Source organism: Hordeum vulgare, chromosome 4H, assembly GCF_904849725.1.
Source record: "Hordeum vulgare subsp. vulgare chromosome 4H, MorexV3_pseudomolecules_assembly, whole genome shotgun sequence".
NCBI classification, from domain to species: Eukaryota; Viridiplantae; Streptophyta; class Magnoliopsida; order Poales; family Poaceae; genus Hordeum; species Hordeum vulgare.
Genome location: NC_058521.1, coordinates 162725954 through 162798042, shown reverse-complemented (window position 1 = coordinate 162798042; position 72089 = coordinate 162725954).

The window sequence follows — 72089 nt, the reverse complement described above, 5'->3', positions numbered from 1 at the left end:
GCTAAATTGGCTAATTATCCTACGGAATGACATAATTAGCTTAGTTAGCTCCAAAATGGCCTATTTAATAAGAAATGACCTATACTTACCTAATTATCCTCAAAATGACATAATTAGCTCCAAAAAGGAATTCTTAGCCAATTTAGCCCGAAGAAGGGGACAAGAAGAGAAAAAGAGGAAAAATGAAAGGAAGGAAGAGGAAAAATGAGGAGAAGAAGGAGGAGAGGGAGGAGGAGAAGAAGAAGGAGAAGGAGGAGAGGGAGAAGGAACTTCTTCCTCCTTCTTCCTCCTTCTCCTTCTACTTCTTCTCCTTCTCCTTCTTCTTTTCTTCTTCTTCTCCTCTTCCTTCTTCTTCTCCTCCACCTCCTCCTCCTCCTTATTTTACTTCTTCTTCTATATCTCTTCTTCTACGTAGCTTAGACTCCTCCAAGAAAGGCTAAATTGGCTAATTATCCTACGAAATGACATAATTAGCTTAGTTAGCTCCAAAATGGCCTTTTTAATAAGAAATGACCTATACTTAGCTAATTATCCTCGAAATGACATAATTAGCTCCAAAAAGGCATTCTTAGCCAATTTAGCCCGAAGAAGGGGACAAGAAGTGAAAAAGAGGAAAAATGAAAGGAAGGAAGAGGAAAATGAGGAGAAGAAGAAGGAGGAGAGGGAGGAGGAGGAGAAGAAGGAGAAGGAGTCCTTCTTCTTCCTCCTTCTTCCTCCTTCTCCTTCTCCTTCTTCTTCTCCTTCTCCTTCTTCTTTTCTTCTTCTTCTCCTCTTCCTTCTTCTTCTCCTCCTCCTCCTTATTTTACTTCTTCTTCTCTATCTCTTCTTCTACGTAGCTTAGACTCCTCCAAGAAAGGCTAAATTGGCTAATTATCCTACGAAATGACATAATTAGCTTAGTTAGCTCCAAAATGGCCTATTTAATAAGAAATGACCTATACTTAGCTAATTATCCTCGAAAAGACATAATTAGCTCCAAAAAGGCATTCTTAGCCAATTTAGCCCGAAGAAGGGGACAAGAAGAGAAAAGGAGGAAAAATGAAAGGAAGGAAGAGGAAAAATGAGGAGAAGAAGAAGGAGGAGAGGGAGGAGGAGAAGAAGAAGGAGAAGGAGGAGAGGGAGAAGGAACTTCTTCCTCCTTCTTCCTCCTTCTCCTTCTACTTCTTCTCCTTCTCCTTCTTCTTTTCTTCTTCTTCTCCTCTTCCTTCTTCTTCTCCTCCACCTCCTCCTCCTCCTTATTTTACTTCTTCTTCTCTATCTCTTCTTCTACGTAGCTTAGACTCCTCCAAGAAAGGCTAAATTGGCTAATTATCCTACGAAATGACATAATTAGCTTAGTTAGCTCCAAAATAGCCTATTTAATAAGAAATGACCTATACTTAGCTAATTATCCTCGAAATTACATAATTAGCTCCAAAAAGGCATTCTTAGCCAATTTAGCCCGAAGAAGGGTACAAGAAGAGAAAAAGAGGAAAAATGAAAGGAAGGAAGAGGAAAAATGAGGAGAAGAAGAAGGAGGAGAGGGAGGAGGAGAAGAAGAAGGAGAAGGAGAAGGAGCTCCTCCTTCTCCTTCTTCTTCCTCCTTCTTCCTCCTTCTCCTTCTCCTTCTTCTTCTCCTTCTCCTTCTTCTTTTCTTCTTCTTCTCCTCTTCCTTCTTCTTCTCCTCCTCCTCCTCCTCCTCCTTATTATACTTCTTCTTCTCTATCTCTTCTTCTACGTAGCTTATACTCCTCCAAGAAAGGATAAATTGGCTAATTATCCTACGAAATGACATAATTACCTTAGTTAGCTCCAAAATGGCCTATTTAATAAGAAATGACCTATACTTAGCTAATTATCCTCGAAATGACATAATTAGCTCCAAAAAGGCATTCTTAGCCAATTTAGCCCGAAGAAGGGGAGAAGAAGAGAAAAAGAGGAAAAATGAAAGGAAGGAAGAGGAAAAATGAGGAGAAGAAGGAGGAGAGGGAGGAGGAGAAGAAGAAGGAGAAGGAGGAGAGGGAGAAGGAACTTCTTCCTCCTTCTTCCTCCTTCTCCTTCTACTTCTTCTCCTTCTCCTTCTTCTTTTCTTCTTCTTCTCCTCTTCCTTCTTCTTCTCCTCCACCTCCTCCTCCTCCTTATTTTACTTCTTCTTCTCTATCTCTTCTTCTACGTAGCTTAGACTCCTCCAAGAAAGGCTAAATTGGCTAATTGTCCTACGAAATGACATAATTAGCTTAGTTAGCTCCAAAATGGCCTATTTAATAAGAAATGACCTATACTTAGCTAATTATCCTCGAAATTACATAATTAGCTCCAAAAAGGCATTCTTAGCCAATTTAGCCCGAAGAAGGGGACAAGAAGAGAAAAAGAGGAAAAATGAAAGGAAGGAAGAGGAAAAATGAGGAGAAGAAGAAGGAGGAGAGGGAGGAGGAGAAGAAGAAGGAGAAGGAGAAGGAGCTCCTCCTTCTCCTTCTTCTTCCTCCTTCTTCCTCCTTCTCCTTCTCCTTCTTCTTCTCCTTCTCCTTCTTCTTTTCTTCTTCTTCTCCTCTTCCTTCTTCTTCTCCTCCTCCTCCTTATTTTACTTCTTCTTCTTTATCTCTTCTTCTACGTAGCTTAGACTCCTCCAAGAAAGGCTAAATTGGCTAATTATCCTACGAAATGACATAATTAGCTTAGTTAGCTCCAAAATGGCCTATTTAATAAGAAATGACCTATACTTAGCTAATTATCCTCGAAATGACATAATTAGCTCCAAAAAGGCATTCTTAGCCAATTTAGCCCGAAGAAGGGGACAAGAAGAGAAAAAGAGGAAAAATGAAAGGAAGGAAGAGGAATAATGAGGAGAAGAAAGAGGAGAGGGAGGAGGAGAAGAAGAAGGAGAAGGAGGAGAGGGAGAAGGAACTTCTTCCTCCTTCTTCCTCCTTCTCCTTCTCCTTCTTCTTCTCCTTCTCCTTCTTCTTTTCTTCTTCTTCTCCTCTTCCTTCTTCTTCTCCTCCACCTCCTCCTCCTCCTTATTATACTTCTTCTTCTCTATCTCTTCTTCTACATAGCTTAGATTCCTCCAAGAAACGCTAAATTGGCTAATTATCCTACGAAATGACATAATTAGCTTAGTTAGCTCCAAAATGGCCTATTTAATAAGAAATGACCTATACTTACCTAATTATCCTCAAAATGACATAATTAGCTCCAAAAAGGCATTCTTAGCCAATTTAGCCCGAAGAAGGGGACAAGAAGAGAAAAAGAGGAAAAATGAAAGGAAGGAAGAGGAAAAATGAGGAGAAGAAGGAGGAGAGGGAGGAGGAGAAGAAGAAGGAGAAGGAGTCCTTCTTCTTCCTCCTTCTTCCTCCTTCTCCTTCTCCTTCTTCTTCTCCTTCTCCTTCTTCTTTTCTTCTTCTTCTCCTCTTCCTTCTTCTTCTCCTCCTCCTCCTTATTTTACTTCTTCTTCTCTATCTCTTCTTCTACGTAGCTTAGACTCCTCCAAGAAAGGCTAAATTGGCTAATTATCCTACGAAATGACATAATTAGCTTAGTTAGGTCCAAAATGGCCTATTTAATAAGAAATGACCTATACTTAGCTAATTATCCTCGAAAAGACATAATTAGCTCCAAAAAGGCATTCTTAGCCAATTTAGCCCGAAGAAGGGGACAAGAAGAGAAAAGGAGGAAAAATGAAAGGAAGGAAGAGGAAAAATGAGGAGAAGAAGAAGGAGGAGAGGGAGGAGGAGAAGAAGAAGGAGAAGGAGGAGAGGGAGAAGGAACTTCTTCCTCCTTCTTCCTCCTTCTCCTTCTCCTTCTTCTTCTCCTTCTCCTTCTTATTTTCTTCTTCTTCTCCTCTTCCTTCTTCTTCTCCTCCACCTCCTCCTCCTCCTTATTTTACTTGTTCTTCTCTATCTCTTCTTCTACGTAGCTTAGATTCCTCCACGAAAGGCTAAATTGGCTAATTATCCTACGAAATGACATAATTAGCTTAGTTAGCTCCAAAATGGCCTATTTAATAAGAAATGACCTATACTTAGCTAATTATCCTCGAAATGACATAATTAGCTCCAAAAAGGCATTCTTAGCCAATTTAGCCCGAAGAAGGGGACAAGAAGAGAAAAAGAGGAAAAATGAAAGGAAGGAAGAGGAAAAATGAGGAGAAGAAGAAGGAGGAGAGGGAGGAGGAGAAGAAGAAGGAGGAGAGGGAGAAGGAACTTCTTCCTCCTTCTCCTTCTCCTTCTTCTTCTCCTTCTCCTTCTTCTTTTCTTCTTCTTCTCCTCTTCCTTCTTCTTCTCCTCCACCTCCTCCACCTCCTTATTTTACTTCTTCTTCTCTATCTCTTCTTCTACGTAGCTTAGACTCCTCCAAGAAAGGCTAAATTGGCTAATTATCCTACGAAATGACATAATTAGCTTAGTTAGCTCCAAAATGGCCTATTTAAGGAAGAAATGACCTGTACTTAGCTAATTATCCTCGAAATGACATAATTAGCTCCAAAAAGGCATTCTCAGCCAATCTAGCCCGAAGAAGGGGACAAGAAGAGAAAAAGTGGAAAATGAAAGGAAGGAAGAGGAAAAAGGAGAAGGAAGAGGAAAAATGAGAAGAAGGGGACAAAAGGATAAGAAGGAGAAGAAGGAGAAGAAGAAGGAGAAGAAGGAGAAGAAGAAGCTCCTTCTCCTTCTTCTTCTCCTTCTTCTCCTTCTTCTTCTTCTTCTTCTCCTTCTTCTTCTTCTCCTCTTCCTTCTCCTTCTCCTCCTCCTCCTCCTCCTTTTTCTTCTTCTTCTCCTTCTCCTCCTCCTCCTTCTTTTACTTCTTCTTCTCTTTCTCTTCTCCTATAGTTAGCTAGGGTTCCACCTAAATGACATAATTAGCTTAGTTAGCTCCTAAATGGTCTATACTTAGCTAATTTCTCTCCGAAATAACCTATATATACACTACTTCATCTAGTATTATTTTTCTAACTTTCTTATTTGTCATTTTGCAGATTACCTTCACTTCACGGGAAGCTTGGTTGATGGAATGATTGAAGATGATTTCTTGTACCATGGGTTGTATTGAAACTATTGTAGTATATGAATATATGAAACTTTGTATGCACGTGGATGAAACTGGTGTAATATAAGGTTTGGTACGGATGTAACTTGCATAATATGTATGCACTATGGATGAGAGTTACTTTAATATGGTTATGAGTACGGAAAGAAATTTATTTATGTCAAATATATATATATCCTGATTATTGTTAAAAATGCTGGATATAACAAAAAATAAATAAAAAAGGGGCTGGTTCCCCTCTTTGCCGTCTGCCAACACATGGCAAAGGGGTAAAGGCACATGGCAAAGAGGGAATCTGCCCCCTCTCCCTCCCCTCTTTGCCGTCTGCCAACACATGGCAAAGAGGGGAAGGCACATGGCAAAGAGGAAATCTGCCCCCTCTCTCTCCCCTCTTTGCCGTCTGCCAACACATGGCAAAGGGGGAAGGCACATGGCAAAGAGGGAATCTGCCCCCTCTCTCTCCCCTCTTTGCCGTCTGCCAACACATGGCAAAGGGGGGAAGGCACATGGCAAAGGGGGGAAGGCACATGGCAAAGGGAGAATCTGCCCCCTTTCTCTCCCCTCTTTGCCATGTGCCAACACATGGCAAAGGGGGGAAGGCACATGGCAAAGGGGGAATCTGCCCCCACTCTCTCCCCTCTTTGCCATGTGCCAACACATGGCAAAGGGGGGAAGGCACATGGCAAAGGGGGAATCTGCCCGCTCTCTCTCCCCTCTTTGCCGTCTGCCAACACATGGCAAAGGGGGGAAGGCAGACGGCAAAGGGGGAATCTGCCCCCTCTCTCTCCCCTCTTTGCCGTCTGCCAACACATGGCAAAGGGGGGAAGGCAGACGGAAAAGAGAGGAGGCCTGCCGTTAACACTTAACGGGGACGTTGCAATATATGCCGTCCCATTTATTTTGCCGTCAGCCCCCTCATGGCAAAGATTATTTGCCGTCCGCCTTGTGAAAGCAGACGGCAAAGAGCCTCTTCACCGGATTTTTTTTTGCCGTCTACTTTGCCATGAGGGGGCAGACGGCAAAGTCTTTGCCGTCCGTGGTTGCCCCCTTTGCCGTCCGCCTTGGCAGACGGCAAATTTCTGAATTTCAGTAGTGCACCTTAAAGGTCGGACACGACAACAAAGCCAACCACTCCATGACGTTGTGCACACGTGGCTATAGTGGAGCCCATCATACCGCTGACCAAGGCCGACTGCGACTGGGCAAGGAGGAACAGTGCAACTCAATGACGTAGTGCACACATGGCAATAGTGGAACAGGTCGTACCATTGACCGTGGCCGACCGTGACTAGGCAAAGCGGGCGAGCACTTTGACGGGATCCTGCATCTGGCGGGCCCTATAGGCGACGAGACCACTCCAACGGTGGGACCCCCGAGCCAGCAAGAGAGGCCGCCAACCGGACCCCACTCTTATTATCCATTTGTATTGTAAGCTGGGGTGTTGTTCTATAAGGCCCCTGGTATCCCCCCATGCAAGGGGTTCATAGAATTCACACACACACACGGATGAAGAGGCAAGTAGGGCAAGCTAGCTCCTTCTTCCTAGTTGCTTTATAGGTGGGTTAAATTGGTTTCATTAATGATAATGGGTGGTGTTCCAACAAGATTTTCAATGGCATTATCGGCATCCAAAGTGTGACACATCAAAAGGTTCCCACCGGTGATATAGTCTAGGACGAATCTATACCAAGGGGTTATACCAACATAAAAATTATGAAGCAAAGTGGTGGTGGATAGTTTATTAATTACTTTATTTTTAGCGTAGCAAATCCTATACCATGCATCTTTCAAACTTTCTCCTCCACTTTCTTTAAAATTGAAAACATCATTATTGGGAGTAATGCAAACAAAAGAAGGACTAGCCATAACTTCAAACAAGAAAACTAGTAACAAGCTAAGCAAGCAAAGATAAAAAAATGTATTTTTATTTTTTATGAGACAAACTAAATATACCATCAAAAAAAGAGAGGAACAAGTGAATGAAATTTTGTGTGGAGTTACTTGATATTTGGTGATGATATTCCCCGGCAACAATGCCAGAAATCCTTCGTGATAGTCGTGATCTGCGTTTGGTTTTCCATGAAGAGGAACAGTTAATCGCAGCACAAAGTGGGAAAGTATTTCCCTCTTTTATGAAACCAAGGTTTATCGAACCTATAGGAATATCAATCCACAACCGTCTTCAGCGGCTGCACACAAAAGAACAAACAACTTGCACCCAACGCGGGCAACAGGGTTGTCAACCCCCTTGGTCTCGTTATTTGGAAACGTATGAGATGTGTAGATAATTGTAAAATGCACCATAAAATAAAAGCAAATAAATGGAAGCAAGGCATTGGAGGTTTTAGCAATATGTTGTGAATAGACCCACAGGAGATAACTTTCCCTAGTGGCATCTCTCATGAAAATAAGCACACAATGGGTAAACAAATTACTGTTGGTCAATTGATAGAAGAGCGGATAGTTATGCAATTTTCAAGGGAATGATCATGTAAATATAGGCGTAAATATATGTATCACATCCATAAAAAATAGGTGGACTCCTTCCAGCACCTATTACTATTACTTCACTTCAAGAGCGCTTCTATGGTTGCCTCTCTTCGTATTAAGTTCATCACAAAGGAAGTAATTCTTTGAGTATGATGACATGACGTAGACAAAGTAAACTCAACTCATATGAATAAACCCCATCGTTTTACCCTTAGTAGCAGCAACACAAAGATGCCAATTGTCCCCTTTTGTCACTTGGATATAGAAAGTCGTTAGGTTGAACCTACTACAACGCACCTCTCTCACCGAAGAAATATCAATCTAGTTGGCCAAACTATTTCAGTAGACTAGAGAGAATTATGAAGCTATCATAATCATGCACATAACAATCATATTATATATTATAGGAGACTCAAATATTTATAATAATTAATCTTAACATAAACCCACAATTCATCGGATCCCAACAAATGCACCATACAAAAGGGTTACATCATATGGATCAAAGCAAAGATGCGATGATCATTGTATTGAAGATCAAAGAGAGAGAGAGAGATGCCATATAGGTACTACTATGGACCCGTAGGTCTATGGTGAAATAGTCACACATCATCATGAGGGAAGCAAGTTGATGAAGAAGCCCTCAGTGAACGATCCCCCTCCGGCGGAGTGTTGTAACGGAGCTCTAGATGGCCTCCCATCGGAATGCAGACTTGTGGCGGTGTTAATTTTTTTTGGGACCTCCTTTGATGGTTTTAGGGTAGTTAGGAATGTACAAGCGAGAGATTGGGCTTGGGAGAGCCACGAGGCAGCCACAAGACATCAGGTCGAGCCCCCCAGGTCGCGCCCTGATGGCTTGTGGCAGTATCATGTGCCTCCCGACCTTCTTCAGATGCTCCAGGGTCTTCTTTTATTCCAAAAAAATTCACAAAAAGTTTCACGTAGATTGGGATTCGTTTGGTAGTTGAAGCTAAAAAGTGGGAAAACATGCAGAAAACATCAACTCGCACTCGACACTCGGTCAATAGGTTAGTGCTCAAAATAATATAAATTGGTAGATAAGTACCTAAAAAGTGTTCTTAATTGATAACATAATAGCATGGAACAGTCAAAAACAGTAAATACGTTGGAGACGTATCAATGAGCTAGGTCTATGCATAGATGATATGCAGGAGTAGAACACAAAGGAGTTGTGGGCTTTGATGTTCAGATTTCTTATCTCCCTTGTCTTATTTGATTCGACGGTATTATAGGATGAAACGGCTCGTACCAACCTTACTTGTCTTCGCACAAGAGACCGGTTCCATTGACTAGCATACAACTTGTTTTGCATAAATTGGCTGGCAGGTGTTTGCCTCTCCGACTTTAATTGAATATGATTTGACAAAGGCGATCCTTGTAGAAGGTTAAAAGGTAACTTGATTATCATCATTATAGCTTTGCGTAGGTAAGAATAGTTCTTGCTAGTTTCCCATAGTAGCCACGTAAAACTTACAACAACAAAGTAGAGTATGTCTAGCTTGTTTTTGCATGGCATGTTGTAACGTGATATGGCGAAGACACGATTCAATATATGGTTGATGCATCAGATGATCATGTTTTGTAATAGTTTTTCATGACTTGCATGTTGGTGAGTACGGGAACCGGTAGGAGCCATAGGGTTATCTTTAATTTATTGTATGACTTGCGTGTTGATAATTAAATGCCATGTATTTACTTTACAATATCACTATGCGTTAGAAATAGTTGGCGAGACAACCACATTACGACACGATGATGGATATCACAACGATGGAGATCATGCCGGTGCTTCGGAGATGGAGATCAAAAGCACAAGATGACGATGGCCAGATCATGTCACTTATTGATTGCATGTGATGTTTATATTTTTATGCATCTTATATTGCTTAGAATGACGGTAGCAGTATAAGATGATCCCTTCACTTAATTTCAAGATAAATGTGTTTTCCCTAAGTATGCACTGTTGTGAAAAGTTGTCATTTCGAAGCACCACGTGATGATCTGTCGTGATAGACTGTTCGTTCAAATATAATGAGTGTAAGCCAGTTTTACATATGCGGAATACTTGGGCTAAACTTGACGAGCCTTGCATGTACATACATGGCCTTGGAATACCAAAGACCGAAAGGTCAAACATGAGTCATATAGTAGATATGATCAAGATGGAGTTCACCATTGAAACCACCTCATCTCACGTGACGATCGGACTTGGCTTGGTGAATTTGGATTATCCAACACTTAGACAACTTGAGAGATGTTAATTTAAGTGTGAGTTAATTAGTAATTTGATTAAATTAACTAATTATCATGAACATAGTACAAATGTCTTTTCAAATTAGGTTCTAGATCAATGGCTCGCGCTATAGCTACCTTGAATTTTGACACATTCCTAGAGAAAACTAAGTTCAAAGATGATGGTAGCAATTATGCAAACTTGCCCGTAATTTGAGATTATCCTCACTGATGCACAAAAGGCTTATGTCCTTGATGCACCGCTCAATGCGCCACCCCTCAAGTGTTGTATGTGGATGTTGTGAATGTCTCGCATGAACATTTTGATGACTACTCGATAGTTCAGTGCACCATGATTTACGACATAGAACTGGGGCTCGAAAGACGTTTTGAGCACCATGGAGCATGTGAGATGTTCCAAGAGATGAAATTGGTATTTCAGGATCAATCCTGTGTCAAGAGATATGAGACCTCCGAAAGGTTCTTTGGCTGCAAGATGTAGGAGAACAACTCAGTTAGTGAGCATGTGCTCAAAATGTCTAGGTACTACAATCACTTGAATTAGTTGGGAGTTAATCTTCTGGATAAAGTGGTGATTGACAAAGTTCTCTAGTCACTTCCACCAAGCTACAAGAGCTTCATCATGAACTATAACATGCGAATGATGGAAAAGATGAACCCTAAGCTAATTCCAATGTTTAAGGCTGCAGAGGTAGAAATCAAAAAGGAACAACAAGTGTTGTGGTTGATAAGACCACTAGTTTCAAGAAGGGCGAGGACAAGAAGGGAAAGTTTGAGAATGGCAAGCCAGTTGACGCTCTAGTGAAGAAACCCAAGGTTGGACCTAAACCCAGGACTGAGTGCTTCTATCATGAGGGGAACAATCACTGGAAGGAGAGCTACTCCAATAATTGGAAGATAAGAAGGCTCGCAACATCAACAAAAGTGTATTTGATATACATGTTATTGATGTGTACCTTACTAGTGCTTGTAGTATCCCCTAGATATTTAATATCGGTTCACTTGCTAATATTAGTAACTCGAAATAGGAGCTGCAGAATAAACACAGACTAGCTAAGGACAAAGTGACGATGCATGTTTGAAGTGCCTCCAAGGTTGATGTGATCGCCATCAACATGCTCCCTCTACCTTCGGGATTAGTTTTAAACCTAAATAGATGTTATTTGGTGCCTCCATTGAGCATGAACATTATATGGACCGTGTTTAATGCAAGACAATTATGCATTTAAGTGTGAGAATAATGGTTGTTCTGTTTATATGAATATTATCTTCTATGGTTATGCACCCAATGTGAATGGTTTATTGAATCTCGATCATAGTGATACACATATTCATAATGTTGATGCCAAAAGATGCAAAGTTAATGATAATAGTACTACATATTTGTGGCACCTCTACTTAGGTCATTTGGTGTAGAGTGCATCAGGAAACTCCACACTAATCTATTTTTGGACTCACTCGATTTTGAATCGCTTCAGACATACTAACCGTGCCTCATGCAGAAGATGACTAAGAACCCATTTTCCGATAAAATGGAGCGGGGATTGACTTGTTGGAAATAATACATACTGATGTATGCCATCCAACGAGTGTTGAAGCATGCGATGGATATCATTATTTTCTTACCTTCATGGACGATTAGAGTAGATACGAGTATATTTACTTGATGAAACACACGTCTGGCATTTTGAAAAGTTCAAGCAATTTCAGAGTGAAGTTGAAGATCATCGTGACAAGAATATAAAATGTCCAAAATATGATCATGGAGGTGAATACTGATACGTCTCCGTCGTATCTACTTTTCCGAACTCTTTTGCCCTTGTTTTGGACTCTAATTTGCATGATTTGAATGGAACTAACCCAGACTAATGCTGTTTTCAGTAGAATTGTCATGGTGTCGTTTTTGCATAGAAATAAAAGTTCTCGGAATGACCTGAAAATTTACGGAGAATTTTTCTGGAATTAATGAAAAATACTAGCGCAAGAATCAGCGGGAGAGGTGGAGCCGTGAGCCCACAAGCCCACCAGGCGCGGGCCCCCTGGTCGCGCATGGCAGGCTTGTGGGGCCCACAACGCTCCACTGCCTCCAATCTCAGCTCTATATATATTCCGTTTCGTTCGGAAAAAAATTAGGGAGAAGGATTCATTGCGTTTTACGATATGGAGGCGCCGCCACCTCCTGTTCTTCCTCTGGAGGGTAGATCTGGAGTCCGTTCTGGGCTCCGGAGAGGGGAAATCGTCGACATCGTCATCATCAACCTTCCTCCATCGCCAATTCCATGATGCTCTTCACCGTTCGTGAGTAATCTCATCATAGGCTTGCTGGACGGTGATGAGTTGGATGAGATCTATCATGTAATCGAGTTAGTTTTGACGGGGATTGATCCCTAGTATCCACTATGTTGTGAGATTGATGTTGCTACTACTTTGCCATGCTTAATGCTTGTCAATAGGGCCCGAGTGCCATGATTTCAGATCCGTACATATTATGTTATTGCCAATATATGTGTGTTTTAGATCCAATCTTGCAAGTTGTACTCACCTAGCATGTGTTATGACCTTGCAAACCCGGAGTGAAAATAGCCAGAACCACTCCCAGAGATGACCGTAGTATGAGGAGTTCATGTATTCACCATGTGTTAATGCGTTGGTCCGGTTCTTTATTAAAAGGAGAACCTTAATATCCCGTAGTTTCCATTAGGACCCCGCTGCCATGGAAGGGATGGACAATATATGTCATGCAAGTTCTTTTCCCTAAGCACGTATGACTACATACGGACTACATGCCTACATTAGATTGACGCACGGGAGCTAGTTACTTATCTCTCACTGTTATAGCTGTTACATGATGAATCACATCCGGCATAATCATCCATCACCGATCCAATGCCTACGAGTCTTTTACTACTGGTCCTTGCTATGTTACTTTGCCGCTACTGATGTAACTGCTTCTACTGTTACTCTGTTGCTATAGCTGTTACTTTGCTGCTACTGGTTACTGTTGCTACTGTTGCTATCATACTACCTTGCTACTGATGCTTTGCTGCAGACACTAAATCTTTCAGGTGTGGTTGAATTGACAACTCAACTGCTAATACTTGAGAATATTCTTTCGCTTCCCGTTGAGTCGAATCAATAAATTTGGGTTGAATACTCTACCCTCGAAAACTGTTGCGATCCCCTATACTTGTGGGTTATCAAGACTATTTTCTGGCGCCGTCGCCGGGGAAGCACAACTATATTCTCCGAGTCACTTGGGATTTATGTCTGCTGGTCACTATGATGAATCTGAAAGATCCAAGAACTGAAATCTTGCCGTCAACTACGAGGACAGGTAAGGAACTGCCATCTAGCTCTTTACTTGATTCACCTTCAGTTATGAGTAAGTTTGCGACACCACCTCATGCTAGAAATCTTGATATGTCGCCTGTGCTTGATGATGCTACTTCTGTTTCCCATGATGCTTATGATGATGCTATGCTTGATACTGCTTTTCCTGATGATGCTATGCTCGATACTGCTTTGCCTGATGATGCTATGCTTGATACTGCTTTGCCTAATGATGCTATGCCTGATACTTCTTTTCCACTAGGTGCATTCCTTGATGCACAAATTGCTAGAGTTGCTGCTAGATGTGATGATACTTCTGAAACTGCTTATACTATTGAAGTAGAACCTGCTACTATGCATGTTATGCCTGATATGCTTGAGCGCTATATTAAGGAGGGAGAGATAGCCGAGGACTTTCTTGCGTGTAAGGATAGCTATGATGTTGAGAAACTATTGCTCAAGTGGACAGAAAAATCTCTAAACGCTAGGATGAAATACAACCCGAAGTTTGCTACTTCGCCTATCTTTGTGACCGATAAGGATTATGAATTCCCTGCCGACCCTGAGTTAATCACTCTGGTCGAATCTGATCCTTTTCATGGTTATGAGTCTGAAATGGTTGTAGCCCATCTTACCAAACTGCACGATATAGCGACACTATTCACTAGTGAGGAAAAGATCCGCCACTACTATATCCTCAAGCTATTTCCGTTCTCGCTAAAGGATGATGCTAAGACTTGGTTCACTTCTCTTGCTCCTGGTTGTGTGCGTAGCCCCCAGGATATGGTCTACTACTTCTCTGAAAAATATTTCCCTGTCCATAAGAAGCAAGCTGCCTTGCAGGAAATATACAACTTTGCTCAAGCTGAAGAAGAGAGTCTCCCACAAGCATGGGGGAGGCTCGTCCAGCTACTGAATGCTTTGCCTGATCACCCTCTTGAGAAGAATGAAATACTTGATATCTTCTATAATGGACTTACCGATGCTTCCAGAGACCACCTAGATAGTTGTGCTGGTTGTGTTTTTAGGGAACGAACTGTAGAACAAGCTGAGATCCTATTGAATAACATCTTGTGGAATGAGAATGCTTGGACTATTCCTGAACCACCTCCTAAGCCAACTCCGAAGAAAAGAGGTATTCTATTCCTCAGCCCTGAAGATATGCAAGAAGCCAAGATATATATGCGAGAGAAAGGCATTAAATCTGAAGATGTCAAAAATCTAGCACCTATCAAAGAGATCCATGGTCTCGATAACCCGATACTGGTAGTAAAAGTAAATTCTCTGCATAGGTTTGATGAGAGTGATATTCCTTTTCATAAACCTGCTAGCCTATGCCTGGATGAATTTGATAACTTTGTTGCCAAACAATAGAGTTTCAATGATTATGTTAGCAGACAATTGGAAAAGAATGCTCATATACTTAGTCATTTAAGTGCTTGTGTGGACACAAATGTCAATAATCTTAAGCTTATGAGTAAACATGCCTCTATGGTTACTACTCAGGTAGAACAAGTACTTAAAGCTCAGAATGACTTGCTTAATGAGTTGAACGACAATTCCGTTAGAGTCATTACTAGAGGCGGTAGAATGACCCGGGAACCTTTGTATCCTGAGGGTCATCCGAAGAGAATTGAACAAGATTCTCAAGGAGTTAGCACTGATGCACCTAGTCATCCTAGAAAGAAGAAGAAAGATGATAGGAACATGCACGCTAGCAACCCTGTTGATGCTACACCAGAGAGTTCAAACGATGCCTCTGCCTCTCATGCTGAAACACAATCTGGTGATGAACATGAGCCTAATGATAATATCAATAGTGATGTTCATGTTGATCCTCAACCTAGCAATGATAAGGATGTGGATCGAACCTGTTGATCTTGATAACCCACATCCTAAGGCTAGGAGATACGATAAGAATGACTTCACTACTAGGAAGCATTGTAAAGAAAGGGAACCATGGGTTCAGAAACCCATGCCCTTTCCTCCTAAACCATCGAAGAAAAAGGATGATGAGCATTTTGAGCGCTTTGTTGAAATGATTAGACCTGTCTTTCTGCAAATGCGTTTGACAGATATGCTCAAAATGTCTCTGTATGCTAAGTACATGAAAGATATTGTGACTAATAAGAGGAGGATACCTGAGGTTGAGATTTGCCCCATGCTTGCTAACTATACCTTCAAGGGTGGAACTCCTAAGAAACTAGGTGATCCCGGTGTGCCCACTATACCTTGCTCCATCAAAGGCAACTATGTTAGAACTGCGTTATGCGACCTTGGAGCCGGTGTTAGTGTTATGCCTCTCTCTCTTTATCGAAGACTTGAACTAGATAAGTTGACACCCACTGAAATCTCTCTGCAAATGGCTGACAAATCAACTGCTTTCCCTATCGGCATTTGCGAGGATGTGCCTGTTGTGTTTGCCAATGTCACTATCTTGATAGACTTTGTTATCTTGGATATTCCCGAGGACGATGCCATGGCGGTCATCCTTGGAAGACCCTTTTTAAACACTGCAGGGGCTGTTATAGATTGCAACAAAGGCAATGCCACTTTCCATGTCAACAGTAATGAGCATACGGTGCACTTCCCGAAGAAACAATATCGAGTACATTGCATCAATGCTATCGAAAAACTTCATCAATTCTTATTGGGAGCTTTGAATGCCCTATACCTCGTGTCAAGATGAAGTATGATTTGCTTGTTGGAGAGATTCACATCCCCATTGAGGTGACCTAGTGACTACTAAAAAATTCTCCGTTCTCTTTTGTGATTCGAAAAAGTTTGTCAAAGAGACTTGATCAACCTCACTCACGGATTTCTTTCGATGACCATGAGATGGATGAATCGAGGAGTCACAAACCTCTGTTCCAAGCTTTCACCTTCGGTTTCTTAGAAGAAAAATGATAGATTTAGTTCAGTTTTCCCTGTTTTCTATTTTAGCGTCCCGTGGAAAAGTACCCCGAAAATAAAAGTTCTCCGAACGTCCTGAAAATAAAGTATGATTTTTTCTGGAATTTTTGAAAAATACTAGGACAAAGAGCTTGTCTGGGGGCTGCACTAGTGGGCCACAAGCCCTTGAGGCGCGGGCACCCCTTGGCCACGCCTACCTATCTTGTGGGGCCCACGTGCACCCCCTCCACTCATTCTTGCTCTTATCTGCTTCTCCTACCTCCAGAAAAAATCGTTTCGCAGATCAAACCCGTGTTCTTGCTCCTCTTGCTGGGATTTTCGATTTCTTTGATCAAATGACCATTCTCCGAACTATTTTGGGGAAATTGCTCCTTGGTAAGTGACTCCTTCATTGGTCCAATTAGTTTTTGCTCTAGTGCCTTATACTTCGCGTATTTTTGCTGCCTTGGTGACCCTGTTCTTGAGCTTTGCATGCTAATTTTAGCTGGTCCCAAGTAGTTTTGATGCGTAATATGGCCTCTAGGCACTTGTGGGAGTAGTTGCTACAAGTTTTCTTGAGCCTTGTTCACTTTTCCTTAGAGTCACTACAAATGTCAGAAATTTTTAGAGAGAGAAAAGGAAAAAGATGAGGAGGTTCTTAAGAGGCTCTTCAAGCCGTGACCCCAAGGATGATGGAAGTGAGAAGAAGCCCAAGTATTTGGTCCCTCGAGTCGCAGAAGTTCGAGCGTGGGAGTGGCCAAGCGATGTGTTCTTATGCGCTCCTGGAATTTATGAGGACTTTTATTACGTGGTGGAGAACGCAGGCCTTACCGCCTTCGTTGAAGATAAGTGTCCGCAATACCTCCTCCTCACTAATATCTTCGTACAAAGCTTTAACTTCTATCCGAGGAAGAATCCTCTTATGGTTGAGTTCAAACTTTATGATATCCCCTAGTGCATGTCACTCCAGGATTTTTGCAACTTTTGCAAATTACCTTACGTTGGGGATATTCATGAACCTCGTCCAGGGGACTTGGAAGCTTTCATCAATACAATTGCTGTAGGAGAGGAGAGAAGAGTGTCTTGCGCTAGAGCTGCTAGCATTCATTTTCCCGTGCTTCGGTACTTCTCACTTTTTGTGGGAAAATGTTTGATTGGCTGTGGGAAAGCTGGGTCCCTTAGTTCCCCAGATCTTGCTGTCTTGCACGAAGCCCTTTATAATGATAAAACTTATAGCTTGGGCACTATAGTAGCTCAATGGTTGAACACGAACCGTTCTAAGGGCATTGTCTATGGAGGTATCTATGCTACTCGTCTTGCTAGACACTTTGAGATACCTATAAGACTGGAGGAGGAAGAAGAGATTCTTCTTCCCGAGAGATATCTAGATTACAATAGCATGGTTCAACATGACTTTCTTTATAGAGATATAAATAGAAGGATGATTTATATCTTGGTATTTAGTCAGGGTACTCGTGAGACTATTACTTTACCTGCTCCTTCTTTGTTCAATCTTCATGCAGGCAGGTACATTATTATGCCCTCGGACATCTACGCATATTGGGGCTTAGCCCAACCATAGGTGCCCGTGCCCGAGCCACCAGTCGAGTACCAGACGCCGGTTTATTGGTGGGAGCCAGAGGAGCTCACACAACAGTGGCATCCTTAGTCCACTCCGGAGTACCCCGGAGCTGGTTATTTCCCTCCATGGGAGTAGACCAACTTAGGCCAAAAGCCTAAGCTTGGGGGAGTACGTGTTTCTCACCGACTTTACATTCCTGCTTATGGTTTCACTTTGTTCGTCGGTGTTCACACTTTGCCACTGTATCATCCATGCTAGTTTATTTTCTATTTCTTATTTTCTTTTCGTGTGTCTGTCTAGTTTGAGTAAACCCAAAAATATTTTCTTTTTCTTCTTTTGCTTGTTGGGATCTTTCCCGTGTAAATAGTTTTCTTTTTCTTTGGGTCAAGGTAGAAGATCATGGTTACAATATTTAGTGGCTCTCGCATGCATACCTGTTTAGCTGTCAAAGAGCCATATTACTTTGTCTTCTCCTTTGTGTTTGCGTGCAGATTCTAGCTTTAGCGCAATGCACGAGCACGCTTATTATTGTTCACATCGTTCGGTCGTGCAAGTCAAAGGCAATAATGACGATATATGATGAAGTGTCTGAGCCTGGATAAGTTGGTATGAACTCGATCTATTTTGTTTTTGTAAATATGACTAGCTCATCGTGCCTGATTCAGCTTTGTTGTGAGGGAAACATGTTTTCAATGACAACTTAGGGATCATAGTTGCTTATTCCATGCTTACTTAGCTAGGAGCTTATAATGGTTTGTCTTGGATGGCCACGTGAATTTTGAGATGACTGTGTTGTAGTATGATAGGATGGTACCCTCCTTTGAATGATTCAAGTGGCTTGACTTGGCACATGTTCACGCATGTAGTTGAAACAAAATCAACATAGCCTCTATGATATTCATTTTCATGGTGATTTTTGTCCTACTCATGCTTGCACTCAATGTTAGTTAATCTCAACGCATTTTGATGACTGTTGTCGCTCTCTAGTTGGTCGCTTCCCAGTCTTTTGCTATCCTTCAGTTGTACTAAGCGGGAATACTGCTTGTGCATCCACTTCCATAAACCCCAAGTTGTTCCATATGAGTCCAGCATACCTACCTATATGCGGTATCTACTTGTTGTTCCAAGTAAATTTGCATGTGCCACTCTCTAAATCTTCAAGAAATAATCTGTTTTGCATGCCCGAACCGCTCATGTGGTGACAGGGGGCTATCAGTATCTTCCATGCTAGGCGTGTTATCCACGATATGTGTTTATTCACTATCATTCATGAGAAAGGGACAGGTAATTGTAATTCTCAGTTCCATACTCAAATCGAAAAGATAATTGCAACCAAAACTCCACCAGGATAGATGTTGGTATGGACGGTACCCGAGGATTCGGCTAGCCGTGGAGTGTGATTGATTGGTGGAGGGGGACTCAAAACTTTACTTTTCTGTTTGGGAACCGCCTATAGCATGTGTAGCATGGAAGATGTTGAGAACTCTTAGTCATTGCGTTGACAATGAAAAGCATGCCACCCAAAATTATTATCTCTGTTTTTAAAGCTTGAGCTCTGGCACCTCTACGAATCAATGCTTCCCTCTATAAAGGGCCTGTCTATTTATGTTCCTGTTGAGTCATCCCCCTCTTATAAAAGCACCAATTAGAGAGCACCTTTGTCGTTTTTATGCTTTGCTTTTAACTATGTTGAGTATGACTGTGACTGGATCTTCTTTGCCATGAGTTACAATGTTTAGTCAGCCCTAGGTCTTAGATGGTAGTCTGCATTTATGTTTTGCGGTCTCAGAAAGAGCTAGCGAGATACCATCTGTTCGTACTGCTTCATGTTGTTTTGATTGAAGTGTTGACATTTGAGGCTTATTATTATTTGCTTGCAAGTTGATTATGCCATTTATATGAGTTTAGCGTGAGACCTAGATCTCATTTGCTTATGTGGTTAACTTGTGATCTTGCTGAAATTCTCGTTATGAGTTAGACATAGTTGCAACAACAAGATCAAACAGAGTTCGTCAAAGTTTTTCATTTGTCTCTTTCAGTTTGTCAACTAAATTGCTTGAGGACAAGCAAGGCTTTAAGCTTGGGGGAGTTGATACGTCTCCGTCGTATCTACTTTTCCGAACTCTTTTGCCCCTGTTTTGGACTCTAATTTGCATGATTTGAATGGAACTAACCCGGACTAACGTTGTTTTCAGCAGAATTGCCATGGTGTTGTTTTTGCGCAGAAATAAAAGTTCTCGGAATGACGTGAAAATTTACGGAGAATTTTTCTGGAATTAATGAAAAATATTGGCGCAAGAATCAGCGGGAGAGGTGGAGCCGTGAGCCCACAAGCCCACCAGGTGCGGGCCCCCCTGGCCGCGCCTGGCATGCTTGTGGGGCCCACAACGCTCCACTGCCTCCAATCTTAGCTCTATATATTCCGTTTCGTTCGGAAAAAAAAATCAGGGAGAAGGATTCATCGCGTTTTACGATACGGAGGCGCCACCACCTCCTGTTCTTCCTCTAGAGGGCAGATCTGGAGTCTGTTCTGGGCTCCGGAGAGGGGAAATCGTCGCCATCATCATCATCCACCTTCCTCCATCACCAATTCCATGATGCTCTTCACCGTTCGTGAGTAATCTCATCATAGGATTGCTGGACGGTGATGAGTTGGATGAGATCTATCATGTAATCGATTTAGTTTTGACGGGGATTGATCCCTAGTATCCACTATGTTCTGAGATTGATGTTGCTACTACTTTGCCATGCTTAATGCTTGTCACTAGGGCCCGAGTGCCATGATTTTAGATCTTAACCTATAATGTCGTCGCCAATATATGTGTGTTTTAGATCCTATCTTGCAAGTTGTAGTCACCTACAATGTGTTATGACCCGGCAACCCCGGAGTGACAATAGCCGGAACCACTCCCGGAGATGACCATAGTATGAGGAGTTGATGTATTCACCATGTGTTAATGCGTTGGTCCGGTTCTTTATTAAAAGGAGAACCTTAATATCCCGTAGTTTCCATTAGAACGCCGCTGCCACGGCAGGGATGGACAATAGATGTCATGCAAGTTCTTTTCCCTAAGCACGTATGACTACATACAGAATACATGCCTACATTAGATTGACGAACGGGAGCTTGTTACTTATCTCTCAGTGTTATAGCTGTTACATGATGAATCACATCCGGCATAATCATCCATCACCGATCCAATGCCTACGAGTCTTTTACTACTGGTCCTTGCTAAGTTACTTTGCCGCTACTGCTGTCACTGCTGCTACTGTTACTCTGTTGCTACTGCTGTTACTTTGCTCCTACTGGTTACTGTTGCTACTGCTGCTATCATACTACCTTGCTACTTATACTTTGCTACAAACATTAAATCTTTCAGGTGTGGTTGAATTGACAACTCAACTGCTAATACTTGAGAATATTCTTTCGCTTCCCCTTGAGTTGAATCAATAAATCTGGGTTGAATACTCTACCCTCGAAAACTGTTGTGATCCCCTATACTTGTGGGTTATCAAATACCTGAGTTACGATTTTGGTATGCATATAAGACAATGTGAAAATTGTTTCACAACTCACGCCACCTGGAACACCACAGTGTAACGGTGTGTCTGAACGTCGTAATCGTACTCTATTGGATATGGTGCATTCTATGATGTCTCTTACCGTCTTTCCGCTATCGTTTTGTGGTTATGCATTAGAGACAATTATATTCACTTTAAAAGGGCACCATCTAAGTCCACCGAGACGACATTGTATGAATTATGGTTTGGCAATAAACCTAAGTTGTCATTTCTTAAAGTTTTGGATGCGACGCTTATCTCAACAGCCTTCGGCCTGATAAGCTCAAACCCAAAGCAGAGAAGTTTGTCTTCATAGGATACCCTAAAGGAACAATCGGGTATACATTCTAACTCAGATCCAAAGGCAGAATCTTTTTTATCAATAATGGATCCTTTCAAGAGAAGGAGTTTCTCTCAAAAGAAGTGAGTGGGAGGAAGGTGGAACTTGATGAGGTTATTGAACCGTCACTTCAATTAGAGAGTAGCACAAGGCAGAAGGATGTTCCTATGATGCCTACAACAATTGAAGAAGAAGCAAATGATGGTGATCATGAAACTTTGTATCAAGTTACTACCGAACCTGGTTGGTCGAGAAGGGCATGTACTACCCTTGAGTGGTATGGTAACCCTGTCTTGGAAGTCATGTTGTTAGACAATGGTGAACATACGAGCTATGAGGAAGCGATGGTTGGCTCTAATTCCGGCAAAGGGCTAGAGGCCATGACATTTGAGATAGGATCCATGCATCAAAACCAAGTATGGACTTTGGTGGACTTACCAGATAATTGTAAGGCCATTCAGAACAAATGGATATTTAAGAAAAAGAAGGATGCCAACGGTAATATCACCATCTATAAAGCTTGACTTTTCGCAAAAGGGTTTTGCAAGTTCAAGGAGTTAACTACACTGAGATTTTCTCACCCGTAGTGATGCTTAAGTCGATGAGGATTATGATAGTGATAGCTCTATATTTTAATTATGAAATCTAGCAGATGCATGTCACAACGGCTTTCCTTAATGGTTTCTTTAAGGAAGAGTTGTATATGATGCAACCTAAAGGTTTTGTCAATCCTAAAAATGATGACAAGTATGCAAGCTTCACTGATCCATTTATGGACTGGTTCTAACATCTTGGAGTTGGAATCTTTGCTTTCATGAGGTGATCAATGCTTTCGGCTTCATATAAGTTTATGGAGATCTTGTATTTACAAGAAGGTGAGTGGGAGCTATATAGCATTTCTAATATTATATGTGGATGACATATTGTTGATTGGAAACAATAAAAGATATTTGAAAAAGAGATTTTCAAGGAAAGACCTCATAGAAGTTGATTACATATTAGGCATCTAAATCTATAAAGATAGATCGAGACACTTAATAGGACTTTCACAGAGTACATACCATGATAAGATTTTGAAGAAGTTAAAAATGGACTAGTCTAAGAAAGGGTTCTTGCCTATTTTACAAGGCTTGAACTTGACTAAGACTCAATGCCCAGAAACAACAAAGGATAGAGAAAAGATGAGAGTCGTCCCCTATGCCTCAACCATAGGCTCTATCATGTATGTGATGTTGTGCATGAGCCCAGATGTGTTCCTTGCCATAAGTATGGATGGAAGGTTTCAAAGTAAAACAAGAGTGGAACACTGGAGAACAATCAAAAATATCCTTAAGTACCCGAAGAGGACTAAGGAAATGTTTCTCGTTTATGAAGGTCATCAAGAGCTCGTCATAAAGGGTTATGTCGTTGCTAGCTATAACACTGATCTGGATGACTCTAAGTATCAAACCGGATATGTATTTATTCTAAATGATGTAGCAGTTAGTTGGAGTAGATCCAAGCAAAGCATGGTGGCAACATCTACGTGTGAGGCGGAATATATAGCTTCTTTGGAATCAACGCAAGAAGGAGTCTAGATGAAGTGGTTCATGCGGATCTTGGAGTTGTGCCTAGTGCATCGGATCCGATGACACTCCTTTGTGAGCACAATGGTGCCTTTTCCATTGCCAAGGAGCCTAGGTTTCACAAGAATACCAAGCATATAAAGCGTCGCTTCAATTCCATCCACGATTGCATCAAGGATGAAGATGTAGACATTTCCAAAGTACATACGGAACTGAATGTTGCAGAACCGTTGAATAAACCTTGATGACCCACAAGTATATAGGATCAATCATAGTCCTTTTAGTAAGTAAGAGTGTCGAACCCAACGAGGAGCAGAAGGAAATAGTATGTAGTTTTCAGCAAGGGATGCTCCGCAAGTGTTGTAAGTAAAAGTGATAAATAGTTTTGTAGCAAGATAATTTGTAACAAGTGACAAGTAACAATAGTAGCAAAGGTACAGAAAGGTAGCCCATCATTTTTATAGCAAAGGACATGCCTGAAATTTCTCTTATATAAAGGAAGTGCTCGCGACGACACATGGAAATTTATGTCTAGTAATGTTCACCATATTAAGTTGATTCACGTTTGCTACTTTGATGGTTTGATATGTGGGTGGAACAGTGCTAAGGTGTTGTTCTAACTTGAACTAGCAACCTGCTTATGATTACCCACTCTTGCAAGATTTCGCAACTATGAAAGAAGAATTAAGAATAAACTAACCATAGCATGAAACATATGGTTCCAAATCAGCCCCTTATGAAGCAATGCATAAACTGGGGTTTAAGCTTCTATCACTCTCGCAACCCATATTCTATTTGTTCTCCACAATGACTTCCCTTAGGCCCATATTATCGTTAAGTGTCATGTAGTCGACATTCACATAGCACCACTAAGAGAAGCAACAACATCCATATCATCAAAATATCAAAGGAATACCAACTTTACATGATTACTTATAACAATACTTCTCCCATGTCCTCAGGAACTATAATTACTACTCACACAACATTAACATGTTCAAGATCAGAGGTGTATTAATAATAATTAAGGATCTGAACATAATATCTTCCTCCAAGTAATCCAGCAAGCACCAACTACAAGATGTTATCAACACTACTAGCAACCCACGGGTACCAATCTGAGGTTTTGAGACAAACATTGAATACACGTACCAAACTGGGTTGGAGATGAGATAGTTAAGGTGAAGATGTTTATGAAGATTCGTACTCGAACAAAGGAGGAAGCGTTAGTGACGATGGCTTCTATTTCCCCCTCCCGAAGGGGAATTCCCGTGGCACAATCTCTCTGTCGGAGAGAAAAAGGGCTTCTACCCAGGTTTCTGCCTCGTGTAGGCTGCGCTTCATCCCGAAAGATAACTTATGATTTTTTCTTGGTAAAACACACCATATAGGAGAAGAAGGTCGCCAGAGGTCAAGCTGGGGCCCCACAAGCTATCAAGGCGCAGCCAGGGGCACCCTAATGACTTGTGCCCAGCTGGTGGCCTTCTCTGGTATATTTTTGCCCTGGAAATTCTTAAATATTGTAGAAAAATTCTCCGTAAAGTTTCAGGTCATTTGGAGCAAATTGATTTTTCTGCCTTTTTCTCGGTTTCCCGCTCTAGAATTCCAGTTTTCGGATATTTCCCTTTCAGTGATGTACCTGGCATATTCAGAGAGAAAAGCCATAAGAATTGTAGGATATTAATAGATAATGGACATGATCAACACAAATATCCATAGTAATTAATGATGCAAAATAAGCGTATCAACTCCCCCAAGTTTAGACCTCGCTTGTCCTCAAGCGAAAGACGAGCTCAAAAATAATGACCACATGATTTGAGAGAGAGGTGTCGATAAAAACAGAATACAAGCATGAGAGCATCATGAATATTAACATAGCTGCAGGTATTTTATCATATAACTTCTCACAAACAAGTAACAATTCTTTCAAAACTATTGGAGTATTAAGCAAAAACTACCATGATCATTACGTTGTCTCCCATGATGAAGGATCCAAGACCATATAACTTATATGTCAATATAAACTACCATGATCATTATGTTGTCTTCCATGTCCAACATCAACACTTGACCCATTTATAATATTTAATGATGGCTCACAATCATAACACATGTCCAAGATCGTATATTTATATATGAGTTTCCTCTCCTCTATCATAATATTGCTTAGATTGCAACAATGACTAATACTAGTTTGTTTTACTGTTTTGGTTTTCTTGTTTATATAATCTTGGACTTTTATCACTTATACCCTTTTTGTGTGAAGCCATTACTTCTCATGAGATGAGCACATGCTATTTATCTTTCTTTTTATTGAAATTCTATGATGATGTGCGCCCATGGGTGAACCACAAGAACTCAACTAATCTTTATTATATATATATCACATACTTACAAGGATAGATGGAACTCAAGGAAAAAATCTTAAGAAAATAAAATCTAAAATTTATTTCTCTAAATCACAAAACAACCAAGGATCAAACTAAAATATATAGTAATGATGGAAGTGATGGTGATACGATACCCGGGCATCTCCCCCAAGCTTGGAACAACCTAAGGGTGGTGCCCATGCGCAAGTACTAAAGTGTCATCCTCGGGTGATGGCGTGTAACATCCCAATTTTCGTAAATTCGGATGTTAATAGATCATTCATTTGCATCCCACATTTTATGCAACATTGCGTTCCTCTGAAAAAATTTATCGTTATGTGACTGCGGGCAATTTATCGGAGTGGAGATAATATGACTTCTCCCGTGTGAGTGAAAGTCACCATTTTGGTTTTGCAAATTTTCTAAACTCCGAAGTATTTTTTTGTTGATTTTTTCGATTGAGTTGTGTGACCTATTGCATAAAACTTTTTTTAAAAAGTTGCATTAGGTGGAACTAGGATTCCTATATATATATTATATATATATTAGTTGTATATGTTATTTTGTTTTCTCCTAAGTTCTAGTGCATATATGTATATTAGTTCCTACATTTTGTTAGCTAGGAATATATATTTTTTTTTACTGTTTTGGTTTTCTTTCTTTTCTTTTTTGCTGCTGTTAGTTTGTTTTAAAAAAATAAAATAAAAATAGAACTGCCAGGCCGAGCCACAAGGGCTCAGCCCAGCCCCATGCATGCACGCATGCAATTTCCATGCATGCACTCCCTCCCTACGTTCTCCCCCTCCCTTTCCTTATTTCTCTCCTTCCTTCTTTCTCTCCCTCCTTTTCCTTTTACTCCCCACGTTCACCACTCCCTTTCTTTCCTATTTTCTCTCCCATGATCTCCTTCCCAAAGTTCTCCCTCTCCTTCCTTCTACTCCCCTCCCCTAAGCCTATATAAACCCCCCCCCCCCCACCGTCACCTCTCCCCAACCCTAGCCGCCGTCTCTCCACCGCCGCCTCCACAAGCAGCCGCCGGCGACTCATCCCACCGCCGCCCTAGCCGCCGCCGCGAGCAGCGGCAGCAGCCCGAAAGCTGCTGCACCTCGGCCTCGCCGCGGAGGAGGAGCCCTCCCCGAACTCTCTCTCCACCGCCGCCTCTTCCCCGCGGAGGAGGAACCTCACCGCCGCCGCCCGACGCCCCACCGCCCGGAGCTACTCCCTCCTTCCTCACCGGCCATCTCCTTTCTTGCCGGTGCAACACCTCCAGCAGCAGGTAGCAACCTCTCTCTCTCTATTTCATGCACTCCATCTCAGCCATTAGAAGCTTGCCACGTGTGCCTCTCATTAGCACTAGCAGTTTCGTAATTTCTGTCCAGATTTCGAAAACAGAAACTTTCAATCTTGTTTTGATCACAACTTTTTATCCCTACGTCCAATGACATTGATTCTTTTTCCAGTAGCTCACAAATTTCCTGTAGTTTTTAAAAATATATAATATTTCTGTGTTGGGAATTTTTAAATATAAGTTAGAGCAGATTTAGTTTAAACACTGTTTTGCCTATTCCAGGAGTTTGAAAAATGATATTGAGTTGATTCTTTTTGCTACTGTTTTATAGTGATAAAACCTTACTGTGGTAGAAGTTTCAGAATTTTCCAAGTGTTTTACTAGTGTTTTCAACAGAAACAAGTTTCTGTCCTACCGACGCACGATAAAATTCTTTTGCGTAGTCGTTTGCCAATCATTGCATGTGATTTTATTTTACTCGTGGCATGATTGAATTGCTTATGGTGTGATTTGTGTTTGTATTGGTAGATCATCCGGAGTGTTAAGCGTGTTACTTAGAGACGCTCGAGCAGGACAACTATCATCAAGGCAAGTCATCTTTGATCATGTTATTTTACCTATGTTTTCAATGCATAGTAGATCACCTTCTTTGCCCTATTTGCATGCTGCCTAGGTACTTGGAAACTTTAGTCATAGGTGTAGTATCATGTGGTAGGAACACCAACACCCCGATACTTGGCCCCGGGACGACAAAGTTATATATATGCTATGCTTAAGTAGACGGGTTATCGGTTGAGTGTATGCCACGAGAGATGCGAGATTGATATAATAACCAAGACCGGACTAAGACAAGATTTTCAAGACCTCGGACGCAATGCAACACTGGGTGAAGGACGGTTGATCGGCTCCCTGGAAAACCCAGTGGATGCCCGGGATGCTGGAGAGGCCATGTCATCCTGCGAAAAGCTTCACCCAGGCTCAAAGGGACGGACGGAGACTTCAAGACTCAAGGCTTACCTGCAGAGCCACAAGTCATTATGGGCTCTGGCTTGGTTGGACAACGCGGCGACTCTGGACAGGCGGTGCTAGCAGATGTAGACGAACGGTAGGAATGGATGGACACCGACAGGGATTCAGAGGGACCCGTTGAAAGACCATGTTTTGATCATCCGGTCTTCAAACACCCTGAAGTGCGAGGACAAACCCGGAGGCGATCAAATCTTGTGGGGAACGTGTGCAAAACTCTGCAGAGTACTCAACCTAATTGATTAGCCGTCTCCACGGTCATGGACAACTTGAGCCGAAGGCATTGAGTTTCCCCTGAACTCTCGACACAACTTAATAATGATGTGGGTGTTAACAACTATTCGGGTACGAGAACTGGTTGGCGGAACCATCTCGTTAACAACAAACTATGTAGTAATATTTTGCTTTCAAACCCTTTTGTTGTAGGATAAAACTGGCTTTATGCAAAAACTTAGCTCCACCGACCAAATATGCATGTAGAGATAGTGATTATTTTACTCCCTCTCTTGATGATTTGCCAGCATATTCAATATGCTGACCTACACGGCTGCAACGTATCATGTTGTAGAGTACTTTTCCGACCAGGAGTGAGGCTACGGTTCTACGCTCAGCGACATGCCCTTGGAGTCGGATGGACTCGTCTACCTGATGCTTCCGCTTAGTCTTCGTTAGATAATCTCATGAGTTGGCCTTCAGCCACTTTATTGTACTCCTTTATTGTAATAAAGTACTCTTTATGAGATTTCGATTAATAAAGCTGTGTGATTGCACTCTTGAATATATACATTATGTACTGTGTGTGTACCAGCATGATCTTGGGATGGTACAGAAACACCAGAGGCTTGACTCGTTGAGTCGGGTCGCTACATGGCGGTGACGTAGCAGGAGTGTCCTCGGTACTCGAGGGTATGGACTCCCGTACTAGAAATAATTTTTTGTCACGGGAGTCTTGAAAGCAGCATTAAAGCACATCCTACGAAACCTAGATTAATACTCCCAGTTTTGACCTTGGAGTTCATAGGTTTGATCCTAGAGGTGGTCGATCTGGTCTTCAAGCTTAGAGAGAATGCCTCCAACGTTCTTGGTTTCCAGCTTGTTTTCCTGGATGAAATCCATGATCATAGAGTGGTTAGCACTCAGAACACGCTCCACCATCCCTTAGCACTTGAAGATCTCATGTTCCACAGCTGCAAGCCTGGACTTCTCACTTCCCTCCATATTGGGACCTTGAACATCCCAGATGTGAAGCAACCCCTCATGCATCTCAATGGCTGAAGGTCATCAACCTCTACCTGCCGGAGGAAATTGTCGCGATGTGGTGGTCAAAACACCCTGGAGTATATATAATGATTTTTTCAGGTAATAATACGTGCTCAAGAAGAATTTGGAGTCCATGAGGTGCACGAGGTCCCCACAAGCTATCAGGGTTCGACGAGGGGGCCAGGCCCTTGAAAGCACAACTCCTCCCTAAGCTGGTTTTGGTAATTAATAACAACATATGTATCATTGAACTAATGATCATATCCCAGTATATATCAGAAAACTTCGAAGATGCATTGGCTAGAGTATTGTGAGAAGAAACCCCTTGATGCAAGGAAAGGAATAGGATTGGCTCCAGCTTTAGGAAAGAGGACTCTGCATTTTATATTTGTGAGAAATCACTTTTGAGTCCATAGGAAAGCCAATAATGTTAAAAGGGGGTGACATATTATGATGAGTTGGTTTCTCAAATGCTTCAAGATAGCCACCAAAAATACTCAACATTTCTCTCACAAAATCACTACCCAAAGCCTACTCAACAAAATCGGTGCCATCAAGTTTTTGTATTCGACCCTACCGATTTTTCGTGTGACAAATCCTTTGCCAAACCCTAATCTCTCGGTACCACCAACTTTCATATTGGTGCCATAAAAAGACAGTGACCAACTTTCTCGTATCTCTATTTCAAGAATAGGAATTTATAACATTGAAATTGGTACCACCGAGATTTGGAAACTGCCCTAGGTCATCATATCGGTACCACCGAGATTCATATATCGGTATCGCCGAGAATTCAAAAGTTGCCACGTTTAGTGCAACTCGGTACCACCGATATTCATTTCAGTGTCACCGTGTTAGGAAGTAATGTTGTAGCAGTTGGATTTTGGGAGATGCCTATATATAACCCTCCACCTCCTCTCACTTGAATAGGAAGCCCTCCGAACACACACACACACACACACACTTGCCAGCTAGATTTTTCTGAGAGAGATCCACCTACTCATGTGTTGAGATCAAGATATTCCTGTCCATCCATTTCAAACTTGATCTCTAGCCTCCCCAGGTTGCTTTCCACAAAAACAGTCTCTCCTACCCATGCGTAATTTTTTAGAGAGTGATTCAGTGTTCAGGAGACTATCTTTTGAAGCACAAGAGCAAGGAATTCATCGTTCTACCACATCTATTACCTTTTGGAGGGTGGTGCCTCCTAGATTCGTTAGGTGTCACTTGGGAGCCTCCTACTTCGTGTTGTGGAGTTGAACCTAGAAGTTTTTAAGCTCAAGGAGATCGCCTACTTCGTGAAAATCTACCTAAGTGAGGCTAGTCGTTCATGGATGTAAGCCATGGTGGAATAGACAAGATCACTTCGTCATGGACCCATTGTGGGTAGAGCCCGCCGTGGACTCTTGCAGTCGTTACCCTCTGTGGGTTGAAGTCTCCACTAATGTGGACGTACAATAGCACCACCTATCGGAACCACACCAAAAAAGTCGTGTCGAACTTTGCGTTCAATCTTCCTTCCCTACCCTCTACATTACATTTGCATGTCTTTAATTTTCGCTGCTATACTCTCCTTGGTTGTGTAACCAATGCAATGGAAACCAAAGTTCTGATACCACTTGTAGGATCCGAAGTATGTCTAGAGGGGGTGATTAGACTACTTGACCAATTAAAAACTTGGCATTTTCCCAAATTTAATTGTGGTCTAGTTTTAGCAATTATGACTATGAAACTTCACCCTACACATGCATATCTATGAGTATGGCGTCTAGTGAGGGAAATTACAACCATAGAGATCCATATTTTGATGGTACAAACTTTGCTAGTTGGAAGCATAATATAAAAATGCATATTTTGGTCATAATCCTACCGTTTGTGCTGTTGTTCGTGTTGGTGTGCAAGGTGATTGCTTCAAAGAAGGAAGGCAACCAGATCGCGATGCAACAACAAAAGAATTGAAGATGTTGCAATACAAACCTCAAGCCCGCAACATTCTATTCAACCACTTGTGCCACGAAGAATTCAACAAAATCAGTCGCATTGAGAATGCAAATGAAATTTGGGATAATTTGGTAATATGCACGAAGGTACTGAATCCGTCAGGGAATCTAAGTTGGATGTGCTACAAAGTCAGCTTGACAAGTTCAAGATGAAGGATGGTGAAGGACTCGCTCAGATGTACTCTAGGATAGCTCTCATCACAAATGAGACTATCGGCTTAGGAAGTGAAGAGATCAACACCAAATTCATCATCAAGAAGATACTTAGAGCCTTGGATGGAAGATAGGATACCATGTGCACATTGATACACATGATGCCAAACTACAAGGATCTCAAGCCAAGGGAAGTCATTGCAAGGTTTTTTGCTCATGAAATGTCCCTCAAGGACAAAGTTGAGTTGCACAACAAGTCAAGCGGTGCTCACAAAGCTTCAAGAGATATTCCCACTACTTCAAATGAGAACATGTTACCAATGAAGATATAAGCCTCATGGTTAGAAAATTCAACAAGTTCTACAAGAGTAGAGGCAAATAGAGAAGTTCAAGCTCAAGATATGAAGAGAAGCGTTCATCTAGTCGTGACCGAAACTGCTACAACTATGGAAAGCCCGCACACTATTCCAATGAGTGCTCGGCTCCCCCACAAACGAAGGGAAGAGTCTCCTAGAAAACAAAGCTCAAGAGATGAGTCACCTCGCAGAGAGAGAAGGAGTAGAGAAGATCACTATGAACAAAGACACTCTCGGATAAGCAAGGAATCGGAGAAGAAGGACAAATACACCAAGAGAAGCTCGTGAAGAAGATATCAAGATCATGTTCGTGAATGGGTATCCGGCTCCGAGTCCGACAACCAATCTAAGAGAAGCTACGACTCCAACTCCGACTATAGTCAAGATGAAGGTGTTGCCGGTATTTCCCTTCTTTCCTCCAACTCCTATGCAATATTTCATTCACCAAATGAAGGAATTCTAAGTTGCTTCATGGAAAAAGGCCCAAGGTATCACACCCATAGTATTTTGATTTTGATGGTGATGAGGATGATTTGTTAGGAGAAGATGATTTTCTCTTTGATTAGACTAGTGATAACATTGAAAATCAACTTGATAATAATCATGCTAGTCAAGAGAAGTTGAATGATGATTATAAAAAAGAGATTGAACAACAAACTAAAGAATTAAATACTCTTAAGTTAGCTCATGAAATTAATCTAGAAGATCATAGAGACCTTGCAAGAACTCATGAGAAGCTAAGCTTCGAGAAGCTAAAATTGAGAGCAAGATCATGATTTTCTAAAAGCAATCAATGATGATCTTCGAAAGAAGAGTTATTCCACAAGTAAAACCTAAGAACAGTAGTAACAAAGGAAACAAAGTTTCTTCATCTAGTAGCAAAAATTCCAAAGATAAATCAATTCATGGTGTTGCTAGTAGCTCTCTTTATTCCACTAATGATTCTCTTAGCCAAGTTACAATTGAGCAAGAAGCAATTTATTGAACGGGATTATAGAGAGAGGTGTCTTCAACAGTCTTGCTGGAAGTAATAAAATCGAGGAAATTGTACACAAGCAAGGAGGACATCGGAAGAAGAAAGGTGTTGTCTACTTCAACGTCAACGGAGTTGAATGTGAATAATGTCAATACTCCATCCTGAAGTTTGTTCCATAAAAGGAGAAGTACGATTCTACCCTCCCCAAGGGAACAAGCTCTCGAGATGACCTTCTACTAGCAGACCAAATGGGCAAGGGCAAGATTCAAGCAAAGATTGACTCGTTCAAGGAATAACCCCAAGCCAAGGTCAAGTGGATTACCAAGGACACTAATAGCGCTACTTCATCTAGTGCTACCACAACTCCAAGGATTCCTATCAAGTTGATGTGGGTCCCCAAGAAGAAGAACTAGATAAGTTCTTGAGGGGTGAGTCCGTCAATGAAATTCACTCTTATTCACTTTGGCTAGAACTATATGCAATCAACTCCAACCATATGCATTAGTTCAAGGAGTCACACATACCCTCAAAGGTAAGCAAGGTACAAGGTAATTAATGTATCATTGGACATCACCTCACATGTATTTCATTCCATGTCCATAGATATCCTTGCATATGTTCCTTGTGCTTTGGGACTAACCAATATACATGGGAAGAGTAAGAAACAACAAGGATTGCTCCCAACTCAAGATGATCTTCATCAACAATGAGCATCCACCACTATTACACCTACATGAAGTCTTCTACGACAAAACCCAAGGTTAGTTTATCCCTCTTAGGTGGGGTCTCAGATCAAGGAGGAGATTTACTCTAAGACTTGAGTATAAGCATCTCTTAAGATGTGCACACATTGGAAGATTTATGTAAAAGTGATAACCCCACTTGTGCTTAAACGATGAGTATGAGCTATGATCAAGTATTCTTGCCTGGCTCCTAAGTCAATATACTCATGTATAGATAACATCGTGATCACCAAAGTGCTTGGTAGATACTAGAGTGTTTGTGCATGTTTACCATATTTTATTTGACATCTTATTGTGTGAGCATGTTGGTATGCATATTTTTCTCATTCAAGGATATCCAATTGTTATTTCGCTTTCTATTTTATTTTGCTAATTGGATACAGAAGAATGCCTAAGTACCTATCTCTAGATATCTATGATTTCTCATCTCAAATTCTATTCATGTTAAATCACAAAATTTGAGCAAGCACTTTAGGGACACTCACTGTGAGGAGCACTTGGAGATCCGTCTCGACAAGGGCTGACTTCCAAAACCTCCCGAAAGCATGTCGGTGTGACCAATCTTAAAAACTTGGTCCCACCCAAGCCTAGGGTTGATCTGTTTTTTCCATCTGGGTACCACCGATAGGAAGTTTTATGACTCTTCGATTTTCACTGTCACCTGACAGATATGGAACTCGGTGGCACTGAAAAATCCAACTCAGTGTCACCGACAGCCAGGGGATATATATGCCTCGCGGACCCGATGTTTAGAATTAATTTTTCAAACTCAACTCCCTGCACCTCCTCGCTACCGTACCCTCGTCCTCAGGACATCGCGGTTGTCTCCCGTGCGCCCTCGATGCTAGAGTTCTCGCTGTTGACGGGAATCACCTCCGTCGTCATCGCCGTAGCGAGATATTCACCAAGTTAGGGTAAGAACTTGGCCCCTCTTTACGCTCCAAATTCCAAATCTTGCGCAAATAGGTTAGCGTGTCTTCAATCCACGTTTGTAACATTTCCATCCAAAAGAAAAATCCTTTATATTAGATAATGATGGAAATTTAGGTTTAAAAGTCTGTAAAACCGAGTCAGAAAAAATGGTCCTACCAATTTTAGTTTTTGGCTACTGAGAACAGTCTCGGTGCAACCGAGTTTCCATTTCGGTGAAACCTAAAAGGTTGCCAAGTTTTTGTTTAGGAGATTGTCAGTCTTGGTGGCTCCTAACTTTTTTTCTCGGTGGAACCAATCTCCTTTTTGTAGAAAGTTAGACTTAAATTTCTCACGTATCAAACTTGCAAAAACTTCTGGATTTTTGTGATGCTCATCCTCCCCAATTCTTCTAATTCTTTTCATAGGGTCAGCCTATTTGCGTGGAGGTTGTCAGCATGTCAGGATCAGAGGATAGTGAGAATGATTTCAGAGAGCCCAATGCTGACTTGGACTCAGGCACTAGTCCTGAGAGGACTACTTCTGACCCAGGTACACCAAACTCCCATGACTTGCCAATGGAAGCTACCGGGTCAGGAAAGAAGCATAATTCTGATGAGGAGGATGCTGATTTTATCCCAGATGAGAGCATTCTCCAGAAGAAAAAGGAGAAGAGAACAGTTAAGAAGGATGTGAGAAAGAAGTATGCTAGACCCGTCTTCTAGTAAATATAAGAAGCAAGGTATGGAGCTTACATTTGATGGGCCATCTTCCGGAGGATGCAAATAAAGGTATCCTATCTCGAAGGGGCTCCCGCCCCTCGACGGACATGGAGGCCATGGACCAGAGAAGAGACTTTCCTCCCATCTAGGGGGGAGGCCAAGGAAGAAGAAGAAGGAGGCGGGCTCTCCCCCCTCTCTCTCGGTGACACCGGAGTGTTGTCGGGGCAAGGAGCATGACGCCAATCTACATCAACCATCTTGCCACCATCAACACCAACTACCCCCTCTATGCAGCGGTGTAACTCCTCTTTTCCTCCAGTAACTCTCTACTTAAACATGGTGCTCAATACTACATACTTTTTCGCAAAGATATGTGGCTATTCTATGATGTTTGAGTAGATCCATTTTGTCTTATGGGTTAATTGTGATATGATGTTATTGATTGAGTTGTGTGTTGATATGGTGTTGTCCTAAGGTTCCTTCCGTGAGGCGTACACATGAAGGATACACGCTAGAGGGTTTGCAATATGTTCATGATTTTCTTATAGTGGGTGGAGAGAGTGAGAGAAACATACACCCTAGTAATGGATTTGTGTGCGTATGGGAGTAAAGGGGACTTGATGTTTAATGCCATGGTTTGGTTTACCTTAAAGATTTCTAGTAGTTGCAGGTGCTTGCTAGAGGTCCAATCATAAGTGCATATGATCCAAGTAGAGAAAGTGTGTTAGCGTATGCCTCTCCCTCATTGCACATAATAAGTATCTATCATGCTATCTTCAATTCCCTATGGACAATTTTTTATCGCGTCACACAAAATGATTTCTACTAAACAACCCAAACTTTTATTTACTTGCTCTTTATTTTCCCGCAAAATAGTTTCATAATTGTTCTAGGTAAAGTAAGCATTTGTGCGTGTAGAGTTCTATCTGTGGTCGATATAAATTGAGAGAATATTAGTTCTACCTTGGTTTGACACTCTTACTTATCGAAAAAGGATACAAATGATCCCCTACACTTGTGGGTTATCAAGACCTTTTTCTGGCACTGTTGCTGGGGAGCAATAGCGTGGGGTAAATATTCTCGTGTGTGCTTGTTTGCTTTATCACTAAGTTGTTTTTATTTTCTGTTTTAAGTTGTTCTCTATCTTTAGTTATGGATATCGAACACGAAATACCAAAAAAATAGGTGTACTTTCTACTCATGGAGATGGGGAACCTCCTAAAACCCTCGATAATTGTTAGGTGGAAAATGTTAAACACTACTTTGGTAATCTTGAGAAAACCCCATTCAGCTTTATAATGGGAGTAACGTTGGATCAACGTAAATACTTTAGGGATTATCGCTTGACTCAAAAAAATGAAATTGTTATGGGATCAAATTTCTTGGTATTCTTGGAATTTATGCTAGAGATATGATTATACTTGTTGCTCTAGGATGATGGCTTGACACCTTCCCTTTTCATGTGATTTTAATGATAACGAAACCTTGGCTTGTCATGATAATGGTATATATGATTACTATGATGTGGAACGAATAGAAGAATTTGTTGCTTTCAAGGGTGCTTATGAAATTGGATCTTTGTTTGAAAAGTGTGAAAATTATGATGATGCTGTTTACATGCCTCAAAATTTAGCTGAACTTAAATATTTCTATGAGAATTATGAATACAATTATGATAGTGATGCATTTCTTGAGGAAGTTTCTGCTATCGAAGAAGAGATTAATATTTTTTGCAGGAATCTATGGAACAAGAAATTGATGAAACTGTGAGCTCATTGGATGAAAAATATGATGAGGAGAGCGAAGAACAAAATAAGGAATAGCGGATTAGCTACATGTGCCCACCTTCTAATGAGTATAACTCTTAAAATCATACATTATTTAATTTCCCTTTGTGCTTACCGAAGGATGAATACTATGATAATATCTATGATTGTGTTGGTTCATTTGAAATATCCCTTTTTGATGAACTTGATACTTGCTATGCTTGTGGCCATGATGCCAATATGAATTATGGTTATGGAGATGAACATTTCTATAGTTCCTTATGTTAAGCATGAAATTGTTGCTATTGCACCCACACATGATGGTCCTATTGTCCTTTTGAATTATCCCAACTGCCTATTTCGAAGAAGTTTGCTCTTATTAAGGATTATATTGATGGGTTTCGTTTTACCATTACACATGATGATTTTGATGGATATAATATGCATGTGCTTGTTTCTCCTAGTTGCAATTATTATGAGAGATTAACTACATCTCCAACTCTTTATGTTTCCAACACGATAAAATTTCAAGAAATTGCTTATGCTATGTATTGGCCTTAACTTGATGTGCCTGAATTGTTCTTTTATGACATGCCGGTGCATAGGAAGAGAGTGAGACTTCGTCATTGCATGATATATGTTGCTTTGTTCTTACTAATAAATTACAAACCATTTTTAATTAAAATTGGCTTTCATATACCTTGGGATCCGGGTGGATCCATTACTTGAGCACTTTATGCCTAGCTTAATGGCTTGAAAGAAAGCGCTGCCACGGAGACAACACGAAGTTTTAGAGTCTCATTTATATTTTTTGTGTGCTTTTAAAATATATGAAAAAGATGGGGAACTTAAAACTTTTTCAAAAAGAAAAGTGAAAGTTAGAAGGACGAGCACCATTGAAGTGGGGGCTATCCTTGAACTTTGTTCATGCCCATGGAAACATTGTGAATCTTGGTTACAGAAACTTCACAACAAAAAAAATTATCCACTTGTATAAATAACATTGTATTTAAAAAATAATGTGCTAATATTTGCCTTTAGGACGATTAGATTTCTTATTGGTATGTGCGGTCCAAAAACAGAAACTTTGGTTGTAGTTCGTGAATTTAGATTTTCTACTGAAACATAAAAAAGTTTCTAAAACTTGTACACAGTAATGATATGCAAAGTTTTTATTTCATGCTATTTTCAGAATTTTAAAGTTACATAAGTATGGTCAATGTTCAGATTACTACATACTGTCATGTTTTTGACACATTTTGTTTTTGATGCATTGTTTTGCTCGTTTTGATGGAACTATCGATTGTATCGGTGGTATAATCCATGGAAAAGTTATATTACAATAGCTATAATGAAAAAACAAAATATGAATGAGTTTGCAATAGTACTCAAACTAGTAATTTTCATTTTAAAATAATGGATCTCACGAGTTTCCTGTTATGTTTTGTGTGGATGAAGTGTTCGAAGTTCGAGGAGGTCTCGATATGAGGAGATGGAGGAGATGCAAGTGTTCAAGCTTGGGGGTTCCCAAGGCACCCGAAGTAAATATCCAAGGATAATCAAGCGTCTAATCTTGGGGATGCCCCGGAAGGCATTCCATCTTTCTTCAACAAGTATCGGTATGTTTTCGTCTTCGTTTTGTTCATGTGATATGTGTAAATCTTGGAGTGTATTTTGTGTTTAGTTTTCACTTTATTTTATACACCATGCTGGTATGAGATAGTCCATGGTTGATTTATAGAATTATCATTGCACTTCACTTATATCTTTTGAGTATGGCTTTATAGAATGCTTCATGGGCTTCACTTATATCATTTGAAGTTTGCATTGCGTGCTTCTCTACATATAGAAAACTATTATTCGTAGAATGCTCTTTTGCTTCACTTATATTTATTATAGAGTGGTATTTTGTCGAAAGAGTTAAAATCTCATGCTTCACTCATACCTATTTAGAGAGAGGAAAGGAATTGGTCATTTGCATGGTTAGTCATAAAATCCTACATAAAACTTGTAGATCACTGAGTATGATATGTTTGATTCCTTGCAATAGTTTTGTGACATTAAGATAGTAATATGTGGGTGCACTAGTCGATGATTGTGGATTAATAAGAATATTTATTTTAAGGTTTCTAATTCCTGAAGCATGCACGTATAATCTTTGGTTATGCGATGAAGTTGGAGTATAATTTATCGTTGATTGAAATCCTTTGTGTTGTTATAATCGGAGTCACGCGATGGTTAACTCCTCCCAACCTTCTCCCTAGGGGCCTGCTAGTACCGCTTTGCTTCGAGAGATCTAATAAAATGTTGCAATAAGTATGTGAGTTCTATATGTACGCACTCTTACCTTCCCGCAATTTGCTAGACTCTACGGTACCGTGCATAGCCCTTTCTCACCTCGAGAGTCGGTGCAAACTTCGTAGGTCCATCCAAACAACATGATATGATACGCTCTATCACACATAAGCCTTATTATATCTTCCTCAAAACAGCCACCATACCTACCTATTATGGCATTTACATACCTTTCTGAGATATATTGCTATGTAACTTCCACCGCTTCTGTTTTGATGACTCGAGCATTCATTGTCATATTGCTTTGCATGATCGTAAGATAGCTAGCAGGATATTTTCATGGCTTGTCCATTTTTTGATGTTCGTGCTATGCTAGATCATTGCATATCCTGGTACACTACCACATGCATTCATATAGAGTCATACTTTGGTCTAGGTATCGAGTTGTAATATTGAGTTGTAATTAAATATAAGTGTGATGATCATCATTATTCATTATTAGAGGATTGTTCGAGTCAGGAATGGATGATGGAGACTATGATTCCCCCACAAGTCAGGATGATACTCCATACGAAAAATTAAAATGGGGTAGGCCAATGAGCCCACCACAAAAATAAAAAGAGACAAAAGGGAAAAATAAAGAAAAAAAGAAAGAATGAGAGAAAATAGAGAAGGGGCACGCTAATTCCACATTTGTGCTTCAAAGTAGCACCATGTTTTTCATATGGAGAGTCTCCTATGTTGTCACTTTCCTATACTAGTGGGAATTTTTCATTATAGAGTTTGATGCACACCTGATACGTCTCCATCGTATCTACTTTTCCAAACTCTTTTGCCCTTGTTTTGGACTCTAATTTGCATTATTTGAATGGAACTAACCCGGACTGATGCTGTTTTCAGCAGAATTACCATGGTGTTGTTTTTTGTGCAGAAATGAAAGTTCTCGGAACGTCCTCAAAATTTACGGAGAATATTTCTGGAAAATATGAAAAATACCTGCGCAAAGATTCATCGGAGGGGACGGGCCAGTGGGCCACAAGCCATGTAGCCGCGGCCTCCCCCCTGGCCACGGCTACCAGGCTTGTGGGGCCCACGTGGCTCTGTCGCCCCCAATTCCAGCGCTATTTATTCCCTTTCATCCCGGAAAATATCAAGGGAGAAGAGTTCATCGTGTTTCATGATCCAGAGGCGCCGCCACATCCCGTTCTTGCCCTGGAGGGCAGATGTGGAGTCCGTTTTGGGCTCCGGATCAAGGAGATCGTCGCCATCGTCATCATCAACCTTCTTCCCTCTCCAATTCCATGAAGCTCTCCATCGTTCGTGAGTAATCTATTCGTAGGCTCGCTGGGCGGTGATGAGTAGGATGAGATCTATCATGTAATCGAGCTAGTTTTGATGGGGATTGATCCCTAGTATCCACTATGTTCTGAGATTGATGTTGCTACTACTTTGCCATGCTTAATGCTTGTCACTAGGGCCCGAGTGCCATGATTACAGATCTGAACCTATTATATTGTACACCAATATATGTGTGTTTTAGATCCGATCTTGCAAGTTGTAGTTACCTACTATGTGTTATGATCCGGCAACCCCGGAGTGACAATAACCGGAATCACTCCCGGTGATGACCATAGTTTGAGGAGTTCATGTGTTCACCAAGTGCTAATGCGTTGGTCCAGTTCTTTATTAAAAGGAGAACCTTAATATCACGCAGTATCCATTTGGACCCCGTTGCCACGGGAGGGATGGACAATAGATTTCATGCAAGTTCTTTTCCCTAAGCACGTATGACTACATATGGAATGCATGCCTACATCACATTGACGAACGGGAGCTAGCCACATATCTCTTTGTGTTATAACTGTTGCATGATGAATGCCATCCGACAAATCACCGATCCATTGCCTACGAGTTTGTCCCACTTCCATTGTTACTTGCTTTGTCCTCCTGCTGCTACAACTACTATTACTGCTACTGTTACTTGCTGCTGCTGTTACTTGCTTTGCTCTGCTGGTGTTACTTGTTGTTGCTGTTACTTGCTACTGTTGCTACTTGCTACTGCTGTCACTATTGTTGTTCCTTGCTACTGTTGTTACTCGTTACTCTGCTGCTACCTGCTACAATACTTTTCTGGCGCCATTGATACTTCGGTTAGGAATAATCTGCCGTCAACAGGGTCTTTCCTAGCACCGTTGCTATCATACTACCTTTGGTGCTTATATCCTGCTTGCAGATACTAATCTTTTAGGTGTGGTTGAGCCGACAACTCAACTGCTAATACTGGAGAATATCCTTTCACTCCCATCGTGTCGAACCAACAAATTTGGGTTGAATACTCTACCCTCGAAAACTGCCGCGATCCCACACGCTGGTGGGCCATTGCAAGACAATTGCGAATTGTTGAGTAACTGGAAGCAGCTCTTTTCTAGCGCCGTTGACGGGGACTGCCAGCAGCTCTTTTTTGGCGCCATTGCCGGGGAGGGAGGATAGCTATATTATTTGAGTCACTTGGGATTTATATCTGTTGATCACTATGTAGAATCTGAAAGATCCAAGAACCAAAGTCTTGCCCTCAACTACGAGGGGAGGTAAGGAACTGCCATCTAGCTCTACACTTGATTCACCTTCAGTTATGAGTAAGTTTGCGACACCACCTCCTGCTAGAAATCTTGATATGTCGCATGTGCTAGATGATGCTAGAGATGCTACTGCTATTAATGATGCTTATGATGCAACTATGCCTGATACTGCTAGAGATGCTATGCCTGATACTCCTAGAAATGCTATGCCTGATACTGCTAGAGATGCTATGCCTGATACTGCTATCCATGATGCTATGCTTGATACTGCTTTGCCTGATGATGCTAGTGATGCTATTTTGCCTAATGATGCTATGCTTGATACTGCTAGAGATACTACTTTGCCTGATATGCCACTAGGGGTGTTCCTTCATGCTCATATTGCTAGAGTTACTGCCAATGCTCGTGATGCTTCTGAAAGTGCCGATACTATTGAGATAGAACCTGCTTTTGCTCCTGCTAGATCTAGCTCTCCTAGATATGAATTGCCTAATATACCTGAGGGTTATGTTATCAAGGGAGAGATAGCTGAGGATTTTCCTGCTTGTAAGGATGCCTATGACGCTGATAAATTACTTCTCAAGTGGAAGGAAAAATCTCTGAAAGCTAGGACGAAATAGGACCCGAAGTTTGCCACTTCACCTATCTTTATCACCGATGAGGATTATGAATTCTCTGTCGACCTTGAGATAATCTCTCTAGTCGAATCTGATCCTTTCCACGGTTCTGAGTCTGAGGTCGTAGCCCATCTTACCAAACTACACGATATAGCCACCCTTTTCACTAGTGAGGAGAAGATCCGCTAATACTATATCCTTAAGTTGTTTCCTTTCTCTCTAAAGGATGACGCTAAAGCCTGGTTCACTTCTCTTGCTCCTGGTTGTGTGAGTAGTCCCCAAGATATGGTCTATTACTTCTGTGCGAAATATTTCCCTGCCCATAGGAAGCAAGCTGCCTTGCAGGAAATATAGAACTTTGCTCAACTCAAAAAAGAGAGTCTCCCACAAGCTTGGGGGAGGATCATCCAGCTACAGAATGCTTTGCCTGATCACCCTCTTAATAAGAATGAGATACTTGATATCTTTTATAATGGACTTACCGATGCTTCTAGAGACCACCTAGATAGTTGTGTCGGTTGTGTTTTTAGGGAACGAACTATAGAACAAGCTGAGATCCTACTGAATAACATCTTGATCAACGATAATGCTTGGACTATCTCCGAACCACCTCCTAAGACAACTCCTAACAAAAGAGGTATTCTATTCCTCAGTCCTGAAGATATGCAAGAAGCCAAGAAATCTATGCAAGAGAAAGGCATTAGATATGAGGAAGTCAAAAATCTACCGCCTATCGAAGAGATCCATGGTCTCGATAACCCGATACAAGTAGTAGAGGTGAATTCTCTGCGTAGATTCGATGAGAGTGATATTCCTTTTGACAAACCTGCTAGCCTATGCTTTGATGAATTTGACAAGTTTGTTTCCAAACAACAGAGTTTCAATGATTATGTTAGCAGACAATTGGAACAAAGTACTCGTATGCTTAGTCATTTAAGTGCTTGTGTAGACAGAAATGTCAATGATCTGAAGCTTCTGAGTAAACATGCCTCTATGATTACTGCTCAGGTAGAACAAGTACTTAAACCTCAGAATGATTTGCTCAATGAATTAAATGACAACTCTGTCAGAGTCATTACTAGAGGAGGTAAAATGACTCAGGAGCCTTTGTATCCTAAAGGCCATCCTAAGAGAATTGATCAAGATTCTCAAGAAATTAATGCTGATACACCCAATCATCCTAAGAAGAAGAAGAAGGATGATACAAACCTACATGTCAGTTCACCAAATGCTGTCACATCTGAAGAACCAAATGATATTTCTGCGTCTGATGGAGAAACAAAATCTGGTGATGAACATGAACCTGGTGACAATATGGACAGCGATGTTCATAATAATGCTCAACCTAGCAATGATAAGGATGTGGAGATTGAACCTACGGTTAATCCTGATAACCCACAACCTAAGAGATACAATAAGAATGACTTCACTTCCAGGAAGCATGGTCAAGAAAGGGAGCCATGGGTTCAGAGACCCATGCCCTTTCCTCCTAAGCCATCCAAGAAAAAGGATGATGAGGTTTTGAGTGCATTATTGAAATGTTGACACCCGTCTTTCTACATATGCGGTTAATTGATATGCTCAAAATGTCTCCATATACAAGTACATGAAAGATATCGTGACTAATAAACGGAAGATACCAGATTTTGAGATCTCCACCATGCTTGCCAATTACACTTTCAAAGCTGGAACTCCTAAGAAACTTGGTGATCCCGGAGTGCCCACTATACCTTACTCCATTAAAGGAAACTATGTAAGAACTGCCTTATGTGACCTTGGAGCCGGTGTTAGTGTTATGCCTCTCTCTCTTTATCGTAGACTTGAACTGGATAAGTTGACACCCACTAAAATTTCTCTGGAAATGGCCGACAAATCAACTGCTTTCCCTGTCGGCATTTGCGAGGATGTGCCTGTTGTGGTTGCTACGTTACTATCTTAACGGACTTTGTTATCCTGGATATTCCTGAGGATGATGCCATGGCGATCATTCTTGGAAGACCATTTTTAAACACCACAAGGGATGTTATAGATTGCAGCAAAGGCAATGTCACCCTCCATGTCAACGGTAATGAGCATACAGTGCACTTTCCGAAGAAACGATATCAAGTACATTGCATCAATACTATCGAAAAAACTTCATCGATTCTTATTGGGAGCTTTGAATGCCCTATTCCTCGTGTTAAGATGAAGTATGATTTGCTTGTTGGGGAGATTCATATCCCCATTGAGGTGACTTAGTGGCTATTCGACAATTCTCCGTTTCCTTTTGCGATTCGAAAAGGTTTTTCGAGGGGATTTGATCAACCCCATTGAGGGATATCTTTCGATGACCATGAAATGGATGAATCAAGGAGTCACATACCTCTGTTTTAAGCTTTCACTTTCTATTGCTTAGAAGAAAAATGATATATTTAGTTTAGTTTTTCCTATTTTCTGTTTTAGCGTCCCGGAGAAAATTACCCTGAAAATAAAAGTTCTCCAATGGTCCTGAAAATCAAATATGATTTTTCTGGATTTTTTGAAAAATACTGGGACTGAGAGCTGGCCTGGGGGCCACACTAGGGCGCTACAAGCCCTATAGCCGTGGCCTCCCCCCTGGCCACGACTACCAAGCTTGTGGGGCCCACAGGGACCCCCTCGACTCACTCCAGCTCCCATCCTCTTCTTCTACCTCTAGAAAAATTGGTTTCGCAGCTCAAACCCATGTTCTTGCTCATTTGGCTGTGATTTTCAATCTCCTTTCTCAAAGCACCATTCTCCGAACCGTTTTGGGGAAATTACTCCTTGGTAAGTGACTCCTACATTGGTCCAATTAGTTTCTACTCTAGTGATTTATCCTTCTCGTATTCTTGCTACCTTGGTGACCCTGTTCTTGAGCTTGAAATGTTGATTTTAGCTGGTCCCAAGTAGTTTTAACGCGTGATACGGTCTCTAGGCTCTAGTAGAAGTAGTTGCTACAAGGTGTGGTTGGTCTTTATTCACTTTTCTCTTGAACTTCAAAAATTTCAGCAAAAATAAATTATGTACAGGAGGAAGTTTCATGGTGGTTCCTCAAGTAAGAAAGGTCCCCGTCTTTCTATTCGGGAGCCCGGTCCTTATCAACTAAGGGACGCACCCGTACAACCATGCATGTGAATGGCCTTCCAATGAGTTCGTGATCGAAGCAGGCTTCAGGGATGAGTTTGATACACTTGTACGCAATGCCGGGTTAGAAGAATTCCTCTCAGATAAATGTGAACAGTATGCTATGCTCACTGCCTCTTTCATGCGTAGATTTAAATTTTCAGTTGGCCGTGACTCATCCATACTGTTTGATCTGTATGATAAATCCTACACCATGGATTTGGAGGATTTCAATAGGATTTGCAAGATACCCGATGGGGGTAGTCTTAATGATCCTGCTAAGTCTTCGGTTAGAGATTTTGTCTCTAGTATAACTGTTGGAGAAACTAGAGACATCACGCAAGCTACCATAGGAAGCATTCATTTCCCTGCCTTGCACTACTTTGCCCTCTTCATAGGTAGATGCATTAATGGCAAGGTTGAACATTGTCACCTATGTGCATCCGACCTTAGTATCCTTAAGAGCGCAGTAACAGGTGACAGGAGCTTCAACATGGGAGCTATAATAGCAAGGAGGCTGAATAATAATGCCATTGATGGGGATTTTTTGGTGGGATTTATGCTACGCGCTTAGCAAATTTTCTTGGAGTACCCATCCGTTCAGGAGATCTCCCTCTCCGTACAGCCTACCTTGATCGTGTCGCTCTAACACGCTATCAATTTCTCAAGAGGGATGAGGAATCCCTCGTTTACCAGTTAGTATTTAACCGGTAGCGTGCTTTTCATATTACGCTTCCTGCTCCTGCCTTCTTTGACTTTCAGGTAAAACGAAGATATTACATAGCCATTGGAGAAGCAGAGGAGTATGAGAGGGAGCCTGAGACTTCTCGTCTCCGCGAAGCAGCTATTCATGCAGTGGCTGCAGCGTTCCCGTACAACCCACATTACGATTTTGGGTATCACCCGGACCAGCCTTGGGAGTAGACCAAGCTAGGCCAAAAGCCTAAGCTTTTGGAGTACGTGTTTGCACCAACTTTACATCCATGCTTATGCTTTCACTTTGTTAGTCGGTGTTTACACTTTGCCACTTTATTATCCAAGCTAGTTTATTTTCATTTTCTTCTTTTCTTGTTTTGTGTCCTTTTGAGAAAACCCAAAAAGATTTTCCTTTCTTCTTTTGCTTGTTGGGAGCTTTCCTGTGTAAATAGTCTTCTTTTTTCTTTGAGTCGAGGTAGAAAACCATGGTTACAATGTTCAGTGGCTCTCGCATGCATACATGTTCATTTGTTAAAGAGCCATATTACTTTGTCTTCTCCTTTGTGTTTGCCTGCAGATTCAGCTTAGTCCAATGCACGAGCACTCTTATTATTGTTCACATCGTTTGATCGTGCAAGTGAAAGGCAATAATGATGATATATTATGAAGTGACTGAGACTAGAAAAGCTGGTATGAACTCTATCTATTTTGTTTTTGTAAATATGACTAGCTTGTCGTCCCAGATTCAGCTTTGTTGAGAGAGAACCATGTTTGCAATGACAACTTAGAGATCATAGTTTCTGATGCCATGCTTAATTAGCTAGGAGCTTATACTGGTTTGTCTTGAATGCCAACATAGATTTTGAGATGACTACGATGTAGTATGATAGGATGGTATTCTCCTTTGAATGATTCAAGTGGCTTGACTTGGCGCATGTTCATGCATGTAATTGAAACAAAATCAATATAGCCTCTATGATGTTCGTGTTCACGGTGATTTATATCCTGCTCATGCTTGCACTCAATGTTAGTCAAACTCATTGCCTCTTGATGACTGTTGTCGCTCTCTAGTTGGTCGCTTCCCAGTCTTTTGCTAGCCTTCACTTGTACTAAGCGGAATACTGCTTGTGCATCCACTTCCATAAACTCAAGAGTTTTTCCATGAGAGGCCACCATACCTACCTATTTGCGGTATCTACCTGCCATTCCAAGTAAATTTGTGTCGGGACCCCGATCCTAAGCCATAGGAATCCAACCTGTAACACATCGCATCCCTTTGCGGTCTCATGCACGGTTAACCCCACGGCTGCAGCCTTACCTTAGCCGGGACCGTTTGCGCCTTTTGACTCACATATGCAATTGTTTTGCTAGTATTCCAATGACAAAGAACCCGTATCGACATGTCTAGTCATAAACCAAAGTGGCAGTACCGCACAAGGACAGGCATACATGACCCAGCAAAGCAGGTGTCAGTCACGAGCGAATGTAGACGAGTCGTAGCAAGCTACAAGGACTCCATTACATCGTGTGACATTTCCCCAAAGGGGACAGACACAGCAACTCAGAAGGACACACGCCGGTCAACCAATGTGTCCGGAGCAGTAGCGAGCTACCATGCCTCGTTGGATCACAAAGGGGCATTTCCCTGTAAGGAGTGCTACTAAAGTTTACGGCTAGGTAATCGAACCCCACACATATCAAGTATGACACACGTATGCATGGCATACCGGTATGTATAGATACATCGATAGCATCACAACATAACCATAAACATACAAGCTTTATTTAAGAGGCTCGGAAGAGCCACACACATAATATTACATAGTAAGGGTCTCACGACCCATAATAGCAGTCATTCAGTTACAAGCAAGCGGAACTGTTTAAAACTGTCTGAGTACAGACAGGTTAAACTAGAAGGCACATGGCCTGACTATACTACAAACACAACCTAGGGCCAGATCGTAGCTGGGACACCGGCTACTCGTCGTCGTCGATGTCTATGAGGAACCCTCCATTAGGGTCATTAGCAACCTCTGCAACATTTATTAAGCAAACATGAGTACGGAGGTACTCAGCAAGACTTTAGGATAACTATCTACTCATGCAATGTATCAATAAGGTATTGTGGGGTTTCATGCGGAAAGCCAGCATTTGACTCGTGGCTAGACAACTTGCATTTTTAAATAATTTTGACAACTTGATTTCTCGCACATGAGTCCACTAACACCACAACAATACTCCATCGTGGAATCATTCCGTCTCCATACGGAAATGCCGTCCACGACACTCACGCTTATCTTGACAATTTTATGAGTAGCCACTGAAGTTATCTATGAACAACATATGTCTCCAAGTAGTCCATATCCGCGGACGCGGCTATTAGAATAGATCATAACCCTGCAGGGGTGTACTTCGTCACACACGCTCTCGCCACTTATCGCCATGTGCACGTCATGCACCTCGGCAACCTTCAAGCGGAAGCCCAGCGAGGGAGTCGGCCACGACCGTTAACCACATTAGTACCTAGTCCAGGTCTATCGCCTATCTGAGGGTAACCCGCACGGAAGTCCGGCCGAGGTTTCCGCCACGGCCCCAAACAATGTGCGCAGGGTTCCCAAGCCCACCATCCGGGTGCCACTTGGTACATCGTGCCACTGCCTACCGCATCACAGCCCACCTCTTAGGTCAGCACCATGCACGGCCTCCAGCATGACTATAAACACCAGAAACTACTTGCAACTCCTGGACAGAGTACTAAGCGATTAATAAGTCGAGCGGGGTCATATTTTAGGGCCCAGCATGTGGTAGTATCTCGTCTTGGATTACATACACGGAACTCAGTTCCTAAGGACGGTTCCAATGAAACAACCCGCCATGTACTCTTACACAGCCTTTCACCGGTACCTTTACCAAATCAGGTTCAACACACAACCTTTGCTTACCGAACACATTCTCACAATTATGTTCATCTCCCAGATGACAGACCATACACAACTCTAAGCATAGCATGCATAACAGGATAAGGCACATCATGGCTCAAGCAACTACCAGGTATGCTAGGTTGCAAGGTTCAACTATTTACTGTGACAAGGATAGGTCATGCAAAGGAAGTGGGTTCAACTAACGTGGCAAAAGCATTTGAAGCACTTGATCCTAATGCAATAAGTAAGTGCAGGAGCAAGAACATGGGATTTATCGGGATGATCAAAATGGTTGCTTGCCTTGTTGCTCAGAGGAGTGACAATATCCGTCAGACGGATATTCGGTGGAATCCGGGGGAGCGGAGCCTACCGAAAGAAATGACAACAATCAATAACAATCATGTGCAACAAGATGATGCATGAGCATGGCATGAGGATGCAAGGTGGTATACTATTATAGCTAACATGTATTAGGTTTGAAGTTGATTTGAATCAAATTCAAATATCACTTCAGACGAGGTATTCTCGGATACCATTTTAATTGATTCGACCTGATGCTTAGATCAACTTGCTTTTATCATGCATGGAATGACATGTTAGGTTGCTGGTTTGTGATTTGGACAGTGTTTGATCATATCATTTGTAGTGAAATTTAATTATTTTCCAAATTCCATCTCCAAAGTATTTATAAGAATTAACTTATTCATTAATCTACATGTTTGGGTTCAGTAACATTTTCAAACATGTTTGAAAATGCAATATTCAGATTCGTTGAATTTTTCTGATACTTTTTCATATATAAATTATTTTCATTGGAGTTACACATTAATTTCTATGAATTTTAGAAGTTTTGGCATTTTTTTGGAATTCTTTTAAATCAGAAATTCACTTATTGCGTCATCACTACATCATCATGGCGTCAGCAGGTCAATTGACCTGATCAGGTCAAACCTGACGGGGGGACCCACTGGTCAGTGTCTCAGGGGCTAATCCCGCGCTGACCAGCCCCTAAGTGGGTTTGACTTGGCCTTGGGCCCGCTGTCAGCGAGCGATTAGGGTTAAACTACTTGGGTTAAGTTGGCCACGTCGTTCCCCGCCGGAGCCTGACCGGCGGCGACCAGATCCGTGGCAGAACCTCGCCGGAGACACGCTATATCGTGCTGTGGTGCTCGGAAAAGGTTGCCGAGAGCACTGGGATGATCCCCAAGCTCGAGCTCATCCAGCACTGGCCTCAGGGAGGGCTATAGGTGGTCGGAGCAAGCCGGCGACGAGCCGAGGCGGCTGCCGGAGTTCGGGCTAGATGGTCCAGTGGGTAGAGGGCACGGATCCGAGGGGAAGAAGAGGGGAAATGATCGCAGGCTCACGGTGGAGGTGAAGCTAGGCTAAGACTGCTCGGGGAGGGGCTGTAGCCGGCGTTTCACCGTCGATTTGCCGGCGACTGAAGGTTGAAGACGATGGTGTTGGGGACGTTGCAGGGCTCGGGGAGGCTTCGGCCTTTGCAGAGAGAACTAGCTCGTCGAGGCAGAGCTACTGGACTACTCGGGAGGAAGGTCCTATGGCTAGAGGCACGACGGCTCGAGCTTGAGCTCTTGGCAAGGGCAGCAGAAGGAGGGAGGAGAGATCCCGAGAGGAGGGGGAAACTGCAGGGGAACGGATAGAGACGGGCTCCGGGTGGATATCACGGCTGTCGCACTGTCCTAGGGAGCACCAGAGCGTGCCACATCGAAGCAGGAGGTGGAGGAGCCGCCGTGGGCGTTCGCTCCTCTCCCAGAAGGCACGAGGAGGAAGACGCCCTTGCCCCTGGTGGGCTGGGCCTCCTCAGGGCGACAGGTAAGGTTTTCCTTATTTCTTTCTATTTTCTTTCTGTTTTGTTTTTCTGATTTGCTAACTATTTTTATTTGCTTTTTATTTCAGCTCCCAAATAGTTTATAAAAATATTTTGAACACACAAGAATATTAGTTGGAATATATCCAACCATTCCTAAAGTTTTCAACATTTTTGAAAACTTAAAGTTTTTGAATTCAAATTTAAAACTTGAAACCAGTAGCTTTTTGCATTTATTTGAAATGCCAAGAGTGTTATGAAGATGGTTTTCTTCATTGCTTATTTGTTTCCATGATTTATCAGAAAAGTTGAACTTTTCTTGAGGCAATTTTGAGTTCATTGATTTGAACTAGTTTATAATTCCTTTGAATTTGAGAAGTGGCTAGGTTTTTTTTTAAAAGTGTTCCTTCACCACTTGCTTGCTCTTGTTGAAAATTCCCTAGATGCAATGCAAAGAAGATATGAACACAATGCTAACTTGATTAAGGTGTCAGGGATGTGATAATTTGCATGTGCCATTCTCTAAACCTTCAAGAAATAATCTGTTTTGTATGCCCGAACCGCTCATGTGGTGACATGGGGCTATTGATATCTTCCATGTTAGGCGTGTTATCCTCGACATGTTTTTGTTCACTGTCATTCACGAGAAAGGGGCCGGTAATTGGAATGCCCTGTTCCACGCTTAAATTGAAAACATAACTGTAAAACAAGACTCTCCCCGGATTGAAGTTAGTATGGACGGTACCCGAAGATTCGGCTAGCCGTGGAGTGTGATTGATTGGTCGTGGGGGAGTTAAAACATTACTTTTCTGTTTGGGAACCGCCTATAGCATGAGTAGCATGGAAGATATTGAGAACTCTTGGTCATTGCGTTGACAATGAAAGCATGCCACCCAAAATTATTATCTCTGTTTTCAAAGCTTGAGCTGTGGCACCTCTCCAAATCAATGCTTCCCTCTGCGAAGGGCTTGACTATTTATTTTCTTGTTGAGTCATCCTCTTCTTATATAAGCACCAATTAGAGAGCACCTCTGTCATTTTTATGCTTTTCTTTTGATTGATATTGAGTATGACTATGATTGAATCTTCGTTGCTATGAATTACAATGTTTAGTCAGCCCTTGATCTTTGAAAGTGCTCTGAATTTATGTTTTGCAGTCTCAGAAAGAGCTAGCGAGATACCACCTATTCATACTGCTTCATGCTTGTTTTGATTGAATTGTTGGTATCTGAAACTCATTATTATTTGCTCGCTAGCTGTTTATGCCATTGATATTAGTTTACCGTGAGACCTATGTGTTACTTGCTTATGTGGTTAACTTGCGATCCTGCTGAAATTCTGGTTATTAGTTAGACATAGTTGCAACAACAAGTTCAAATAGAGTTTGTCAATTTTTTCTTTCTCTTTCAGTTTGTCAACTGAGTTGCTTGAGGACAAGCAAGGTTTTAAGCTTGGGGGAGTTGATACGTCTCCATCGTATCTACTTTTCCAAACTCTTTTGCCCTTGTTTTGGACTCTAATTTGCATGATTTGAATGGAACTAACCCGGACTGACACTGTTTTCAGCAGAATTTCCATGGTGTTGTTTTTGTGAAGAAATGAAAGTTCTCAGAACGTCCTGAAAATTTACGGAGAATATTTCTGGAAAATATGACAAATATGTGCGCAAAGATCCACCGGAGGGGACGAGCCTGTGGGCCACAAGCCCTGTAGCCGCGGCTACCAGGCTTGTGAGTACCACGTGGCTCTGCCGCCCCTAATTCCATCGCTATTTATTCCCTTTCGTCCCGGAAAAAATCTAGGGAGAAGAGTTCATCGCGTTTCATGATCCAGAGGCGCCGACACATCCCGTTCTTGCCCTGGAGGGCAGATCTGGAGTCCGTTTTGGGCTCCGGATCAAGGAGATCGTCATCATCAACCTTCTTCCTCTCCAATTCCATGAAGCTCTTCATCGTTCATGAGTAATCTATCTGTAGGCTCACTGGGCGGTGATGAGTAGGATGAGATCTATCATGTAATCGAGTTATTTTTGACGGGGATTGATCCCTAGTATCCACTATGTTCTGAGATTGATGTTGCTATTACTTTGCCATGCTTAATTCTTGTCACTAGGGCCCGAGTGCCATGATTTCAGATCTGAACCTATTATGTTGTCACCAATATATGTGTGTTTTAGATCCGATCTTGCAAGTTGTAGTTACCTACTATGTGTTATGATCCGGCAACCCCGGAGTGACAATAACCAGAACCACTCCCGGTGATGACCATAGTTCGAGGAGTTCATGTGTTCACCAAGTGCTAATGCGTTGGTCAGGTTCTTTACTAAAAGGAGAACCTTAATATCCCGTAGTATCCATTTGGACCCCGCTGCCATGGGAGGGATGGACAATAGATGTCATGCAAGTTCTTTTCCCTAAGCACGTATGACTACACACGGAATGCATGCCTACATCACATTGACGAACGGGAGCTAGCCACATATCTCTCTGTGTTATAACTGTTGCATGATGAATGTCATCCGACAAATCACCGATCCGATGACTACGAGTTTGTCCCACTGCCATTTTTACTAGCTTTGTCCTCCTACTGCTGCCACTACTGTTGCTTCTACTGTTACTTGCTGCTACTGTTTCTTTCTTTGCTCTGCTGCTGTTACTTGCTGTTGTTGTTACTTGCTACTGTTGCTACTTGCTACTGCTGTCACTATTCTTGTTCCTTGCTACTGCTGTTACTCGTTACTCTACTGCTACCTGCTACAATACTTTTCTGGCGCCATTGATACTTCAGTTAGGAATAATCTTCCGTCAACAGAGTCTTTCCTAGCACCGTTGCTATCATACTACCTTTGCTGCTTATATCCTGCTTGCAGATACTAATCTTTCACGTGTGGTTGAGCCAACAACTCAACTGCCAATACTGGAGAATATCCTTTCACTCCCATCGTGTCGAACCAACAAATTTGGGTTGTATACTCAACCCTCGAAAACTGTGGCGATCCCACACGCTGGTGGTCCATTGCAAGACAATTGCTAATTGTTGAGCAACTGGAAACAGCTCTTTTCTAGCGCCGTTGCCGGGGACTGCCAGCAACACCCACTTAGTTTTCATATTGAGATTTCATACAGTTATAGCTCTTAGTGCATCCGTTGCATGGCAATCCCTACTGCTTGCATTGATATCTATTGATGGGCATCTCCATAGCCCATTGATACGCCGAGTTGATGCGAGACTTTCTTCTTCACTTTTACCCCTTTGAAACATACCACCATATTGTATTCCACCTTCATGCTATATCCATGGTTCACGCTCATGTATTGAGCATGTAATAAAAAGCTGATGAGTGTTAAAAACTATGATCCAATTTCTTGTTTTGACAGCGGGGTGCTCATGATTTATACCTTATGCTAGGAAGACCAAGCATGAGAGGTTATATGATTTTGAAGGGTTAGGTTTCTTTAGCATTGTTATTTTGAAAGGACGTGATTGTTTTCTAGTAAACCTGAGTATGGATGTCTTTTTGTCAAATGATAGACTATTTCCTGGAATCACTTGTATCTTAATATTCATTCCATGATTATATATATGATCAAGATTATGCTAGGTAGCATTCCACATCAAAGATTATCTTTTTATCATTTACCTACTCGGGGACGAGCAGAAATTAAGCTTCGTAATGATGATACGTCTCCATCATATCTATATTTTTGATTGTTCAATGCCAATATTATACAAATTTCACATATTTTTGGAAACCTTTTATATGAATTGTTGAACTAACATATTGATCAAGTGCCAATTGTCAGTTCTTGTTTGTTCCATGTTTTTTGTTTCACAGAATATACACATCAAACAAAGTCCAAATGCGATAAAAATTTAAGGAAAATTATTTTGGAATATATGTGATTTTTGGGAGATGGAATCAACGCAAATGGAGGCCCATGGCCTCCACTAGGTACCAAGGCATGGCCCATACCCCCTAGCGCGGGGTGGTGCCTAGTGGCCACATCGAAAGTCAGTTGGGGATCTTCTTCTGGCCTAGAAAAGATAGTTTATGCATAACAATCCCCTCCCAACTTTAGAATGATCGGAGTTAAGGATGTCCGAGAATTTAAGAAACGGTGAAAGGCTAGAAACTAGGAACGCGGAACAGAAGATAACTGAGAGGGAGATCCAATCTCGAAGGGGCTCCCACCCCACCGCCGCCATGGAGGCCATGGACCAAAGGGGGAACTCTTGTGCCATTTAGGGAGGAGGCCAAGGAAGAAGAAGAAGGAGGGGACTCTCTCCCCCTCTCTCCCGGTGGCACTGGAGTGTCGTCGGGGCAAGGAGCATGACGGCGATCTACATCCAGAATCTCGCCACCATCAATGCCAACTCTCTCCCCCTCTATGCAGCGATGTAACACCTCTTTTCTCTCTATAACTCTCTGAAAGGATCGATATGGTTGACTAGAGGGGGTCAATATGCAACTAACAAATTTTAAATTTTTTTTAAAAAAATTAGGTTTAGCAACAAAGTGAGAAACCTATATGATGCTAACAACAACAACAATAAGCAAGAAGTAAATACAAGTAAAGGTAAGAAATAACCAGAAGTGGAACCAATGAAGACAAGGATGTGTTTCCGAAGTTTCTTCCCTTTGAGGGGAAGTACGTCTCCGCTGGAGCGGTGTGGAGGCACAATGCTCCCCAAGATGCCACTAAGTCCACCGTATTCTCCTCACGCCCGCACACAATGCGAGGTGCCGTTATTCCACTAAGTGGTGCCCTTGAAGGCGGCGACCGAACCATTACAAACAATGTTGGGGCAAACTCCACAACTTAATTGGAGGCTCCCAACAAGACCATGAAACTTCACCGCAATGGAATATGGCTTCGAGGTGACCTCAACCGTCTAGGGTACTCAAACACCCAAGAGTAACAAGATCCACGAGGGATTAGTGGGGGGAATCCAATTTCTCTTGGTGGAAGTGTATATCAAGTCCCTCTCAACCAAACCCTAGAATATCAACAAGTCTTGTTGGCTAGGGAGAGAGATCAGGCTAAAATGGATCTAGGAGAAACAATGGAGCTTTGGGGCAAAGAGTAGGGTTATTAGTGAAGAAGAACCCCTTTATATAGTGGGGGATGGAATCTGCCCGTTACCCACTGATATGTCCATTTTGCATCATGCTTTCATCTTGATATTTATCGCTTTTTGGGCTGTTATTACACTTCACGGTACAATACTTATGCATTTTCTCTCTTTTTTTGCAAGGTTTACATGAAGAGGAAGAATGCCGGCAGCTGGAATTCTGGCCTAAAAAGGAGCAAGTTTGAGATACCTATTCCGCGCAACTCCAAAAGCCGTGAAAATCAACGAGGATTTATTTTGGAATTTATAAAAAATACTAGGCCGAAGAAGTACCAGAGGGGCGCCAGCAGGAAGCCACAAGCCTGCTAGGTGCGACCTCCCCCCTGGCCGCGCCTAGGGGGCTTGTGGGCTCCTAGCTGGCCCTCTGGCCCCCCTCTTTTCCTACAAGAAGGGTTTCGTTCCAGAAAAAATCAAAAGGAGACTTTCAGGAGGAATCGCCGCTGCCACGAGGCGGAACTTGAGCAGAACCAATCTAGAGCTCCGGCAGGATCGTCCTGCCGGGGAAACTTCCCTCCCGGAGGGGGAAATCGTCGCCATCGTCATCACCAACACTCCTCTCATCGGAGGGGACTCGTCACCATCAACATCTTCATCAGAACCATCTCATCTCCAAAGCCTAGTTCATCTCTTGTAACCAATCTCTGTCTCGCGACTCCGATTGGTACTTGTAAGGTTGCTAGTAGTGTTAATTACTCTTTGTAATTGATGCTAGTTGGATTACTTGGTGGAAGATTATATGTTCGGATCCTTGATGCTATTCAATACCTCTCTGGTCATGAAAATTGTTATGCTTTGTGAGTAGTCACTTTTGTTCCTGAGGACATGGGATAAGTCATGCTATAAGTAGTCATGTGAATTTCGTATTCGTTCGATATTTTGATGCGTTGTATGTTGTTTTTCCTCTAGTGGAGTTATGTGAACGTCGACTACATAACACTTCACCATTATTTGGGCCTATAGGAAGGCATTGGGAAGTAGTAAGTAGATGATGGGTTGCTAGAGTGATAGAAGCATAAACCCTAGTTTATGCGTTGTTTCGTAAGGGGTTGATTTGGATCCATTAGTTTAATGCTATGGTTAGACTTTGCCTTAATTATTCTTTCGTAGTTGCGGATGCTTGCGAGAGGGGTTAATCATAAGTGGGATGCTTGTCCAAGTAAGGGCAGTACCCAAGCACTGGTCCACCCACATATCGAACTATCAAAGTAGAGAACGTGAATCATATGAACATGATGAAAACTAGCTTGACAGAATTTCCCATGTGTCCTCGGGAGCGTTTCACCTCCTATAAGAGTTTTTCCATGCTTATCCCTTGCTACAAAAGGGATTGGGCCACTTTGCTGCACCGTTGTTACTTTTGCTACTTGCTACTTGCTACGAATCATCTTTCCACACAACTACTTGTTACCAATAATTTCAGTGCTTGCAGAGATTACCTTGCTGAAAACCACTTGTCAGATCCTTTTGCTCCTCGTTTGGTTTGACACCCTTAATTATCGAAAGGACTACGATAGATCCCCTATACTTGTGGGTCATCACCCACCCCCTCTACACGAGCCAGAGCGGTACTACCGCTCCTCGGAGCGGTACTACCGATGATAAGAGTTAGTACCGCTCAGGGGAGCGGTACTACCGCTCAGGTAGATGGAGGCAGAGCAGCTACTGCCACTCAGGGCAGTAGTAACAAGCGGTAGTATCGCCCGCGGGCTGTACTACCGCCCGCGGGCTGTACTACCGCCCAATACTACCGCAAAGTCCGACCACAAAAGTGTTTGCACTTCCCAGTAGTGGTATAGGCTTGCGGCACCGGCATAGCACTACCTCTCTAAGCAGTACTATTGCCGGCGTAGGTGGTACTACCGGTGATAAGAGGTAGTACCGCACCTGGGAGCAGTACTACCACTTGGAAATTTCATGGCACGGTAGAAAGCTACGTCGAAGCGAAAAAGGGGTGAGGGGAAAGTGTACATGATGATATTGATATGAGTAAGGACCCCCACTTAATAGTACCGCTTTTCCAAAGCGTTTTCCCTCTTAATAGTATGGCTTTTACTACGACTCAAGTCCACTGACAACAAAGCGTAAGACAGAAAACTGTCTTCACATCAAAACACCAAAGGGAAAGAATCATCTTTGTGCAAACCAAGGAAGTACCCGAAAGGATTATCACACACGATTAGTCCTTAAAAGTATCATCATCAATAACCAAAACTACTGGTGTAGTAATATGTCCTTACACTCTCTACCTAAACATGGTGCTGAACACTACATACTATTTCCCAATAATATGTGGCTATCCTGTGATGTTTGAGTAGATCTGTTTTGTCCTATGGGTTAATTGTGATATGATGTTATTGATATGAGTTGTGTGTTGATATGTTGTTGTGCTAACGTGCCTCCTGTGAGGCGCACACGTGAAGGATACACGCTCGAGGGTTTGCAACATGTTAATGATTCGCTTATAGTGAGTGACGTGACTGACACTAACTTACACCCGAGTAATGGAATTGTGCGTCTATGGGAGTAAATAGGACTTGATGTTTAATGTTATGGTGGATTTTACCTTAATGATTTCTAACAGTTGTGGATACTTGCTATAGTTCCAATCATAAGTGCATATGATCCAAGTACGAAAAGTGTGTTAGTGTATGCCTCTCCCTCATTATGTTATATTCAATTGCCTATGGACAATCTTTTTCTTGCATCACACAAAAAGATTTCTACTAAACAACCCCTAACTTTTATTTACTTGCTCTTTATTTTTCTGCAAAATAGTTTCATACTTGTTCTGGGTAAAGTAAGCGTTTGCACGTGTAGAGTTGTATCAGTGGTCGATAGAACTTGAGAGAATATTAATTCTACGTTTAGCTCCTCGTTGGGTTCCACACTCTTACTTATCGAAAAAGGCTCCAAACGAGCCCCTAAACTTGTGGGTTATCATCCTGCAGTCAGTGACATTAGATATGTTGGCTGGAATTACATCAAGGACAATGAGGACTACCTTCCTCATGTGAGAGATAATTTCAGGCTGATTGACATTGAAGATTTTCTTGTCACAGAGATGAGATCTTGGAATGATGATGTGATCGCGCAATTTTGTTCAATTACTCATTTCTATCCAGATGGAAGGACAGTGTGGAGGACGGGAGTTCACCGGTATGAGTCTACAGTAGAGGTGTGCCCCACTATCAATGGTGCCCCTGATACCCAAGAGGGTGATTTGGATGTGTACTCAGAACCCAAGATGAATCACAACACAATGGCAAACATGTACAATCGAGTGCCCCATCAGTATGTGAAGACACACAATCTTGGTTGTGTCTATTTTGTGCAACCAGGAATACCAACAACCAAAACCATTATGAGACACACCCTGATGCCTAAATAAAGAGATGATAAGATGATCAGAGGGTGTTCAATTAACATCCTGCACCACTTAGACACCCACACATGGATCAGAGTGATGGATTTGATAGTAGAGACTGCTGCAGATGAGAAGAGATCTTGTGGGTATACATCGTATATTTTGATACTCATCCATGCCAATATTGGCAAGCATGCATATCAACTTGATCATCCACGCCTACCACTACAACCAAACTTTGAGGACAATGAAGTTGTGATGGACCCCAGCCATCCCAGCTTAGCTACAACGCGACACGCAGCAGAGGTAGAGGCAGCCGGAGATGCTCCAGATCCACAACTTAGATCTAGAGAGGAGCAGATGTCATTTCCTATCAGCACCATCCGAGGGATAGAGAAGAATATTTCTGAGATCTTGCTGAACCATAAGAGCCTGGACAGGATCGTGGAAACTAAATTCCATGACCTGGATGTCAAAGTGACAGAGTTGACTACCACTATTAAGCAACTCCAGCATGAGTTTGATGCAGTGCATATTCCTCGCTCTAGTAGTGATGATGAAGAATTGCCCCTTCCCACAAATAATCCGTTTACGACCCATTCTAGGTCCGCACATGTGCTAGTGATAGAAGCAAGACCAACTTCATCAGCTCAAGCATCAACACCTTTAGCTTCGGCTCCAGCTCGTGCACCTCTAGTGCCTATACCTCCAGCTCGAGGGACATCCACAGAAGCCTTCGCCAATGCTCTCCTGTCTACTCCATTGACTGCTACCAGAGGAGATAAAGCATATAGAGATGATTAGTTCTAGGCCATTGAACTTTTTGGCAACTTGTTGCCAAAGGTGGAGAAGTGTATAGATTAATTAGAGTTTCGAGAGAGAGTTTTACTTTTTATTTCCTCTCTTTTGGTTTTACAAAACATTTGGTCTTTTGGATGTATTAAAATTCATTCTTTGTTGTGTTTGATCATATGCTTTGATTGTTGATGCACTATAGGAATTAGCTTCTTTGTCGTCTGCCATCACAGACGGCAAAGACTAAATCCCGGACGGCAAAGAGAAAACCACAGACGGCAAAGAATCTCACGGCCGGCAAAATTTCTGCGTCAGCCTACGACGGCATAGGACCTTCTTTGCCGTCTTTCCCCCCAAAGCGGATGGCAAAAAACAGTTTTCCAGTAGTGATGCTACTATGTTATATCTGTGTGCTATCTATATGATGACCGTTCACTCATTTGATTGGTGTTACATGCATTTCTATTCATTCATATCATTTATGCGCACCACCAAGATATATGTGACATGGAAGAGTGACCCGTGATCCTAATCGATTTTTCATTTGCCTTCAAATGCAAATTTAAAATACAGATTTATTGGGATCTCTTGTTTTTCACATACTTCTCAAAGCGACGATGCTAATCGTTGATTATTTCTTTTTTTGAAGCTTTGGTCTATATGTTGTCATGAATTACCAAAAAGGGGGAGATTGAAAGCACAATTGCTCCCTGAGGTGGTTTTGGTAATTAATAACAACATGTGTATCATTGAACTAATGATCTTATCCAGGTATATTTCAAAAAAGTTCAAAGATGCATTGGCTAAAGATTGTGAGAAGAAACCCCTTGATGCAAGGAAAGGAATAGGATTGGCTCAAGCTTCAAGCAAGAGGACTCTACATTTTATATTTGTGAGAAATCACTATTAAGTTCATAGGAAAGCCAATACTATTAAAAGTGGGTGAGGTATTATGATGAAATGGATGCTCAGGTGCTTAGCGAAAGCCACCAAGAATACTCAGAATTTCTCTCACAAACTCTCTATCCAAAGCCTACTCAACAAAATCGGTGCCACCAAGTTTTTTCATTCAGGCCTACCGATTTTCCCAATGACAAATCCTTTGCCAAACCCTAATATCTCGGTACCACCAACTTTCATATCAGTGGTACCAAAATAAAGTGATCAACTTTCTGTTATATCTATTTCAAGAATCAGAATTTACGATATTGAAATTGGTACCACCGAGATTTGGACACTATCTTAGGTCACCGTATCGCTACAACCAAGATTCATATATCGGTCTCGCCGAGAATTCTAAAGATGCCACATTTAGTGCAACTAGCTACCACCGAGATTCATTTCAGTGTCACCGGGTTGGGCAATAATGTTGTAACGGTTGAATTTTAGGAGATTCCTATATATACCAATCCACCTCCTCTCATTCACAGGGGAAGCACTCTGAACACACACTTTCCAAATCCATTTTTCGAAGAGAGAGCCACCTACTCATGTGTTGACATCAAGATATTCCAATCCATGCATTTGAAACTTGATCTCTAGCCTCCCCAAGTTTCTTTCCACAAAATCAATCTCTCCTACCCATGCCAACTCTGTGAGAGGGTGATTGAGTGTTGAGAAGACTATATTTTGAAGCACAAGAGCAAGCAGTTCGTCGTTCTATCATGTCTATTACCTTTTGGAAAGTCGTGCCTCCTAGATTGGTTAGGTCTTGCTTGGGAGCCTCCTACTTAGTGTTGTGGGGTTGAACTTAGAAGTTTGTATGGTCAAGAGTGTTGAGGAGACTATCTTTTGAAGCACAAGACCAAGCAGTTCATTGTTCTGTCACATCTATTACCTTTTGGAAAGTCGTGCCTCCTAGATTGGTTAGATGTTGCTTGGGAGCCTCCTACTTAGTGTTGTGGGGTTGAACCTAGAAGTTTTGTATGGTCAAGGAGATCGTATACTTCGTGGACGTAAGCCATGGTGGAATAGACAAGTCCGCTTCTGCATGGATCCCTTGTGGGTGGAGCCCTCCATGGACTCTCGCAGTCGTTACCCTCTGTGGGTTGAAGTCTCCACTAATGTGGACCTTCTATAGCACCACCTATCAAAACCACACAAAAGATCGTTGTGTCATCCTTTGCGTTTGATCTCCTTCCCTACCCTCTACATTATATTTGCATGTCTTTACTTTCCGCCTCTATAATCTTTGATATGCATGTGTAGGGTGAGCTTGACTAGTCATAATTGCTAAAACTAGCCCGCAACTAAAATTGGGAAAAGGCTAAGTTCTTAATTGGTTTAGACATACTTTGGATCCTACAAGTGGTATCAGAGCTTTGGTTTCCATTGCATTGGTTTCACAACCTAGGAGAGTATGGTATCTAGTGAGGGAAGTTACCATCGTAGAGGTCCATATTTTGATGGTAGAAACTTTTCTAGTTGGAATCATAAGATGAAAATGCATGTACAATAGAACTAAGTCTCCTACATTGAATTCAAGTTTTTGAATTTTTTTGTCATGCCATCTTTTAATCTTTTCCTTAAACAACTTAGCATTTTCATAAGCTTGTGTCCTCCATTCATTGAGTGGTTTTATATCAAATAACCTCTTCTCACCGGCAATTTTGAAGTCATGATTAAATTCATTAATTGCCTGATAAGCATTATGTTCTAACTTAGGAGGTAAATGACAAGCTTTTCCATAGACTATTTTATATGGGGACATCCCCATGGGATTCTTATAAGCAGTCCTATAAGCCCACACATCATCATCAAGTTCCTTAGACCAATTCTTTCTAGACCTATTGATAGTATTTTTGCAAGAATAATTTTATTTCACGATTGCTTAGTTCAACTTGACCATTATACTCAGGATGATAAGGTGATGCAATTCTATAGTGACATCATACTTAGCTAGCAGTTTATGGAAAGCACCATGAATAAAATGTGAACCACCATCAGTCATTATACATCTAGGGACACCAAACCTCGGAAAGATAATATCTTTAAGCATTTTAATAGAAGTGTTATGATCAGCACTACTAGTTGGAATAGCTTATACACATATAGTAATGTAAGAAACAGCAACTAGAATATGAGTATGTCCATCCGAGGAAGGAAAATGTCCCATAAAGTGAAAACCCCACACGCAAATGGTTCAATAGCTAGTGAATAGTTCATAGGCATTTCCTGATGTTTACCAATATTACCAACTCTTTGGCATTCATCACAAGAAAGGATGCACTAACGAGCATCTTTAAAAATAGTAGGCCAATAGAAACCAGATTGTAATACCTTGTGTGCAGTTCTGTCACCAGCATGATGTCCCGCGTAGGCCTAGGAATGACACTTCCTTAGAATTGGTTCCTTCTCATGCTCAGTTATACAACGTCTAATAACACCATCTACTCCTTGTTTATAAAGATGTGGGTCATCCCAAAAGTATTGTCGTAAATCATAAAAGAATTTTTTTCTTTTGTTCATAGGTGAAACTAGGCGGAATATATTGAGCAACAATGTAATTAGCATAACCCGCATACCAAGGAGTACTACGTGAAGTGTTTTAATAGCTAGTTTCTCATCAGTAAAATTATCATCAATAGGTATTGGGTCATCAAGAACATTTTCCATCCTAGACAAGTTATCGGCTACATGGTTATCACCTCCCTTTATATCAATGATATGCAAATCAAATTCTTGGAGCAGTAACACCTATCTAATGAGTATAGGTTTAGCATCTTTCTTTTCCATTAGGTACTTAATAGCAGCATGATCAGTGTGAATAGTTACTTTGGAGTCAGCAATGTAAGGCATAAACTTATCACATGCAAACACAACTGCTAAAAATTCCTTTTCAGTAGTAGCATAACTCCTTTGAAATGTGTCTAGGGTCTTACTAGCATAATGAATAACATTTAATTTCTTGTGTACTCTTTGCTCTAGAACAGCACCAACATCATAATCACTAGCATAACACATAATTTCAGATGGTAGGTTCCACTCAGGTGGTTGAACAATAGCTGCAAAAATTAAGGCTTTCTTAAGTATTTCAAAGGCTTATACACAATCATCATAAAAAAAGGAACATATTTTTGGATAAGATTAATTAATGTCCTAGGAATCTTTGACAAATATTTAGTGAAACTCCTATAGAAACCAACATGACCAAGGAAACTATTTTACCTTTTATATCTCTTGGGCAAGGCATTTTCTCATTTGCATAAAGTTTGGCCTTATCCACCTCAATACCATGTTCAGAAATTTTATGCCCAAGCACTATACTTTTATTCACCATAAACTGTCACTTCTCCCAATTCAAAACAAGATTAGTTTCGTCACATATTTGCAAAACTCGATCAAGGTTTCTCAAGCAATTATCAAAGGAAGTCCCATAAACAGAAAAATCATCCATGAAGACCTCAACAATCTTTTCACAAAAATCAGAGAATATAGCAATCGTACATCTTTAAAAGGTAGCAGGTGCATTGCATAGACTAAAAGGCATCCGCCTATAAGCATAAGTTTCAAAGGGGCAAGTAAAGGTAGTTTTCTCTTTGTCCTGTTTTGACATAGGTATTTGAGAGAATCCAGAGTAACCATCAAGAAAGCAAAAGTGTGTTTGCTTAGATAGTATTTCTAACAGTTGATCAATAAAAGGCAAGGGGTAATGAGCTTTTCTAGTAGCCTTATTTAATTTCCTAAAATCAATTCCATCCTATAACCAGTTACTGTCCTTCGTGGAATAAGTTCATTTTTATCATCAGGAACAACAGTGATACCACCTTTCTTAGGAACACAATGAACATGATCACCCATCTACTATCAGTAATAGGATAGATATACCTTCCTCTAGAAGTTTTAGTATTTCTGTTCTTGCCACCTCTTTCATCTTAGGGTTGATACGGTGTTGATGATCAACAACTGGTTTAGCATCAAGTTCAATATTAATCTTGTGCTCGCAAAGAGTGGGGCTTATGCCGTTAAGATCATCAAGAGTATATCCAATAGAAGCCATGTGCTTCTTTAAAGTTTTGAGTAATCTTCTTTCTTCATGTTCTAAAGGGTTAGCACTAATAATAACAGGATATATCTTATTGTCATCAAGTTAAGCATATTTCAAAGTATCAGGTAAAGCTTTAAGATCAAATACGTGATCTCCCTTGGGTGGAGGAGGAACACCTATAATTTCTACTCGCAAATTGTGCTTAAGGATAGGTTGTTGATCAAGGAGTATCCTATCTGTTTCATTCCTTTCATTTGAATACATCTCATGGTCTAGCAAATATAATTCGAGTGGATCGGTAGGAGATACGTCAATAGAAGCAAGACCAATTATTTCATCCTTGATAGGCAAATATTTTTCATGTGGCTACTTTCTAAACTTAGAGAAGTTAAACTCATGGAAAATATCACAAAATCCCACTTTAACCTTCTCACTAGCACAATGAATTTCATAATTAACCGTATTCAAGAATCGTCTACCAAATATGATAAGACAAAAGTTATCTTGTTCCGAACCAAGTACTAAGTAATCGGTGGGGTACTTGACTTTTCCGCACAAGACTTCAACTTCCCTAACAATCTCCAATGGTGAAATAGTATCACGGTTTGCAAGCCTAATAGGGACATCAATATGTTCAATTTCAGAGGGTGCTACATCATGCACAATTTCTTGATATAATGTGAAGGGTATAACACTAATACTAGCAACAATATCACACAGGCCATTGTAGCAATGATCTCCAATTTTAACTTAGATGACATGTGTGCCTACCAAAAGGTTAGTTTTATCTAATTCATCTCATTTATTTCTAATAGGTTTTGCAATTCTAGCAGCTTCATCAGAGAGGTAAATAACTTGCTCATCAATATTATCAACTAGAAGAACTTTAACTATAGCTACATTAGGCGTAACATTTATTTGTTCACAAGGTGTAGTTGTTCTAATATAACTCTTATTAGCCACAAGGCGTAACATTTTGCATGTTCTCTAATCCTAACAGGGAAAGGAGGTTTCTTAATGTAGGCACTAGGAACAATTGGATCAACGTCGTTAACAATTATTTGTTCCTTCTTAACTCTAACATGTTCCTAGGGTAAATTTTCAATGGGAGGATGATATTTGAACCACTTTACCTTAGGCAAGTCAACATAGATAGAAAAAGTTTTGTAGAAAGAAGTTCTTATCTCAGTGTCAAGGCCATATCTGTTGCTAAACTCATGGAAAGGAGAAGCTTGCATAAAATATTTGGCACAATCAAAATTAAGCTTTATACCTGACTCTTTTCCTTCATCAAGTTCCTAATCTTTAGTGTTGTGTTTAATGTTTTCGAGAAGATCCCACCTGAATTTAATAGTCTTGTTCATATAGGAACCGACATCACAAGCATCAAGTAATGTTTGATAATCATGGTAAAGACGAGCACAGAAATTATGTATAATCAATTCCATTGAGAGCTCATGGTTGGGGCAGGTGTGCATTATAGATTTAAGCCTCCCCCAAGCTTTAGATATGCTTTCTTCTTCACGAAGGTAGCAATTATAAATTTAATTCTGATCATGATGAATTAGATGCATAGGATAAAACTTGTGATTAAATTCGAGCTTCAAGCGATTCCAATCCCATGATCCAATATCATCCAATAGCCTGTACCACATTAGTTCTTTTCCCTCCAAAGATAAAGGGAAAATTTTATCCTTAACTTTGTCTCTAGGTAAACATGAAAGCTTAAAAATCAACAAATCACATCGTAATATATCAAATGGTAATTACAATGAGTTGAACCGTTATAAGGATTAGCTAGCAGTTTCTTGATACGTCTCCAATGTATCTATAATTTTATATTGTTCCATGTTGATATATTACCATTCTAGTATGCTTTTGGAGTATTTATTTACCATTTTATATTATTTTTGAGGACCAACGTATTGACCTAGTGCCCAGTGCCAGTTGTTGTTTTCTGCATGTTTTTCACTTTGTCGGTTTTCCATACTAAACGAGGTCCAATTGCTGTGAAACTTTCTTACGACTTTTTCTCAACCGAAAGAACACCAACGAGTATCGAAGAAAGCTGGAGGACTCACGAGGGGCCCATGTAGAGACCCGACTCAAAATGAGTCAAGCCTCTGTGTATCTGTGCCATCCCTGGATCAGTATGCTGGCACACACAATACATCAATGTATATATCAAAGTGCAATCACATGTAAATAGCGTAAAACTGATATATACCTTAAATATTTCAGCGGAAGCAGTCAAGGGAGTGGAGTCCCAATAAACACCAACGGCAAGTTGAGTGTAGACCGTAACCCTGAATCGTACTCTTACTCGTCGAAGAAAAAATATCTGCAACATAAGACGTTGCAGCCGTGTAGGTCTGCATATTGAATATGCCGGCAAGTCACATAAGAGAGGGGTAAAATGTCATCAATACTATATGCATATATGGCAGGTGGGGTTCTAAGCTTTAGCGTAAAGCAAAATTTTCTCCTACAACAAGAGGGGCTAAAAGCAAAATATTACTACAAAGGTTGGTTGTTAACGAGATGGTTCCGCCAACCAGTTCTCGTACCCGAGTTGTCAATAATTACCCTCATCAAATATATTTAATGGTGTTGAGAAATCCAGATAACTTCAGTTCCTTTGGCTCAAGTTGTCCATGACCGTGGACACGGCTAATCGATTAGGTTTGAGTACTCTGCAGAGTTTTGCACACGTTCCCCACAAGATTTGATCGCCTCCGAGTATGTCCTCGCACTTCAGGGTGTTTAAAGACCGGATGATCAAAACATGGTCTTTCAACGGGTCCCTCTGAATCCCTGTCGGTGCCCATCCATTCCTACCGTTCTTCTACATCTTCTAGTACCGCCTGTCCAGAGTCGCCGCGTTGTCCAACCAAGCCAGAGCCCATAATGACTTGTGGATGTGCAGGTAAGCCTTGGGTCTTGAAAATATCCGTCCGTCTCTTTGAGCCTGGGTGAAGCTTTCCGCAGGATGTCATGGCCTCTCCAGCATCTCGGGTCATCCACTGGGTTCTCCAGGGAGTCGATCAACCGTCCTTCACCCAGAGTTGCATTGCGTCCGAGGTCTTGAAAATCTTGTCTTAACCGGTCTTGATTATTTAATCAACCTTGCATCACTCGTGTTATGCACTCAACCGAAATCCCGTCTACTCAAGCATAGCAATATGAAATTTGTCGTCCCGGGGCCAAGTGTCGGGGTTGTTGTGTGCCTACCACATGATACTACAATCTATACTAAAATTTCCAAGTACCTAAGCAGCATGCAAATTGGGCAAAGAAAGGAGATCTACCATGCATCGAAAACATAGGTAAAATAACATGATCAAAATGACTTGCCTGGTGATGTTGACGAAGAAGAATTCCTCGAGAAAATAACTTGATAGACTACTCGTCACTCTCCGATGAAATCTATATAGAAAACATATCATTCGCATAAGCACTCATACTAGCAATCATTCTAGCAATCAAAACAAACGAGAGAGAGCGAATAAGAAACCGAACGAAAACTTCAAATAAGGCTAGGGAGACTTCTACTACGTCACACACTAAATAGTTTTTGTCTAACAGAAAATAATAACAAGGAACTAAAATATAAATCTAACTAAGATAAAATAAAGTATTTTTCACAAAACTACTTGAAAGGATTTCCAAACGGGATTTGAAACAATGCGGAAACCAATTGCAAGTTACTAAGGAACTAGAATTGATTTCATGAAAACAAATAAAAATAAAATAAAAACTTGTTGCAAAACTACTGTTAACTGACATAAACAAAACAATAATGTTTCTGAAATAATAAAGAAAATATTTTTTAAAACAATTCTAGAAAAGGAATTAGCCGAAATCCTAAAAGAGGTGAAACAGAAATTGTTTCACATGAAACAGTGAGCTAAAATACTCAAACAAATCTGACATCTTTACCAGTGATACATAAGATCACTAGTGATCAGTACCAAAAGGAATCAAATTAAAATCTATTTTTAAACTCCTGGAATAGGAAAAACAAGGTTTAAACTAAATGTGATCAAACTTATATTTTCAAATTTCAAACATAGACAAATGATATGTTTTTAAAAACTGCAGAAAAATTGGACTCTACTAGAACAAGAATCAATATCATTGGACTTCGGGATCAAAAGTTGTTGCCAAAACAAAACAGAAACTTTTCTGTTTTTGCAATTAGACAGAAAAAAATGGAGCTAACTAGTAACTAACAGGGGGGTACACGTGGCGTGTTGGGATAGGCTGCGGGGGTTTTTGTTGCAATGTTATAAACAAACGGCCGGGGGCTAGTAAAACATGCTGGCTAAATGAATAAGTGAAATAAAATCGCCGGTTTTCTACTCTAAACCGAAGAGGTATCCTAAGAACTAATCTAAACCATTGAATAAAGACCTAAGGGCTAATCAAAACAAAAGAAAAAAACAACAGAGAGAGGAGGGAGTCCTTACCGTGGCTGGAGCTGCTCCCGTGGCTGGCTATGGTGGCTGAGGTGGGAAGGAGGTGCAGGGGGGTGAGCTCCGGTGGGGTGGGGTAGGGGCCGGCGAGGGGTGGGGGGCTCCAGGGAGGGGGTGGTGGCGAGGTGGAGGGGGGCTGCAGGGGGGGCGAGGTGGAGGGTGCTGGCGAGCTTTCTGGTCGCTGGTAGTGGCGAGGGGATGGGGAGGAGCAGCAGGGGGCAGTGGAGGGGGGGTGCAGCGAGGCTCCTGGGAGGGGGTGGTGGCGAGGTGGGGTGGTGTAGCGAGGCTGAGGTGGGCTCGGCAGGGGGAAAGGGTGCAGGAGGGCCGATGGAGGAGCTCGTGTGATGTTCTCCGGTGAGTTTCCGGTGACGACTCCAGCGAGGTGGGGCAGGAGTTAGAGGCGAGGAGAGGGAGTTCTTTCGGGAAAAATGGAGAGAGGAGGACGGTGGGAATTTTATAGGCGGTCTCGGATGGCGCCCGGAAGGAAAGAAGAGGGAGATCGGGAAGGAGAGGATCCCTTCCTCCATGGATAGAAGTTCCTGCTGTGACGTGAGGGAGAGAGGAGGAAGAAGATCTTCCTGGGCTAGAATAGGAAAGTGTCTTAATGGGCCAGCAGGTATTTCCTAATAAAGTGATTTCCTTTCCTATTTTCAAAACTAGGAAACTAAAACGATAAAAAGGAAATCAAATCAATTCGGAATAAAGAGTTTCTATATACTAAAATTATTAGAAAAATAACATATAGATGATGGGCATTTTGCCACGGCAAAAATAAAAACTTCAGAAAAAATTATTTTCACAAAATTGCCTAAAAGGTTTATTTTCTTTTGCAAATAATTTTCAAATGACCCTCTAAGTTTTAGGGTTCAAATAACTTTAAAAATGCCCGTGAGTTCGAGGGTCATATTCCTCCTCTCTAGAATGTATTTCCCGGCATTTCTTGCACGAAGAAAAACGAATGGAAATGCAAAAGAATCCAATGCAAATATCTCCGTTCAAATTCTTTATAGTTGAAGAAGTCATGTCATCCTCTCTCCTTGCTTTTAAAAGATTGAATTTGAATTCACCGGAGAAGGGGAAAGTCATTTTATTCCCCCTCATTCAAAAGTTTCAAAAAGTTTCAAATTTCACACAAGTTTCAATCACTCAAGCAACCAACAAACAATCTAATAATAATTATATTAACATTCCCAAAATTTATAATTTTGGGATGTTACAAACTACCACACTTAAAATGAATCTCGTCCTCAAGATTCGAAGAGGCTAGAAAGAAAGGTTAGGGTTTGGGGGTCTTCTAACGAATCCAATCTCCGGCAAGGTGGGATGCTACCACACTTAAAATGAGAGGTACTGGTCCCTCAAAATGCTTTAACGATCCTCTGGGGGTTTTGCAACTGACATCGCACAGTTTTCATATTTAATCCTTTGGTGATGCTCTCCCGTTGATATAAGCTTCTTCCATCACTCGGTCTTCTTAACTGACAGTCTCGTGGTCAATTCTAAATAACATATCGATGGTTCTCATGGTGGTCTACCATTTGTAGTTATCCTGCAGAGAGAGGGGTCCTGTCTTCATCCTCACCGTAAAATTTCCTACGCGTGACAACATGTGCCATGTACATGGGCTTTCATTATACCATTCTAAGGCTTAAACAAAAGCTTCAAAGAACGTCGTCTCTCTCTATGGGTAAGTCTCTCAGATTTACCATTCCGAATAGCAAGATAAATGATAAGAGTAAGTCGTCATGGTGATCAATCCATTCCGCACCCGAATCATTTCTCTGTATAAGGTTTAGCGAATCTTGCATTCTAACACTTGGGCATCCTCACAAGCGTTGCAGAATTTCTCTTGTCCACGAACGAAGTTCGGATAATCCATTGGTTCTGCAAGCTGAACAAAGCATCTATCGTTTCTTCACAACTCTCAGGTTTTCGTATGCTCCTAAGAAAACGTTTTGCTGATCCATCATAGCTTCTTCCATAAATCATATGCATTTCATAATCAATCCTTTATTACATCCTTAATTTCTCCTCAAAAACTCCAATTCAAAAGTACTCTATTACAAATGCTGCCATCCACATTGTTCGGTATGGTCGAGCATTTCTGCCAACTTTATTCATCTGCCTCTCTTGGAGGTACTTTAGTTCCACTCGAACTTTCCGAGGTGCTCCTTGAAATCATCCATCTTTTGCTTCACCATGGTGGTCATGAGCTTCATCTCCATCATCTCCGCACGTGCATCACTCAGGTATTCCTGGGTATGACGGAGTCTTGCTTCAAGTATTTCTCCAATCTGACGTATGGCTTCCATGGCAGCTTCACGAACAGCATCAAAGAAGGTTGCTCGTGGTACACGTGAACTGAAAAGGTATTGCCCCATAGTCCTTGGACAAACTCCTTTCACATGGTGGAGGTGGACTTCCACGTACCAAAGTTCCACTCCATTCTTCATGAATGGGTAGCCTTTGTAGACTGCATCTCCTTCAAGGTGAATGTGCTTCATCATGTCCTTCAGGATTTTCGGGTAATCATGATCACTGTTCAGGGTCATGATCGTTTCTGGGCCCTTGAGGAATGACTCGAAGAGAGTTGTCATCTGCAGGTGTCAGTAAATAGGTACTCAGAGGAATATATATGTCTCCTTGGTACATTCCTTC